Here is a 72,089-nt window from a genome sequence, read left to right on the forward strand (position 1 = left end):
ACACTCAAGTCAAGAGAATTCAAAGATCAGAGCAAGAAATCATCAAGAATTACTTGAAGATCCTTAAGACATATGAATGAATGCATGCAATTGACACCAAACTTAAGATGAAACACTAGACTCAAACAAGAAATTTTTGGATTTTATGATTTTTTAATTTTTTTGTGGTTTTCGAAAATTAAGTGGAAAAAGATATCAAAACTCTTAATGAGAATTCCAGGAATCAGTGCAATGCTAGTCTAAGACTCCGGTCCAGGAATTAGACATGGCTTCACAGCCAGCCAAGCTTTCAAAGAAAGCTTCGGTCCAAAACACTAGACATGGCCAATGGCCAGCCAAGCCTTAGCAGATCACTGCTCCAAAAGCAAGATTGATAAAGATCAACAAGCTCTTGTGATGATAAGTTGAAACCTCGGTCCAATGAGATTAGACATGGCTTCTCAGCCAGCCAGACTTCAACAAATCATCATGAAACTCTAGAATTCATCTTCAAGAATTTCGAAAAAAATAAATACCTAATCTAAGCAACAAGATGAACCGTCAGTTGTCCAAACTGAACAATCCCCGGCAACGGCGCCAAAAACTTGGTGCGCGAAATTGTGAACAATACTTTTCACAACTCTCATAATCCCCGGTCATGAACCCCAAAAACTTGGTAGCTCAGTACCATGGCATTACACAACTTCGCACAACTAACCAGCAAGTGCACTGGGTCGTCCAAGTAATAAACCTTACGCGAGTAAGGGTCGATCCCACGGAGATTGTTAGTATGAAGCAAGCTATGGTCATCTTGTAAATCTTAGTCAGGCAAACTCAAATGGATATGATGATGAACGAAAATAAACAATAAGATAAAGATAGAGGTACTTATGTAATTCATTGGTAGGAACTTCAGATAAGCGCATGAAGATGCCTTCCCTTCCGTCTCTCTGCTTTCCTACTGTCTTCATCCAATCCTTCTTACTCCTTTCCATGGCAAGCTTATGTAGGGTTTCACCGTTGTCAATGGCTACCTCCCATCCTCTCAGTGACTACGTTGCCTATGCTCTGTCACAGCATGGATAATCATCTGTCGGTTCTCGGTCAGGCCGGAATAGAATCCATCGATTCTTTTGCGTCTGTCACTAACGCCCCGCCTGCTAGGAGTTTGAAGCACGTCACAGTCATTCAATCATTGAATCCTACTCAGAATACCACAGACAAGGTTAGACCTTCCGGATTCTCTTGAATGCCGCCATCAGTTCTAGCCTATACCACGAAGACTCTGATCTCACGGAATGGTTGGCTCGTTTGTCAGACGAGCACTCGGTTGTCAGGCGATCAACCATGCATCGTGCAATCAGGAATCCAAGAGATATTCACCCAATCGAAGGTAGAACGGAGGTGGTTGTCAGTCACACGTTCATAGGTGAGAATGATGATGAGTGTCACGGATCATCACATTCATCAAGTTGAAGAACAAGTGATATCTTAGAACAAGAACAAGCGGAATTGAATAGAAGAACAATAGTAATTGCATTAATACTCGAGGTACAGCAGAGCTCCACACCTTAATCTATGGTGTGTAGAAGCTCCACCGTTGAAAATACATAAGAACAAGGTCTAGGCATGGCCGAATGGCCAGCCTCCCAAAGAGGGTTCAATCATAAAAACATGATCAAAAAGCTCTCTAATACAATAGTAAAAGGTCCTACTTATAGAAAACTAGTAGCCTAAGGTTTACAGAAATGAGTAAATGACATAAAAATCCACTTCCGGGCCCACTTGGTGTGTGCTTGGGCTGAGCAATGAAGAAATTTCGTGCAGAGACTCTTCTTGGAGTTAAACGCCAGCTTTAGTGCCAGTTTGGGCGTTTAACTCCCATTTTGGTGCCAGTTCCAGCGTTTAACGCTGGGATTTCTGAGGGTGACTTTGAACGCCGATTTGGGCCATCAAATCTTGGGCAAAGTATGGGCTATCATATATTGCTGGAAAGCCCAGGATGTCTACTTTCCAACGCCGTTGAGAGCGCGCCAATTGGGCTTCTGTAGCTCCAGAAAATCCACTTCGAGTGCAGGGAGGTCAAAATCCAACAGCATCTGCAGTCATTTTTAGTCTCTGAATCAGATTTTTGCTCAGGTCCCTCAATTTCAGCCAGAAAATACCTGAAATCACAGAAAAACACACAAACTCATAGTAAAGTCCAGAAAAGTGAATTTTAACTAAAAACTAATAAAAATATACTAAAAACTAACTAGATCATACTAAAAACATACTAAAAACAATGCCAAAAAGCGTACAAATTATCCGCTCATCAATAATACTTCCCAAATCATAAAGAATTCTAACATATTTCACAATTTCAGAATAGCAAGTATCAATAATTAATTCCAAAAGGATATAGTTTCATAAAACATTTGAAGACCATATTTATACAAATACAATAATTTAAAATAGGTTACATTTGTGTCGTAACTAAAGTCTATGTAAATCATGGCAGGCTACCACGTTTAACCATCTCCATATAATCTACAGCACCCCTATCATGATTTACAGAGAAAATCAAAATTAACATAACCCAGGCACCCTATTGCATTTTACGAGAGGCTAAACTAATGTATATAAGATGCTAAACCGTTGTACCCTACCACGGTTTATGACCGAATCAGGAAGTTGTAATCATGGCACCTCTATCGCAATTTACGTGTAGTAGAATTATAAAACCGCGCTAGCTAGAGATGGATTGTTCATTCGAGTGTTTGAGAAGATTTGGGGTTGAGAGGAGTTGAGAGAGAATCACGCAAGCAACATAATATGGTGGGGTAGGGTCGTTGAAGAAGAAAATCATCTATACCGATTGAACGACATTGCTCACGTTGCTGGAAGCATCAATGAAGAGGTTACTTGTTTATATGTTGTTCTTTTTATATGTTAGTTATTTATATGTTATTCTAATTATATCTTTTGTGACTTTACATTTGTGCAGTTTCTGTATATTTGAAATATTGGATACATAGCACGCATTTGTACCTTTAAAATCTAATTCGGGTATTTTTATAAATAATTTATGTGTTAGTCTTTTACCTGTGAAAATTTGATGAGTACCTATTTATTTTTTTTTTTGTATGATACAGCCAACTAGGAGTATTTATAGTATTAAAAGGCAACATAATATGCCTCTACACGATCGGATCATACCTTATTTGAAAACCATTGGTTTGTATCACTTGGTTAGGTTGAACACTCATTGGTTCTGGGTGGAAGAGCGTATGGTGAGCGCATTCATTAAGAGTTGACATTCTAAGACGCACACCTTCCACATATTATTCGGAGAATGCACCATCACATTACAGGACATGGCGTATCAGTTGGGGTTGCCCGTTGATAGGAAGGCTATTAGTGGGTGCCTCATTAACTTCGAATAGTTCATTCCTAATGGAAACCAACGTGGAAGTGGATTCAGGAGTTATTCGGCAAGCTGCCGCAGCCAAAGAGAGTCAAGCAGATGACGATCCACTTCACATGGTTTCATGAGAGGTTTAGGGTGCTCCAAGCCGATGCGAGTGAGGACACGGTGTGTATATATGCTCGTGCTTACATTATGATATTACTATCCATTCATCTTTTTTTGTGAAAAAAATGGGAATCGGGTTCACCTTCGGTGGTTGCCATATGTGGTGAAACTTGATGAGTTGGGCAATTGTAGCTGGGATTCAGCTGTATTGGCATACTTGTATAGATCCATGTGTATGTTGGGTAGCCAATAGAAATATCACTAACTTGGCTAGACCGCTTTAGCTACTACAGTCTTGGATATTCTGGCAGTTTTCCGTACTAAAGCCGCATGGTTTTGACACAGATACTGGAGATCCAGCCACAGTTTATAGTGGATCTCAATGAGCCTGCAGGTAGTCCATATGATATGTGGTTTACCATGGGAGGGATGCCCCGATCTGTATTTGGCGTGCACCACTATCTCCAACAGTAGCAGAGCATTTTCAGAGAGCCACTATGGTGAGGCATCCTACTAGATGTGGTACCGAGTCTCATTTACTTGGTGGTTTTGGACTTGATGACCATGATGGTGGTGATGGAGAGTAGCATTATTTAGTGGTTTAGGGTAATATTTATATACATATATATGCCTTTTTTATTCATATGAATGCCTTATGAATTCCTTTTTATCATATGTACGCTTTCTTATATTTATATGTATGCCTTTTTATTCATATTGCATGCCTACTTATATTTATTTGTAATCAAATTAATCAAAAACTAAAAAATCAAATCAATGGCCAGCAATTGATGAATGCAATGATGGTGAAGGTCTGTTAACTGAAATATGACATTAAACAAGTACAGTAAGTCCTACTACATGAGATAAAGACAAATTGACAACAATAACAACATAAACTTAAAAAAAGGACATCTAACATTTAAGCATCAGTACCAGCAATCAAACCTTGCTGATCACAATTCCTATGCATATGTCCAGGCCGTTTGCAGAGGCCACAATGCTTCAGTTGGTTAGGACCAGCCTCATCCATGTTGTTCTGGATTCTGGTGGATCTTGGTCGCCCTTCTCTTGCACATCTCATATATTACGGTCAAGAATGACAATGGATCCATCATATGGCGGCCAAAGTCCTTCTAGAAAAGGTGGTGCAAACCCCATCTTGTATACATTAAACACCTCAATCATATTGTTAGGGGTGTTCGCGGTGCGGTTTGGTTCGATTTTTTAGGGAAAAGCCATCCGATCCGATCGTTTAATTAAGCTGCGGTTCGGTTTGGTTCGGTTTTTTGTCAAGGTCATCCGAACCAAACCAAAGGTTTGGTTTGTTCAGTTTTTTCAATCAAATCAAAAAAATTCTACTATACTATTATGCAAAGTCATAACATTGAAATCGACAAATCGAAATACACAATAGCTAACAAAGTCTTGATCTAATGAAATTTAACGACAACAGAATTCAAATACGACAATTAAAGAAGTTTAATAGTTCAACAGTCAACACAACTGAAAATAAAAATAAATTGTCATTAAACTGATAGCAAAGTTATGGTGTCTTCTCCAACAAAATAGCTAAACTTCTTAATACAAACCAACCTGAAATAAAAAAAACAGTTACATAATAAGAACAACAACAACAACAACAACAACAACAACAACAACAACAACAACAACAACAATAATAATAATATAAGGAGAACAATTCCTGCCATAACAAGATGTACTCAATCAGACTCAACACCAGAATCTTCTTCATTGGGATCACGAGTGGGTGCAACTTCTACAAAATATATAAAACAAGAAACAATCATAACAAATAATATATATTAATAAAAACTAGATTAAAATAAAGAAAATTATAAGTAGAAACTTAACCATACCTAATTCCAACTTCTCCAATTCCTCGATGAGTTACTCAAGGACAAGTTTTGGAGAGTTTCGGAGCCAATTTTGTGTACAAATTAATGCTTCAGCTGTCATCGGAGTTAGAGAACTCCTATAATTATTCAACACCCTTCCTCCAGTACCGAATGCCAATTCTGAAGCAACTGTGGAAACTGGCATGGCTAAGACGTCTCTTGCAATCTGCCCAAGAATTAGATATTTAGTGGAATTCACTTTTCACTAATTTAGAATGTCGAATTGCACGCCACTCGTCTTTAATGCCTCCATAAGATATAACTCCACCTCATTCTTGTTAACACTCTCATTGAATTGTATTTCCTTCTCAGATTCTATAGCAAAAGAAGTTTCATGTGCCTCAAGCTCTTGTGTGCTAATTTCAGGAGGATCTTGCCGAGTAGATCTTTGATAGTTACCACCAAACAGCCTATAGCTATCAAACACCTTGAAAAGCGTCTCCTTCACCTTTGAAGTTAAGAATTCAGCATCTTATTTTTCATACAACTTTTCAAAACTCCACTTAATCAATTGAAGCTTATACCTAGGATCAAGAACAACTACAATGAAAATCATCATGTTTGTGTTCTTTATATTTTCCCAATACTTATCATACTTGGACTTCATTTTCTCAGCCATGCCTGAAAGTATCGTATCTAAGCTTCCCATCCAATGCTTAAGTGTAGACAATATTTTACAAAAGTCATTAAAGTGTTGAGAAGATGTCACAAACATTGAACCAAAAACTTTGTTAGTAACCTCATAAAATATTTTTAAAAATTTGACAAAATGCCTTGCATTCTCCCAATCCTCAGACCTAGGAATCCCACCAGCCATCATAGCTTATTCAGAATCTCTCTCCCCCTCCCCCAATCGTTTAAATTCCTTTTGAAACTTCAAAGCACTTTCAAGCATTAAAAAAGTAGAGTTCCACCTGATAGGAACATCTAAATGAACATTGCCTTTTTCCAGAATTCTAGCTTCCTTAATCATAGTTTTAAACCTCTCAATACGACCCGGTGATGCACGCACATGCCGAAATGTATTTCTAATCTTTAAAATTGACTCATGCATTTCTCTCAACCCATTATTCGCAACAAGATTTAAAATATGAGCACAACATCTAACATGTAAAAACTCTCTCCTTAATGGATGTGAGTTCCAATCTTCCATTCTATTTTTCAAGTAAAAAAGTGCAACATCATTTGAACTAGCATTATCAACAGTGATAGAAAAAATCTGGGATATCCTCCAGCTCAACAAACATCTCTCAATCTTCCTACCAATTATTTCTCCCTTGTGATTCTTGATAGCACAAAAATTCAACATTCTTTTTTACAGTTTCCAATTAGCATCAATGTAATGAGCAAAACCTAATAATCTGAACAATAAATCAAGAACAGAAACCAGCAATAAACTAAAGTTTAAATCAATAACCAGCAATAAACCAGTAATGCCTGAACAAAACCTGATAAACTAAACAAAACCTGAACAATAAACTGATAACCCTAAACTGAACAATAAATCAGCAAGACCAAATTACCAACAATAAACTGAATAGATGGTAAACAGCAATACCAACAATAACCCTAAACTAAATAAACTGAACAATAACCAGCAATACCAATAATACATCAGTAAAGATTACCTGAATAGATGGCTCGGGCTCCATATTCACTTGAATCGGTAGCTGGGTGGGAGACTGGGAGGTGCTGTCTTGATCGTGGGTGGCCAGAACCCAGAAATGCTGCTGGGTGAAGGTGCCGAGGTCAGAGGTCCTGTGTTGATCGTCGGTGCTGTCTGTTGTGCTGTCCTGTGGCTGTTGGGTCAGTGGATGACTGGGTGGTGGCGAGCCAGGCAAGGTGCTGTGTTGAGTTGGGTCTTCATCTTCATGGTGCACCGGCGGTGTGGGATCTGCTCTATTCGGCAGTGGGATTTGGAGAAAGGCTTCGAGACTCAAGGACGTGGGTGGCTCAGGCTGGCTCCGGGGCTGGGTGAGTGGGTGCGCAGGCTGTAGAGGGCGAGATATAGTGCCTTGCGTGGTTAATGGTTAGGTTCCGATCTGGGATTTGGGGGGTTAGGTTTTGATTGGGGATTTGGGAAGGGACAAAGTCGCGTAGTAGTAGCACACCACTAGGACTCGTTTGGGGGGGTGGGGGTCTAGGGGTGGGGTTGGTAGTTTTTAATTTTTAGGGTTTTTGGTAGAACCAGTTTGGTTCGGTTCGGTTAGGGTTTTGGTGGTAAGAACCGAAAATCGAACCGAACGGCAAAAAAACAGCAAAACAACGTTTTTCTCGATTTTTTCGGTTTTTGGTTAGTTTGGTTTTTAGTTTTTCGGTTCGGTTCATCGGTTTAGTTTGGTCCGGATCGGTTTTGAACACCCCTAATATTGTATACATCATGAATGTATGTAGCCCAGTTCAGATGCGAGTGAGTACAGCATACGATGGTATGGAAACATGGATAATGCAGAGCCTGAAAATACCCACAGTTGCATGTATGATCCCTAAGTGAAACTCGATATGTGCCAAGCGAGAAGTTACCATGGGAGTCATTTCTACCACGGTATACTCAGAATGATGCTTATCAAACAAAGTGATAGTGAAGCATCTCGAATCGCTCAAATTGTGCTCAATTGCTTTCACCATATCCTAGCAAAATTGATGTCGAGTCCCTAATTGCACCTTTGCCATTTGTCCTCAAATAACAAATAGCTTTTCAAGCCTTCCATATGTGAACTTCACTAACTAAGTGACTGGAAGATTCTTTGTGCCCTTTAAAATAGAATTAACATATTAGATATGTTGGTGGTCATGTGGCCGAAGTGTCTCTCACTATCTTGATGCTGAGTCCACTTATCATATTCCATTTTGTTTGCCCAATCACACATACCATATTCTCAGTCCTCATAATATCAAACCAATAGTCAAACTTCGCGTTGGTTTTCACATACGTGGCTTTTACAAGTAGTTTTTGTGTCCTGACCCTTGAAACTTAGAGAGAAGTTTGCCGCCACCTGACGAATGTAGAATGCTCGATAAGCACGTGGAGGTAGCCAACCACTATCAGGGGTTTCTAGGGCAGCCTTGATGCCATTGTGCCTATTAGAGATAACAAGAATACTCTCTTGTGGCATCACATGCTGTTGTAGGTTAGACAAGAAAAAAGACCACGATTCTGCATTTTCTCCTTCCACAAGTGCAAGCGCAACGGGCAAGATTTTCGAATTTCAATCTTGCGTGATAGCGAAAAAGTAAAGTACCTCCATACTTGCCATACAAGTGAGTACCATTGATGCTTACTAGTATCTTGCAATGTCGTAAGGCCTCAATACAAGGAGGAAATGTCCAAAAACGACGGTAAAAGTACATTGTAGATTCATCAACCTGATTCCCAACTCTAACAGGAGAAGTCTTCAACATTGCAATGGTTCCGACCATGGTGGACTGCACATCAAGCATCCGACGTGGTAACTCGTCATAGGACTCTTCTCAATCTCCATAGATATATGCTATTGCCTTCTTCTTTGCCAGCCAAACCTTTCTATAAGTAGGTCTGAAACCATAAGTTACTTTTATTTCTTGCTGCAACACCTTTATTGTAACTGTAGCATTGGCACTAACCAACAGAAAGATCCTCGCACAAATGACATGATAATCAAGATGCCGGTAATCACTTTAAATTGATGTAGCCAAGCAAGTGTGAAGTCTGTAATACCTTCTAACATCCGAGGTACTCTTTCGTTGCCGAGTGAGATACGAATCAACCAAGTGCAACCTTTCCTAAATTTCTTGCATTTTTTATGGTACTTAAGATGATCTAATTCTAATAACCTATACTCAAATCCATGATGCATGCTATAACTCTTTGCACTCAACACAACTTCCTCTTTATTTTAGAATGATTGCCCAATCTAAAATTTTATAGGAGCGATTCTATCATGCAATTCCTAACTCCCCTCCCCCCAAGGGCAGCATCTACATCTGGTTGTTGCCCCAAAGCTTCCAAATTTAGGTTTAAAAATGCGAAGGATATTGCTATGTGCCAAAACTTAGTGGGCCATGCTATGTACATAGATTGCTCCTTGTATCCTTATCACTGTCCCCAACTATGTCGACAAGCTCTTTGTCCGAATCATCCTTTCGCGTTGCATTTTCAACTCGATCTGGTTCACCGTCAGTTACACAATCAGGAATCATGCAAGGAGAAATAGACATCTCAATTGCCAATTGGAAAAATGAACGATTCTCCCATACAACACAACCATATTCATCTGTGCGGTTCAAATCAAGTGCAAAAGATGGAGATGCAACTAGCGGACAAGCCAGTGCAACCACAGGCATTGAACTGGAAGCATCCCCAATGCAGATGATTGAGGATTCGGAGCTGACGCTACAAACTATCGGCACCATCCTCTAACTTTGCATACAACTCATGTGTTCTCACTTTGAAAAAACTTCTCCGACAATGAAATAAAACCTGCATATCTTCATCAGACCCTATCACAAATATACCATACTTCACATTGGCTAACACAACTGTAATGGGATCTTATAAAATAACTTATTTAACCACTTGGTCCCACATAAGCCAAGCTTCTACAATATACTGGGTTTTTAGATCTAATAAGGTATTCAATGAACGGATAAAGACACTCAGGGATTCCTTGTCAGTATTTTATGAATTTTTCTTGAGCAATGCACTAGAGCTAAGTAACTATCTTCACTAGACATTATGAATTTGACTCTACTTGACAATTACGTTCAATTGGTATATATAATGGCTCCAACTATTCATAATCCACTATAGGTTACAGTTGATTATCATGGCGCAATCCTACATAATCCGCTGCACCCTGGGACGGTTTAGTTCACCCATTTCTGACATAAACCGCAATAAGGTGCGTATATTATGGTCATTTTGTCTTGTTTGTAAACTGTGATAGGGGTGTTACAAATTACATGGAAATACTTAAACGTGATAGGCAGTTGCGATTTACATAGAGTTTAGTTAGGATACAAATGTAACCTATTTTAGATTGTTGCATTTGTGTAAATATGATCTCCAATTATTTTATTTCTGTTATTTACCCTTTCTTTTATATATAAAAAAATACCGAAGGAGAATATATATTTATATATAAAAAATATTAATATAAATTAAGGTAGTGAACTCGTAGTTCTTACCTCAACTCGTTAACCTAGTTTAGAATCGTAATTCGTTAAATCGTAAGACGAAACGTAAACATGACTCGTAAAATATAAAAATTATAAAAAATTTGATGAAAACAAAATTAACTTCACAAATAAGAAAATAATTCTCAAATAAACCAAATTACCTATAAGACTATAACTAATTTATACCATTACAAGTTAAAAGTCACAACTCATAAAACAAATTCACAACTCAACTCACAAATCAAAACATAAATTTACAACTCACTAATTTATACGACACCAAAATAAATTGAAATAGCAAATAAACCAACTAAACTAGTAGCAATAAACAACTAATTAACTAAAGTCTAAATAAGTCATCATTTAATAATCATTCTATTCTTCATCAATTATAAAATCTTCACGAGTTTCACAAGCTTCCGCATTATCATCTTAATTATTAGGAGTAAAAGGAGGAGGTACTTGGAGAAGTTCTTCAAACTCATCATCATCAAAATAAGGAATTGCTAAATGATCTTTAGAAGCACCAACAACTTTATTACCATTTGCTCTATCATTCAAATCAGGATCTGGAATTAGAGCATCCAAATCTTCTTTTTTCCCATCCTCATCAGCAATAATCCACTCGTCATCAGAGTCTAACTCATCAAAACTATAGTCATAATCAAGAATTTTTCTAATTTGTTTTTTCTTTACCAATCTTGAGTTTATAATCACAAACACAACATCATTAATGATTTTAGCCTTCAAACGATTTTTCCTTTTTGTGTGAACCTTTCAAAAATATAGAAAAGACATTAGTCAAACAATAAGATAGAAATTAAAGAACTAACAATAAAATTTATAGAAAAAATACAAAAATTATATTTAAATACTAACCATCTTGAAGACGCTCTGATTCGGATTTTATAAAACCACAAACAATCGGCAAGTGCACCGAGTTGTACCAAATAATATCACGCGAGTGGGTTATCGTTCCCACATGGATTAATGGACTAAGCAAGCAATAGTCAATTTATTATTCTAGTTAGATAATCAAAATCAAGGGTTTCAAGAGCAATTGCATAAAAATAATAAATTGATAAAATCAAGTCGTAAGTAATTGAGAAAGAAATATGATTCAAAAGAGTCAAGGTTTTAGAGATGTTGAAACTTTCGGAAAAATATTTTTCACTTTTCACCTTGATCAAGCAATGATGTATTTATGGCAAAATCATAAGTAATCAAACTCCAATTCCTTGGTAATTTAATTTCTCTAATCCTAATCAATTATCAATTCCTTGATTAATTAATTGTGACAAGAGGTTAAGAACATTCACTGATTTAAAATCCACACAATCCTCAAAAACCAAACTTGGTTGATTCGATGTCTCTTATTAAGTCCAAGTTCAAAACCTAAGAATCATGAGAATAAGTTTTCAAGCTTAATTTAATTAATTAACTTTTCCAAGATATTAAGAGAATTCAAGTCATAAGAGAATTGTTTTCCATCACATTCAATTCCTTTGGATGAAGAACAAAAACTTTTTCTTAAGAAAACATCAATGCATTAATCAAGATAGAAAAGCTATAACATTAGTCCATAGGAATCAACAGAACTCCTAACCTTAACCAAGAAGATTAGTGATTCATGCTTTAATGAAAATCAAAAACTCAGAATGAAAAACGGCAAGTTCTCAACAATACCAAGTGAAAACTTGATAGAATGGTCAGCAAGTTGTAGAGAAATTCTAGTGGATTTTATCTCATCAATTTAAAGCTTTCTCATCAAAGATAGTGGCATTAGATTAATGTTAGCCCCAATATCACATAGAGCTCTTTCAATGGTAATCTCACCAACAGTACAAGGGATCAAGAAAATCTTAGGATCTTTTAACTTTTGAGACAAATTCTTTTGAATTATACCATTACACTCCTTGGTAAGCACCATTGTTTCATCTTCCATCCATGTCCTCTTCTTTGCCAACAACTCTTTTATGAATTTGGCATAAAGAATCATTTACTCTAAGGCCTTAGCAAAAAGAATATTAATTTGAAACTTTTTAAAGACCTCCAAGAACTTAGAGAATTGCTTGTCCTTTGTTTTCTTTTGGATCCTTTGAGGGTAGGGAATATGGGGCATGTAGTCTGGCACCTTGACTTTCTCAGATTGTGGCTCTTGAGGAGCTTGAGATAAAGGTGCAGGGGGTTGTTAGGCACGTGTTCCCCTTGAGGAGTGTCATTCTTCATTGGCTCTTCCTCCTGCTTGTCATTCCTTGTCACTACTTTTCCATTTCTCAAATTTATAACCTTGCATTCTTCTCTTGGGTTTGGAATTGTGTTACTGGAGAATGTATTGGTTGGTTGCTCAACAATTTACTTAGTCAATTGACCCATTTGGACTTTCAGGTTTCGATTAGAGGCCTTGGTTTCATGCATGAAATTTTGAGTGGTTTGGATAAAAGTGGAGGTGTGTCACTACAAGAAAAATTACTTTTAGCGGCCATTTATTTTGCTTTTAGCGGCAATAAAAAAAGCCGCTAATACATTTACCGGCAATTAGATATTAGCCGTCTTATGCTTTGTTGCTAAAAGGTTTTAGCGGCAATTATAACATTTGCCGGTAAAGATTATTTTAATGGCCGCAAAAAGTATATAACTGTTAGCGGCCATTTTCTTGGCAATTTATATAGCCACCAAAAGTAATTCTAAGATTGTAATGTTATTCACTTTTAGTGGCCATTACTATTGCCGCCAAAACGCATTTTACCGGAAATTTATATGGCCACTAAAAATAATTTTAAAATTGTAATTTTTTTACTTTTAGTTACCATTACTATTGCTGCTAAAATCTTAAGACTTTTTTAATTATACTCACTCTTTTAGAAATAACAACCTATCATTTTTCTAAAATTTCAAATTATTTTTTCTAACAATTATTATTATTGTACATAATATAAATATACTAAAATTAATTAGTACAAAATAAAATAGTTATTAAATTCAAAATATTTATACACAAATCTTTCTTGAAAAATAATACAACATAATACAAATTTAAACAACACAAATGCTACAAGTCTATGTTACATCAATAATTAATACATAGCTAATGATCAAAAGCAAATGACTATTTTATATCACCAAAAAGAATAATGTTAAAGTAAATCCAATCAACAAGTACACTAAAATCAATTTCGAAGTGCTGACATGAGGATTGTCAACATTGGCAGCCATCCATGAGTTTTGCGATATCTAACAAATCACAAATGCAATCTAAGAAATGACAACCACAAAAAAGTATACATATCCTTTGTTCTTATTCAGATATTGTAAGTAAGGCTGGAAGCCTTGGTTTCCTTTCTTTTTCTCTTTTTCCTTGATTAGTTGATCTCCTTTTGATGCATCAAACTGTTTTTCCACATAAATTTTCCTAATCTTTACTGTAGAATTAGAATTTTTCTGAGAAGAAGTAGCATCCATAAGCCAGTCAAAACCAGCAGTCGCTTTGTAAGCATTGACAAGGTCTTGAAATTCTTGACTTGAAGCCAACATATCATGATAAGAAGCAGCATGTAGGATTTCCCTGCTCTCCAAATTGAGCTTACTCCAACTTTGCTTCAATTTGTTTCTTGCTACACCGAAATAAACACATTATAACAACTCATACAATTTTTGATTAGCGCACATTAACTCAACCATAAATGTTTGGCATCACAAAGTTTATTAGTTTCTTAATTCAACATAATTAATAATAAGCTAATAAACTTATACCAAATCCAACAAAGGGCACGGGAAAGCAAGCAGGAGCAACACGAAGGTAAAAAAGAAAAATCCTAATAGAAAAGGTAAAAAATAGAAGGGAAAGATTTCATCATTGAATTAACAAAACAAGCTTCTAATAAACATTGCCTAAAAAAGAAAAGAAAAGAAAAATATAGGAGAAACGTAACATTAAATCCAAACAGAGAGATGTTAGAGACAGAGAAGCATCCTTATATGAATGGAGGTGCACAACCGAACTGCATTAAATTGACAAGTCCCAGAAGAATCATTAAATGTCCCTATACATGAAGAACAAAGAAGAAGAAATTAGGTAAAAAATATCAAAATTGACATTGTATACCAGTACTTTGTGTTCCCAAAAGTAGGCATTGAGTAGAGTGGTGATTAACAGTGTGAAAAGAGAGGAATCAGTTTTGTGTTTTCCGCCAAAGAGTAGGAGACACAGAATTTGAATGAGTGACAAGCAAAACTGTCTTTCCTGCAAGTCCTTACATGAGGTATTCTTGCAAAGTTCCAAATAAACCCTTTTAGTAAAGAGAAACACTACAACATTTTTGGTCTAAGATAACCCTTATTCGAAACAACATTTAACAAATGTTGTCTTAGATAAAAAAAAAGACAATATTTTTAACGAATTACCTTTGAGTAAGGCAAAGATAACAAAATTTTTGGCCACCCACCAAAATAGTTGTCTTTAATATCCAAAACAACACTTAAAAATGTTGCATTATACACAATTTAAGACAACATTTTTAAATAAAAATACAACACTTTATAAGAGTTATAAAAAAATTAGATAAATAACATTTATAAAAAGTTGCCTAAAATTATTCATAACTAAAAATTTTAGAAAAAAACTTTTAATTATATTCCCACCAATTATTTTCCCAATCAAATAACTTAGGAAAAGAAAAAAGAAAAGGAAGAAATGTGCTTCAGTTCATCACTACCATAAGCTAGCCCTACCCTTCGAAAGCAATCCCAAACGTCAACACACCCTCCACGATCGCAGCTCTCCTCTATGTATGACAGCAGTGCTCTCCTCCACGGGCGTCGGCGCGGTCATCTTCTCCACGGCGACGGCGCGGTGTGCTCCTTGTTTTATGCAAAACCAGCACCATCGAGAAACCCCTTTCCCTTCTCTTCTCCTTCTTCCTCTTCTTCCTCTGTCTCGCCTCCTCTTCTTCGCGAGCTCTGACAACGCTACACGCAGCTGTAACCCCCCTCCTCCTCCTCTGCGTATTGGTAAGAAATGTCTGAACTTTACTATAGGAATAGAATTTCTGAATGCATTGATTCTGAATTTTAGTATGGAAATGGAATTTTTGAATGCTTTAATTCTGAATTTTAGTATGAAATGTTCTGAATTTTAGTACGGGAATGAAATTTTTGAATGCATTGGTTCTAAATTTTACTATGGGAATAGAATTTTTGAATGCATTGATTCTGAATTTTGGGGGTTTTATATCATTTTTTTCTGAATTTTTTATGGTTCTGATAGTTGCTTCTTAGGGTTTTCTTTTTTATTTTGCATTTTGATTATGGTTTTGCGTCATTTTTTATAAGCATACATTCGACAAGATTTCTTTCATTGCTTAATGCCTCTGAATATAAAACCATCATTTCTAGGGTTTTTACTTCATGTTTTCGGGGAGTCTAATGGAGAAGGAGAAGAAAATCTTCTTTTGTGTTCTTTTTTCTTTAATTTTCAGCTTTATAACTGAAATTTTACGCTTTACTTGAGCTTTTCACTCTTTTTTGTTGTTGCTTTTGCAATTTCGGTGGCAATTTGTAGTTCTGTTGACTTTTTTATTCATGTGATAAATTTCAGTGACAATTTGCATAATATTGTTGGTAATTTAGACTTGCTTAAAGGGTTTGAACTGAATTATAAATTCAACCCAAAAATACACCCTTAATGACTGTTTGGGCAACAATTCCAACTATACTGAGTTTAACTACACTCTTATATTTGCAACAATTTTGAAGTTTATTAAAAATAATATTCCGGTTGCCACTATATTCACTTCCAATTGGGATAAAAAGAAAAGCCTTTCTTCCCAACAATGGTGTTATAATCAGGAATTTTTTTTTCTCTGAGATTTTTATCAATGGTTGAACTATAAAGAGCACATTGAATCGTGGTTGAGTTAACTTATAGCACATTGAATCGCTGGTCTATTGCTCTAGCAACATGGCGACCACCCCTCAGCTATAACCTCCTCACCTCTGTCTTCTTGTTACTCTATTCTTCATTTTTTAGGATTTTGGAAAAACCCATTTTGCTGTTCTCAGATTTAATTTATTACATTTTAGTTAGATTTTGATTTATACTTAGTAATTTTATTTAATCAAATTTATTTTTGCTGATTAGGTTAATTTAGATTAAAATTATGATTTTCTTATCAACATTTGTCACATGCTATTATGATTCTTGAGTCTGAAATTTCAATTTGTTTGGACTGGCTTGATTGATATTTTGTTGAATTTCAGGTTTTTCACTGCTTTTCCACTGAGGTGCGATTCTCTACGCTGGTTGTTGCTGATTCAACAATTTCTCATTTTCCACATTCATTCTTAGGGATGGCAACGGGTCCCCATGGGGGCGGGGACATGCCCCCCGTCCCCCGCCCCCGCCTTCATTATCCGTCCCCGTCCCCGCCCCATCCCCGTGACGGGTAACGGGGGCCCCATATCCGCCGGGGACCCGGGTCTCCGCGGATATCCGCGGGTTTTTATAAAAAAATAATAAAAATTGAAAAAAATTAGAAACAAAATTTAAAAAATAGTGTATTGTATATAATTTAGTATTTTACTTACATCAATATCTACTTTAATATTATGAATTACATGTATAGCACTCAAATGCTTAACCAAAAATTCAAAATCAGTAAAATAATAAAAATTTTAGAATAATTATAACAAATGCTTATCCAAATCACTGTAATTATAATAGAAAAAGCAAATAAAGATAATGAAGATGATAACAAATGCTTAATTATAATCATATAAATTATATTTAACTTAATTCAATAATTATAACAAATGCTTAACAAAATCATAGTACACACAAATGGGGTATTCTAGTCTTTTTACATAAACGGAGTTTAAACAGGTCTCCACGGGGCGGGGACCTCTATCCCCGCCCCCGCCCCGTTTAATATACGGGGCCCCGTCCCCTGTCCCCATATCCGCCCCGTGACGGGTAAATCCCCGCGGATACCCGCCCCGCTGGGGATTTTTGCCATCCCTATTCATTCTGGTACTTTTCCCCTTTGATTTCTTCATTTTTAATGTAAATTACAAAATAATTAATTTTCATAATTCGCTGAGTTAACTATTTCATATAGAATCGATTATTATTTTTTGTTTGTTTGTTCTGTTGGCCACTTTGATTAAGTTAAATAGTTAATAGAGAATAATGTAAATTTATTCTTTACTTCTTTATAGAAAAAGATTGCTACTTTGTTAATGGTTATTGATTTTAATTTGTTAATGGTTAATTATTAGTGATGCTACCAAGGTAGTTAGAATTGCGAGTTAACTTGCAAAATCGTATGTTTTTGCGTTTCTATTCCTCCATTTCATAACATTCTTGCTCTGCGTCTCAAAGAAGTAGTGTTCATGTAGAATCGACGAGTAAGCACGCCAAATCGCCAGAATAACGTCTATGGTGGTGACTGATATCCAAGGTAGTAGGGTGGTGAGAACTTGCTGTTCATGCCCTAATTCAAAACCAAACTCAAATCCAAGCTGCAATCCTTTGAGAAGAAGGCTTGAACCGTAGGGTTATGTATGTTAAGCTTTATGTCTCCATTTTTTTCAGGACAATAGGTAACTGATTAACTGATTAACTGGTTATAGTTAGATTTTATATTCCCTTGTTTGCTTTGTAACAATTTCTCTGATTTCTTTGATGAAGAGTAGTTCATAATTCTTTAGCTAATGATGTAAAATGATTAACAAGCTACTTAAAACAATATTCCATGCCACCAACATGGTGATCCTGTTCAAAAGCTGGTCTGGTATGGAAGTACTATAGGTAAAGTCATAACATTAAGAGAAATTGATGCTAGAATTTAGGTACCTAAGTTAAATAATGTGACTAGTAATTATATGATGTTGTACGTGAGAATAGTATTAGGCACCTCATAGATCATATATTCACATGGTTGAATTATCATTTAGCAATATATGGTAATAAGCATCTTCATTTTGTAGGTAGTGACTTTTCATTTCTTTTCTTTTTACTTCTTTCATTTATTCTGTGTGATATCTTTAAGCTCTTTCAGTAGGATTCAAGTTAAAGGGAAAAGAACAAGAAAGAAGGAACAAAAAGAGCAGTTTGTGACACTATTAAAATTTTAGTTTTCAAGGTGTCTGTTTTTTTTTTCTTTAGTTTTCTTTTGAGTACTATTTGATGTCATATATATCATTATTGTTGTCTTCTTGGGAGATGCTGATGTAATATGTGGTGGAGCTTGGAAATTCTGGCCGCTAGAGCTTATGGCTTGCCTTAATTTTGACTGTGAGTGTTTTTATGAGGTGTTAAACCTTCTGAGGTATTCTAATATTTTTGTTGTAGTATCTTTCAAAATACAGTTATCATGGTTATTTACATAAAAAGAAAATATTATTTTCATTCTTATAATTTAGTGTTGAAGTTCAAATTTGAGTTAAATTATTATTGTTCTTTCTACATGGTACCAAAGCTATCTCAATTCCCTCTTCCAACTCATGATGTTATTGTCAGGGGTGTTATTCTTTTAGAATTTGAGGTATGTGCAAGTTTTACATAGGACTTATGTAACTGTGTTTTGAATGGTAAGCTAATTTTTTAGAGGAGTTTATTAGTCATGGCATGGTGATTAATTGGCATGTTCATTGATTTCAACTAGCCATAGGTTTGTTGCTAGTTATTTACTATTAAATTGTTTGGATTTAGAAAATCTATTTTATAATTTGAATGCTAAATGGATGATTAAGTCTCATTTTTTCTATTTTTTAATTTAAAAAAGTATTGCAAAATCTCGAATTATAATATATTGAAGCCCTTAAAAAAATTTATTTACTTGCAGATAAATACAGTTGCACATGATGAGGGTCACCATATTACAATGGAAAAAAATAACTTATATTGGAAGATGATATTCTGACCTTTCTCTGGTATATTTTAATTTTTTATTCATCATTTTATTGTCTTTATGTTTTATGATAATTTGGTTGTTGATGAATGTTATTACCCTATTCAGTTTGAGAATGATGAAAGTCGTGATGTTCATTTGGTACTTATATTGTGTTACATTTACACTATATCGTTGTTTTCTTTAGTATTGAATATGGTTTTATTCTTTGATTGGTATTTTATATGATATGAAGATATTTAGCTTAATAGGTTACTTGTTGTTTGGTCACTGGTGAGTATGGCTGGACTGCAAACATGTGGAGAGGATTATGAAGGCTCAGGCCTTGAGAGATAACGGCATGACTGGCTACATATCTATGGAGATCAACCCTGACATACATCGGCATTATGGAAGAATTGACGAAGAGAATGGAAGCTGATGAAATTAGCCATATTTGTTTGTTTTTTTTTTTTTTTTGATTTAGTTATTATGTGTATTTTGATTTGAATTGGCAACTATAAGTATATGTATTTAAAATTTATTTAGTTGGATTTGAAACAACTTTTTAATTTAATATATATGTAATATATTAGTTTATTAGCTTATCTTTTCTTTTTATTTATTAAATTTAGTTTAAATAATTAAATTTTATTAAAGTATGCTATATATCTTTTTAAAAAGACAATTCCAAATAAATTTAAATAAATATTGCTTTAGATATCTGAAAAGGCAATACCAAAAAATTTAGATAAGTGTTGCTTTAGGTCTATGAAAAAGGCAACTTAAAAAAAATTGAACAAGTGTTGCTTTAGGTATATCAAAAGGCAACTTAAAATAAATCTGGACAAGTGTTGCTTTATGTATTAGAAAATATAACTCGTAAAAAGTGTTGACATAAAGTCTTATCTAAAGCGTTGTGTTTGGGTTCTCTAAGGCAACCCTTGTATGGAGTTGCTTTTTTGTAGAAAAGGTAACGCTTTTTGAAGGTTGCCATAAAAAGGATTCCCTTTGATACACAAAAGCGTTGCCTTAGACCAAAGGTAACGGCTGTATAGCCAACCCCCCAAAAAGTATTACGTTTTGTCAGAAAGTGTTGTCTTTTATTATAGACAACGTTTCTAAAGGGTTGTCTCAGCTCAAATTTGTTATAGTGAAAGTAAACGACACTAGAGAAATTAAATGCAATATGTAAAGAAAGGAATTTTTCATTACATTAAAAAGATTTGTGACAATATGTGCATCAACAGCACTGAATGGATCATCCAAGAGGTATATATTAACATTTTGGTAAAGAGCATGACCGAGCTGAATCCATTGCTTCTGGCCTCCACTTAGGTTAACCCCTTTCTCTCCTATCTCATAATCTCAAGGAATCACCGAATAAGTAACTGAAATAGGTATATCATAAAAAAAGAATTTAGTCAGATCAGCACATCAAATCAAAGCAGAACACAATCAATTCTATAATTTACTCACGATTTAGTCATATATGTTACTCCCTGAAGAACACCTGATGTTCCACCCAATACTGGAAGCAATGCAAAGAGCAAACTAACAGCACAATCCTAATAGGAACCAATGATTTTGAATATTGCATTAGAAATTGTGTGAGGGAAATCCTCAATAAAGAATATCAGCTCATAGCATTAGTCTGCACTCTATTTTTAAGAATTGGTGGAAGTACTGTTCCAATCAAATATATGCATCTGAAATATAAACATAATAGTACAAACCTGCAGAATCAGTGTTCCACTTGTAACCTGACCATGAAGGACATTGACACTATTCCTTTCCATCAAGAATTTCAAGACCTATGTGTCAAACAAGAAATAAAAGCATTAAGTAACAATATTTTAACGCAGAAATAAAATATCTGAAGAGAAGTCTTGGTGTTACTTCAGGAAGAATAATACCATAAAAATTAAAGTGATAAATAAAGTTTAAATTTTTCAGAATTTATTCAATAAGTAACTTCACTAAACTTTCAAATTGAATATGCAAGAAAGGATTTCAATGAGTAATCATACGAGAATGACAAGTAATGACCAGAAAAAATATGCAGGAAAGGATTTCAGATTGAACAACTATATTTAAGCTTGTACTTCATTACAGATTCAGCAAACCAAACTTGCCTTGCCTCATTGGCTGCTCTTTCCTCAACCAGCATACAGAGATAAATCCTCATAGGATATCATAGGTGATACTTTAACATGAAAATTCCGGCATCAGTACAATAACATGTGACAGCTCAAATTTAAATTCGTACGAAACAATACTTCAATAAATACACATCAATGGTGTGAAATTGACTGAATTCAAGAGATTTAGTGTAGTTGTCCGGGGTGTGGGGTTTCGCTTCTCATCATTGCACAAAATTTCTCACAGTTTATTCTTCCATCCTGTTAGTTTAAAAATCTCAGTAATGATAACAATATTTTCATAAAGAAGTTCCCCAAATTTAAGTTTAGAACCAACATACATTATCTGTATCCACCTCATAAATTATTTTCTTTAAAGTAGCTTCATCACCTATACCATGCTGAGTCATAGCAGTATCAACAAGAAGGCTTTGACGTAAAGAATGCAAGATGCAGAGGCTTTTTTCACTTCATTAAACATATATTCAATTTGAATAAGGCTTCAAACCCTAGAAATTAAAACAGAGCCAAGCAATAAAAATTACACAATTTAAAGCCACACCTAATTAAAAGAATGAAAGATCCCTAACACTCAATCAGCTAAGATTATATTTAACTCACTAAATATAGAAAATCAAAGGCAATACAAGGTTTCCATCAAATATAAACAAAAATCTTAATTCATCCATGCCAAAACAGCTTTACAAATGTATAATAAATCTTAAACCTAATTCAACAAATCAAACATCTGTCTCCCAACTATTGCATCCCTAGGTTTAACGATTAAATAAAGGAGAAAAAGCAAAGCTCAATTTTGTATTCTAATAATCCTAATTCATCCTATCAAATGAATATTTCAGAATAACAATGACAATTGAATTTCAGCAATTTACATTGAACAAAAAATAATTGGAAAAAAGCACCAGGTTGCGATAGAACACAAATTGAGAGTACAAGAATCAGAATTGAGAGGAAGATTAAGGAACTCGTACCTGACGATTAGAGCGCGATTCATATTTCAATCAAAATCAGCACTAGCTTATCCGAGAAAAGGATTCAGGTCACGATTAACATTGAGATGAAAACTTGGAAGAAATTCGAGCGATGAAAAAGATGGAATGATGGAGATGTGAGAAGAAGAATAAGAAGAAGAAGAAGAAGAAGAAGAAGAAGAAGAACGATGTGTGGTTCTCAGAGAAAATGAAGCACTGAAGAAGAAGAAGAAGAAGAAGAACGATGTGTGGTTTTGAGAGAGAATGAAGCACTGAGAGTAGTTTGTGTGAGGTAAAGTGGCGAGGCACCCATAGTAAAAATAATTTTGGTTTAGCCGTTTAAATTTGTCGTTATTTTTTAAATTTTAGCTTTTTTTTAGTGGCCATAGTTTAAATTGCTATTATAATTTATGGTATTAATGGTAAATATACAATTATCACTAAAAGATGATTTTAAAAAAAATTATGGCAATAATATTATGGCCGCTAAAAGTTTGTAGCTAAAAATCTTTTTTCTTGTAGTGTGTGGTGGGAGTTTTTCTAAGACAATTTCTATAAAAGGTTTATGGGGAATTTGGGTTGTTTGTGGTGGTTGGTAATGGTTGTTAAAATTGTTGAAATTATATATATATATTTAGAGCTAATTAGCTTTATTATGCACTAAATAGTGAGTGCTTTCCTTGATGTACTCAAATGTGGGACTAACTTCAACACTCCTCCCAAGTGTGAGTCTCCACATCTTCGGAGAGGAATTAAGTGAGAGAACATAAGATGAGAAGACACCACATCCAACTCAAAACCTTAAGGTGTTAAGTTAATGGGTCTCTCATCTTATAAACTCCTCACTCTTCCATGCTTTCTTTGATGTGGGACTAATTTCAACACTTCTCACACTTGCAATACTAACAAATACAAGTAGTCAGGTGGGGTAAAAAAAAAAAAAAGAAAACCAAAGAAAAGATATAATGACAAAATTGAGAATATTGATGGGTGGTTCATGTTGAATAAGTTCATAACACATTTCTCATATCAACATGGTACAAAAGATAATTAATAATGTGTACACAAAATATTTATTTTTCAAATGTGGGATTGGAGTTCGGAGTCAAAAGGTATAAGCTAGTTAGTGTGGATTGAATGAAATTAAATTGCACGATTTAAAACGAAACTAGCTAGCTCAGTTATAAAAAATTCGAAACACTAACTTCTTTTTCTTTTTGTTAAAGCTAAAATAACGATTTAACACTTAACTATTAATTATTTTCTACCTTGTTTTTAATATATGTTTTAAAGAACGATATAAGAACAATATATATAATGAAGAAATGGCAATTATAATTCTTCAGAGATCACTGGAAAGACTTAATGGTTATAAAGGGATGCAGTAGAAAAGAGACAAATTGTAAAGGACATAACAAGTCGAAGGCTAAGATAGCTTGTTTCTTGAACTAGCTCACTCTATCTATCTATGATTATGAATGTCACATGGCTGATATAAATCTTTTCTTGTGTTAATAGTTCCAGGCCCCTCAGAGATTGAACAAATTTGTTTAAAACCTTAACCTCAAAGAATTCCCAAAAATGATTGTCCCAGTAAAATCTTATATATTCTCCAGCAAAGTTGATCTCAAGTCTCAAATTGCCTTTGACTCAAATATATATATAGCAACATAATCTCGTATGAACCCCACCTACTTTTGTGGCCCGTCAACAGCTATATAAATATATGCTACGTAGTTTGCAATAACTGAACAATAAGGACTAGCTAGAAATTATATATGTTATTATATCTAATTAAGCCTAATAACCGAAGAACTAATTAATAAAATCAAATGTGTACTGCATGCTCTCTAATCTCACATGCACGACTACGAATAATAATGAACATGTACAATAATGTCTTAGTCATATTGCCACAATTTATCCAAATAATATCTTATAATTATGAAAGGAATCAACCCCAAATTGGTAAAATTTAATCTTTTCTAGTTCAACATAATAATGGAGCTGCGTCAAGTGGGGGCATATGCAGTCGCTTTACAAATTCTGCTTTACCCATGTGTGGTGGTTGAAAATTTTCAAATACCCATAATATTTCTTCTTCTTTTTTAAATTTTGAAAAAAATAAATAGAAATTAAAAGTTGGAGACGGATGCAGTGATATGCACAATTGAGTTGCTGCTCTTTCATCATAATATGTGCTAAGGTGGTTTGTACTTTGTGTTGAAATTTAACAATATACTATAAATTCGTATATCTTTTAAAAGATTAAAGTGCTAAGTAAAAACATATGAATAATTTTATATCAAATACATTAATTATGACAAAACAAAAAAAAAATATTACAAATGGCACTACAATAAAAGTAAGTATTTATTTTGTTATTAAATAAAATTAAGTAAGTATCACAAAAAATCCAAGTACAGTATGGACTAGTTGAAGTCTTAATGTGTTAAAAGTTGTAAGATTTTACGGTCTTTATTAAAGTTAAAGCGGTGATCTTTAAAATATTGAGGGTAGGTTTTCTAGCGTTTTCTAGCAACCGGCAAATCCATGCCTCTTTCAGGTGTGGAAGCTAAGTGTGTCGTGTCACACAGTGATTTCCCAATTTAGGTTAACATTATATTCTGAGCTACAGTAAGATAGTTTTGTTTAGTTGGTATAAACACAATTTTGTTCTTATAATTAGTTCTTTATGAGTATAGAAGTCAAACTTGATGTCTCATCATTTTTATTGACAAGGCTGTCATTTATTACTATTATTTGATAATAGAATAAAATTTACAATAAAATTCGACATCCAACTCATTTAATCAATCAAGTCCAATTAAGTTATTCTAATCTAATTCAGTTCGGTGCATTATTATTTCTAATAACCTTTTGACTTAATGCATTACTATATATAACTGTCTTTTTTATGTGAATTTTTTTTTCAAATTTTTTCAACGTTTTCTTCCTTCTTTATATTCTCTTTGTTCTTTGCATTTTTTTATTTACGACCAATGCTCTTTAATCTTACTTAAAGATTTGGATCAAATTTTATTAAAATCAAGTTGTGAAATCAGGTTTGAATAGGTATTTCATTTTCGAAGATAATGAATAATGCAAGTTAACACTGTCAATCAAACCAGGACAAATTTGATTATTGTTTTAAAACGAATCAAGTGGATAAGATTTAGTTCGAACCTTGTTAATATAGTTCGTTAGTAGTTTATGCTGGTGTAGTTATTTTGTCTACGTGTTGAATAATTTCGTTTTTCTTTGTAAAAATCAGTATTCATGGTTTAAGGTTTGAATTTGAATGAAATGTTAGAGTTTTGAATTGTTTTTTCCATGAATCTATTTATGTTACGTTTAATGGTAGTTTCGGTATATTTTAAAACACAATTTGGTGTAACATAAAATTGTTTTCGGTGTTGTACTTATAAGTTTTTGGTATTTTTTGTGTCTATTTATTCTAAAAGTTGAAATTACTTTTAACACACTAGAATAAATTGCTGCTGCTTTTTCTTTTTCTTCTCTTTTTTTTTTATTTTTTTCTTTTATTATCGTTATTATCATCATTGTTGTCTTCTTTTTATATGTATAATATTTTAGATCCAGAATGCACCAAAATTTTTTAATGATAACGACACACAAACAAACTTAGTTTAAAACAAATACAAATTACAAATACACCTTATTTAAGATTTGGATGTCAGTTTAAAACAAATACAAACTACAAATACACCTTATTTAAGATTTGAATGTGTAGTATAACGCTAAAATTTAAAAAAAATTGTATGTATATTAAACTCTCTTTTTATACATCTTTTAAATTTAATTTTATTTATGATGTGCAAACTACAAATTTATTAATTAGTCGCAACCATTTTAATTTCTTGGAGTAGGTAGGGACTACTAGGCAATAAAGCTGTTGATGAAGGAACAAAGAAACCTAGCTATTAGCTATATACTTCATTTGAATTAAGATAGGTTGATATCTCTGTTGATGTAATTACCGTACATTTTTTTAAGATGAAAATTCAGGTATAGTCGGCTTCACATGAAGTTGATAACTAAGAGTCGTTAGATGATTTGATTGATTTGACTAAATTTTTATCTAACGACTCTCAATTATCAACTTAACGTGAAGTCAACTGCACTTAAATTTTCATCTTTTTTTAATGTGTTAAAAAGCAAAATCTAAATTAATATAATATTCATAAATATTTTCAGCATATAATAAGTCTTATGCATTGGTGATGAATATATAAACCATTTTGATTTTAAGGTAGAATAATGTCCGATCCTAATTTCATCTATAGTTGTTGTTAGGGGTGGGCAAAAAAACCGGATCCAAACCATTTTAAAAAAATCCAAACCAAATCATTTAAAAAAACCAGTTTTAAACCAAAAAAAATCCAAACCAAATTATATTTATTTTATAGTTTGGTTTTTGATCCAATCCATTTAAATGGTTTTAAACCGGATCCAAATCCAGATCCATTCAAGTGACAAGTCATTCAGGAGAGGTTATAGGAGCAACAATTGAATCTTGTTTAAATAATTGGAATTTGAATTGGGTCTTTAGTGTGACGGTTGATAATGCCTCCTCTAACGATGTTGCAATTAAATATCTGAAGCAGCGATTGAATTCTTGGAATAGCATTATTTTGAATGGTGAATTTATTCATATGAGGTGTTGTGCACATATTATAAACTTAATTGTAAAAGAGGGGTTGAAAGAGATTGATGAATCAGTCTTGAGGATTCGTAGTGCAGTAAAGTATGTTAGATCTTCTCCATCTAGAGCTAGTAGGTTTCAAAAGTGTGTTGAATTAGAAAAAATCCAATATAAAGGCTTGCCTTGCATGGATGTTGAGACTAGGTGGAACTCTACCTATCAAATGTTAGAGGTAGCTTTGAAGTATCGCAAAGCATTTGAGTTGCTTGCTTTCAAAGATAATACCTATATAGGAGAGATGAATGGAGGAAAAGGGAGAGGTGTTCCTTCTGATTCATATTGGGAGTATGCTGAGTCCATTGTACCATTTTTGCGAGTGTTCAGTGATGCCACTATACATGTTTTTGGTACCTTATATGTTACCAGTGATATGTATATGAAGGAAGTATTTGCAATTGGACGATTTATTCGTCATTCTTGTGATTCTGTTGATTTTAGTACTATGTCAATGGCAGAAAGGATGAGGGTTAAGTATGAGAAGTATTGGGGTAATCCTGATTCGGTGAATATGTTGTTATTGATTGCTATCGTACTTAATCCAATGCAAAAGATTGAGTATGTCAATTATTTCTTGGATTACTTCTTTGGAGAAGAAAAAGGAGGCGAATTGAAGTCAAAGTTGTCCAAGTGCATAAAGTTACTTTATCAGCAATACCAAAGTTCTGAGGAAGCAAGTGAAGCTGATACGCAAGATGTTCAAGCCAACAACATTAATACCGATCTTCATGGCATGGGCTTTTTTTCTGCAAGCAACCGGTCGCAGAACAAATACAAGATCTGAACTTGATAGATATTTACAAGAAGAATGCGAGCCATACTCCCATAAGTTCGATATACTAAACTGGTGGAAGGTCAACTCAACCCGATTTCCAATTCTTGGAAATATGGCTCGTGAGGTATTGGCTATACCTGTTTCTACGGTAGCTTCGGAGTCTGCATTTAGTACTGGAGGAAGAGTCCTCGATCCATACCGCAGTTCCTTAACACCTAGAATGGTAGAAGCCTTAGTCTGCACAGGAGATTGGCTTAAGGAAGATCTTTTCTCTGCTTTAGATGATGATGGTGAAGTTCTTCAACAAGTTGATCAAGGTATAAAATTTGTTTCATATTTCTTCTCATTTTATTTTATTTTTGTTTTTGTTATCCTTCTATTTTAGAATTTAGGTATTAGTTACCAATTAAAAGTTGTTGAATATAGACTTGATAATTAATTTGATTCCCTTGGCAGATATATTTTCCTCTAATGATGGTGCTTGTTCTATGGCGGCATCAATTGATAATCTTGATGATGACTAGGTATGCTTAATATTCTCATTTGGTTTAATACTTTCATTCAAAGATTTGTTTTAAAATGACAAAGGTATATTTTGTTATTTGCAGATATATTTTCCTCAAAGGTTGTGGTTGTTTGATGATTTTGTTGGCAACTTGGCATCTTTTGATACTTTGTGGTTGTTGTTTTAGAGAGATTTTTTGGTGGTATTCTTTTGATGTCTTGAGAATGATTAAATGTTATATAGATTAGCTATTGTCATTAGCTTTATAAAGAACCAAATTCTAGTTGTAATGAACCTATACACTTTAAAATGACTTTAGTATTAATTTTTACTTTTAAAAAAATTATGGTTTGAAAATTAAATTTCTAAAAACTTGTTTTAAAAGTAGATTTTATAAAAAAAACCGGATTTTAGATTTGGATTTAAAAAAAACCGGATTTTAGATTTGGATTTTAAAAAAACCGGATTTAAAACTGGATTTTAGATTTGGATTTTTTTTAAAAAAACTGGATTTTAGATTTGGATTTAAAAAAACCGGTTTTATATGTAAAACTGAATTTAAAACCGGTTTATAAGTAAAAACCGAATTTAAATTCTAAAACTGGTTTAAAACCGATTTTTATTTTTCAAACCGATTTAAAACCGGTTTCTCTCTTCAATTTAGTTATGGTTTGGTTTCATGAACCATAAATCTGGTTCTGAAATGGATCCGGTTTGGATTTAAAAAAATCCAAACCATGCCCACCCCTAGTAGTTGCTGAATTACGATGACAAGTGGAATGAAAATAGGCCCTTACATGGGGTTACAAAGACTTTTGTACAGAAAGTCGGGTTTTATTTTTATTTATAAAATAAAAAAAATATTATTTTTTCAAATACGGTTTTTGAATTTTAATTCTTTAAATACGTGTTTTATTTTAGTATTTGAGCAAGTTTGCTAGACCATGACGAATTCAAGAAAAATTAACAAATTCGCTTTAAACTCGACTAATTTTATAAAAATTATAGAATTGCCTTACTCTCTCTCTCAAACTCTCCTTAAAATTTTTAAATCACACAGTTTTTAATTCATATCATCTTCTTCAAAAGAGTATATAGATTTATAAATCGTATGTAGAAGTATCTAAAAATACACAAACAACAAACATGATTTTAAAAATTTTAAATTATAAATTAAGAAAAACAAGTTATATTTAACAATGATAATCATTATTATCGTCTTCAAAAATAAACAGATATGCCGGAATAAGTCATATTTAACAAAGATTTTTTTAATTATAAACTAAAAAAAATAACTACTTCTCAAGAATAAAATATGACTTATTTATATGTATTCTTGTATACTTTTATGTATTTTTGTGTACCAAAAATAAAATATATAAAAATACATAAAAGTGCACAAAAATAAATCATATTTTTATTTTAAAAAATAATTATTTTTTTAATTTATAATTAAAAAAATTCTTGTTCCTAAAAACACATATAATTGCTCCTAAAAACTCTTAAATATGATTAGAGGTGGTTTCGTAATACCACTGGAAATGCCAAGGATAAAGAGAAGAGAAACAAAAGTTTTAAACACTTACTTTTTTTATACATTATTATATTGACATTTATATTATTTACCTGATGTCTTTTTATTCTATGTTTAAAATATATTTACGTTAGCAAAAATAATTACTTTAAATAATCAATACGTGAATAGTTATTAAATAATAAAAAAATAATTTATATTATTAATGCATTAAAATTAAACACTTAAATAAAACGTAAATAGTAGATATAGTAATTTTTGAATAAATATAAAAAATAAAAAAATATTTATTTAAAAAAGAAGATAACACATAATAGTGAGAGTGGTGAAATAAGAAATCTTTAAAGAAGGTGTTGAGAAATGAGAAATGAGGAGGCATTTGTGAGTAAGGATGGCAATACCATCCGAACTCGCGGGTACCAACTTCACCCCTATTCGTTCGAGACGGGTAATTATCCGTTTCACATCGGACGGGTTTTTAGCGGCACAACTAGAAAATAGATTAATACAGACAAATTTACAGACGGATTTAGTCTTTATTACAGACGGATTTTTGGTTACTGACGAAATTACCGACGGATTTTGTCCCTCTGTAAAAGCCCCGTCGGAAATTATTTAACGACGGATTTTTTCCGTCTGAAAATTACAGATGGATTTTTAGCAGTTACCGACGGATTTTCCCTCTGTAAATTTTCTATCCATTTCCCAAAGACGACGAACTTTCCGACGGATTTTTCGTCTGTAATTACAGACGGATTTTTCGACAGATTTTCCGTCTGTAATTACAGACGGATTTTTCGACAGATTTTCTGTCTGTAATTATAGACAGATTTTCCGACGGATTTTTTGACGGATTTTTCGTCTGTAATTACAGACAAATTTTCCGACAGATTTTTTGTCTGTAATTTAAACTTTGAAAAATCATCCCGTTCTGATTACAGACAGAAAATCCATTTGTAAATCCGTTAGTAAGATAAAATAGAATTTTTTTTAGATTTTTCCATTGCAAAATGAATACTTTAGATTTATTTTCTAAATTTACTCCATCAAACACTATAAATTGAAAAAAGAAAGCCAAATATCACATAAATAAACATAATATTCATTACATGATACCTATAAAATTGGATGTTATTTTTCAACATCATTGGCCAATATCTCATTGTCTTAATAAAAAAATTCCCAAAAAAAATAAGATGACCATCCCAATGTTACATGAATGTCACAAATTACACTTAGCACTTAAAGATAGAATAATCTAAAATATTAATAGATAACTAAGTTGCATTAGCAGCATCAAGCTCCACATTGAAAGTTAATCTTGACATCTCCTGACTGAAATAGAATTAAATCCGAATTGGAATTGGAGTAAATCAATCTATGCCAAAGAATCAAAACATAGAAAAATAGAGAGAACAACAAAAGCAAACAGAGATCAGAACAAAAATAAAATAATTAAAGGGTTCTTCACAGAGTGCGGAATGAAAAAGAACATTTAAAAGAACTCAAATGGGCTAAGCAAATTCAAACCAGCAGGAAGCCTAGGCACAACAACAACAGGATGATTCTGCACACACGCCAAAAAACCCTCAGACGGTTTAGCAAATACAACTCATCGTAAGATTCAACAACACTAGGGAAATTATAGTTAAGAGAAGGATCAAGTTAAGAGAAGCTCAGGGCATTTTTAAGCGAAATGCAAAATGGCTCCACTGAAAAATATAATATGATCAGGATTCTTGTCATAAGAGTTCATTGGATTCACATACCTGTAAACTACTTGTGCCGCAGCCTACAACTGTGATAGTCCCACCGGTAACAGCTGCACCTGCGAGGAAGTAGCTGGCACTAGAAGCATCGCCTTCAACAAAAGCATTCCCAGGAGACCTGGTAGGAAACTTCCAATTATAGTCACAATAATTTAATTCTGAAATCTTTACAACTCAATAATAGAAACTTACTTGTACTTTTGACCTCTGTGGACCAAGAACCTATCTCAGAGGGCCAAAGGAGCTGCCATGAGCAATGCAGTCAAGTATTGACTGCTAATTGATCCAGCCAACTTCACCTGCAAATAAGATGAATAAAAGCATTTGAAAATGATCAAATAAACACCGGTTACAATATTTTTCTCCAGAGAAGTTATAATTAAAATACCATATCTATGTAAAGTTATCGAGAGTTTGTAAGTAACTTTAGAAAATTAAGCAATCCCATTTCGAAGGCAGTCCATGACTCAGTTCTCAATTTGACCGAAAAATTATAAAAGTGATGGATAAAGTTTGATAAGAAAAATCCTCATCCAACATTCCTCTCACTATTTAATTCAAGAACCAATCAGTGGCTTGTAATTGTCATTCTAAAATAGAAGAAAGATCATTCAGTATGTTTTATCCAATGCATGTTTTATCCAATACCAGTATCCAATGCAAACATTAAGGACATAATAAAATGACACTGAATCCCACACCTTTGCTTTCGGAGCGAGACGAGCCATGAGAGCTGCAGCAGCATTACCAGCATTGTTCTCCTCTATGAAACTGATGGTTGAATTGATGACAAGCAAAGTGATAATACCAACAAAGTCTTGCCAATCAGGAGGCTTACCCTGTACAATAATAATAAGAGCAAGTACAAAATAATCAAACTCAGATTGAGTTCACCTAAACTTAGCAAAAAGTTAAGTTAATTCAAGAGTTTGATACACCTCCATTGCTAATAACAAGTTTTAGAAGCTAGTAAGCACACTTACCCCTCCATTAGCAAGAGTAATTGCCATTATAGCAGCAGCCTCCATAACCCAAGAAAGGGGATTCCACATAAATCCCAAGAACTTCAAAAACTTGCTCTCCTGAAAAACACAACCCAGAACAAGATAATTTACCAAAACGAAAAAGGAGAAAGAAAAATTCATGTAGGGGTCAATGAAATGAGAGAAAGGTTATATCCAAATGCAAAGTCAATTTTACACATACATGAAAAATATGGAACTGTTGTCAAGAAACTTATCCTTTTATATCCTTTTATGTCCAAATGCAAAGTCAAGAACCGCCATCCCATGAGATTTCTCTGTATTTCCCTCATCAAGAATCAAACCGTGATAATAATATGCTGCAGCCTGGTAAACCATTTCAACAAGGTAATTACTTATGTTAACTTGATAGAGATTTCTAATCATTACTATACAGCAACTCATGATTTATAAATAAACAAATATCAAGATGCAAAGAATCTCGTACTTTTGCTTCTACATATTTCCATTTCACAAAGAGAATATGCTTTTCGCCCCAATCATTTGCCAATGGAAGGTTCATAATATTATCTTGAGCCTGAAAACAAAGAGTGAAATATAAAAATACCCAAAGCTTAGCGAACCGATGCATGTTAACAAACTAATGCAAACAAAAGCATAATCAACAGGGTACAGACTCAGTAAAGGACAAATTCTTCATTATCATACCTGCTGCCAACATTTCACCATTTCGCATGCAAGTCTACGCTTCACAGCTAGAGTGGCCTTGGTACTATCAATTGCCATTCCAAGTTGGATATCCACTCCCTAAACAAGGGAAGAAATAAACAATTATACCAAAGCAGAGGGATTTTCAGTTGAATGTTTCAAAGCTAAGAGTGGATCATGAATACACCATAGCAGAGATAAGACACCTCATTTAGTAGGTTGGTGGACGAAATTGTGATACAAGAATTTCAGGCACTGTTAGAGAAGCTCACAACTCCGTTCAACTAACCAGCAAGTGTACTGGGTCGTCCAAGTAATAAACCTTACGTGAGTAAGGGTCGATCCCACAGAGATTGTTGGTATGAAGCAAGCTATGGTCACCTTGTAAATCTCAGTTAGGCAGATTAAATTGATTTATGATTTCGGAAATAGAAATAAGAAAATAAATAATAAAAGGGATAGAATACTTATGCAGATTCATTGGTGGGAATTTCAGATAAGCGAATGGAGATACTGTATGGCTCAAGGATGCCTGCTCTCCCACTGCTTCAACTCAATCCTCCTTACTCCTTTCCATGGCAAGCTGTATGTAGGGCATCACCGTTGTCAATGGCTACATCCCATCCTCTCAGTGAAAACGTTCCTATGCTCTGTCACAGCACGGCTAATCATCTGTCGGTTCTCAATCAGGTTGGAATAGAATCCCTTGATTCTTTTGCGCTTGTCATCACGCCCAGCCTTCAGGAGTTTGAAGCTCGTCACAGTCATTCAATCCCAGGATCCTACTCGGAATACCACAGACAAGGTTTAGACTTTCCGGATCCTCATGAATGCCGCCATCTATCTAACTTATACCACGAAGATTCTGTTGGGGAATCAAAGAGATACACATTCAAGCTCTTGTTGCATGTAGAACGGAAGTGGTTGTCAATCACGTACGTTCATAAGTGAGAATGATAATGAGGGTTACTTATCATCACATTCATCATGTTCTTGGGTACGAATGAATATCTTGGAATAAGAATAAGAGAGAATTGAATAAAAGACAATAGAATTTTATTAATACTTGAGGTACAGCAGAGCTCCACACCCTTAATCTATGGTGTGCAGAAACTCCACCGTTGAAAATACATAAGTAAGAGGTCCAGGCATGGCCGAATGGCCAGCCCCCATGTGGTCACAAGACCGAATGATCAAAGACATCTAATACAATAGATAAATGTTCTATTTATAATAAACTAGCTCCTAGGGTTTACATGAGTAAGTAATTGATGCATAAATCCACTTCCGGGGCCCACTTGGTGTATGTTTGGGCTGAGCTTGATTAATCCACGAGCTGAGGCTTCTCTTGGAGTTGAACTCCGAGTTATGACGTGTTTTGGGCGTTCAACTCCGGATCATGACGTTTTTCTGGCGTTTAACTCCAGACAGCAGCTTGTACTTGGCGTTCAACGCCAAGTTACATCGTCATTCTTCGAATAAAGTATGGACTATTATATATTGCTGGAAAGCTCTGGATGTCTACTTTCCAACGCCGTTGAGAGCGCGCTAATTGAAGTTCTGTAGCTCCAGAAAATCCATTTCGAGTGCATGGAGGTCAGATTCCAACAGCATCAGCAGTCCTTTTGTCAGCCTTCTTCAGAGTTTTGCTCAAGTCCCTCAATTTCAGCCAGAATTTACCTGAAATCACAGAAAAACACACAAACTCATAGTAAAGTCCAGAAATGTGAATTTAACATAAAAACTAGTGAAAACATCCCTAAAAGTAGCTTAAACTTACTAAAAACTACCTAAAAACAATGCCAAAAAGCGTATAAATTATCCGCTCATCACAACACCAAACTTAAATTGTTGCTTGTCCCCAAGCAACTGAAAATCAAATAGGATAAAAGAAGAGAATATACTATAAATTCCAGAATATCAATGAATGTTAATTATAATTAGATGAGCGGGACTTGTAGCTTTTTGCTTCTGAACAGTTTTGGCATCTCACTTTTTCCTTTGAAGTTCAGAGTGATTGGCATCTCTGGGAACTTAGAATTTTGGATAGTGTTATTGACTTTCCTAGTTAAGCATGTTGATTCTTGAACACAGCTACTTATGAGTCTTGGCCGTGGCCCTAAGCACTTTGTTTTCCAGTATTACCACCGGATACATAAATGCCACAGACACATGACTGGGTGAACCTTTTCAGATTGTGACTCAGCTTTGCTAGAGTCCCCAGTTAGTGGTGTCCAGAGCTCTTAAGCACACTCTTTTTTGCTTTGGATCACGACTTTAACCACTCAGTCTCAAGCTTTTCACTTGGACCTTCATGACACAAGCACATGGTTAGGGACAGCTTTGATTTAGCCGCTTAGGCCTGGATTTAATTTCCTTGGGCCCTCCTATCCATTGATGCTCAAAGCCTTGGATCCTTTTTACCCTTGCCTTTTGGTTTTAAGGGCTATTGGCTTTTTCTACTGCTCCTTCTTTTTCTTTCTCAATTTTTCGCCATTTTTTTTTCACAAGCTTTTGCTTTTTCACTGCTTTTTCTTGCTTCAAGAATCAATTTCATGATTTTTTTCAGATCATCAATAACATTTCTCTTTGTTCATCATTCTTTCAAGAACCAACAATTTTAACACTCATAAACAACAATATCAAAAGATATGCACTGTTCAAGCATTCATTCAGAAAACAAAAATTATTGCCACCACATCAATATAATTAAATTAAATTCACTAATAATTTCGAAAATTATGTACTTCTTGTTCTTTTGAATTAAAACATTTTTCTTTTAAGAGAGGTGAAGGACTAATGGATTTTATTCATAGCTTTAAGGCATGGTTACACACTAATGATCATGAAGTAGAGACACAAAAACATAGATAAACATAATACTTAAAAACCGAAAACAGAAAGAAAATAAAGAACAAGGAATGAATCCACCTCTAGTGGCGTCTTCTTCTTGAAGGACCAATGATGTTCTTCAACTCTTCTATGTCCCTTCCTTGCCTTTGTTGCTCCTCCCTCATTGCTCTTTGATCTTCTCTTATTTCTTGGAGAGTGAGGGCGTGTTCATGGTGCTCCACCCTTAATTGTTCAACATTATGACTCAAGTCTTCCAAAGAGGTACTAAGTTGCTCCCAATAGTTGTTGGGAGGAAAGTGCATTCCTTGAGGCATTTGTTGATGATGAACTTCCTCATGTTCTTCTTGAGGGCCGTGAGGAACTTCCCTTGTTTGCTCCATCCTTTTCTTGGTGATGGGCTTGTCTTCTTCAATGGAGACATCTCCATCTATGATAACTCCGGCTGAATAACATAGATGGCATATGAGATGGGGGAAGGCTAGCCGTGCCATGTATGAAGGCTTGTCAGCTATTTTGTAGAGTTCATTGGATATGACTTCATGAACTTCCACTTCCTCTCCAATCATGATGCTATGAATCATGATGGCCCGATCCACAGTAACTTCAGATCGGTTGCTTGTAGGGATGATGGATCTTTGGATGAACTCCAACCATCCTCTAGCTACAGGCTTGAGGTCCAGTCTTCTTAGTTGGACTGGTTTGCCTTTGGAGTCTACTCTCCATTGGGCGCCTTCCACACAAATGTCCGCAAGGACTTGGTCCAACCTTTGATTAAAGTTGACCCTTCTTGTGTAGGGGCGTTCATCACCTTGCATCATGGGTAGATGAAACGCCAACCTCACATTTTCCGGACTGAAATCTAAGTATTTCCCCCGAACCATTGTGATATAGTTCTTTTGATTCGGGTTCATACTTTGATCATGGTTCCTAGTGATCCATGCATTAGCATAGAACTCTTGAACCATCAATATTCCGACTTGTTGCATGGGGTTGGTTATGACTTCCCACCCTCTTCTTTGGATCTCATGTCGGATTTCCGGATACTCATTCTTTTTGAGCTTGAAAGGGACCTCGGGGATCACCTTCTTCTTTGCCACAACATCATAGAAGTGGTCTTGGTGGCTCTTGGAGATGAATCTCTCTTTCTCCCATGACTCGGAAGTGGAAGCTTTTGCCTTCCCTTTTCATTTTCTTGAGGAAACTCCGGTCTTGGGTGCCATTGATGGTGAATGAAAAATAAAAAGCTTAGGCTTTTTACCACACCAAACTTAAAATTTGCTCGTCCTCGAGCAAGAAAGAAAAGAAGAGTAGAAGAAGAAGAAGAAGAGAATTCTGGGGGAGAAGTAGAGAAGGGGTTCGGCTATATGAGAGAAGAAGAGGTTGTGTTGTGTGAAAATGAAGAAGAAAGGAGAGGTATTTATAGGGAGGGGGGAGGGTTAGGTTTCGGCCATTTTGGGTGGGAAAGGGTGGGAAATTGAATTTGAATGTAATGGAGGTAGGTGGGATTTATGGGGAAAAGAAGGTTGATGTGAATGGTGCATGGGGTAATTGGGAAGAGGAATTGAGGTGATTGGTGAAGGTTTTTGGGAAGTGTGACATTGAAAATGAGATTTGGATTAGGAGAGTGTGATTAGGATTAAAAGAAAAGGTAGGTGGGGATCCTGTGGGGTCCACAGATCCTGAGGTGGGGATCCTGTGGGGTCCACAGATCCTGAGGTGAAAAGAAATACCATTCCTTCACCCTATAGGCGTGTAAATTGCCTTCATGCACCATTCTGGCGTTCAAACGCCCATTGGTGCATGTTCTGGGCGTTAAACGCCCATGTGATGCTTGTTTCTGGCGTTGAACGCCAGTTTCAAGCTTGTTTCTGGCGTTCAGCGCCAGATTGTCCTCTGTGTGCGCATCCTGGCGTTAAACGCCAGGATGTAGCTTGTTTTGGGTGTTCAGCGCCAGAAAGATGCTCTGTTCTGGCGTTGAACGCCAGCCAGATGCATCTTCTGGGCGTTGAACGCCAGCCCGTGCGTCTTCCAGGGTGAAAAAAATTTTTTCTTCTGTTTTTGACTCTGTTTTTAATTTTTTTGATTTTTTTCGTGACTCCTCATGATCATGTACCTAATTCAACACAAAAATAACACCAAAACAAAATAAAATAAAATTAGATAAATAAAATTGGGTTGCCTCCCAACAAGCGCTTCTTTAATGTCAATAGCTTGACAGTGGCTCTCATGGAGCCACAAGATGATCAGGTCAATTTAGTGTGTTGTCTCCACACCAAACTTAGAGTTTGGATATGGGATTTGAACACCAAACTTAGAGTTTGGTTGTGGCCTCACAACACCAAACTTAGAGTTTGACTGTGTGGGCTCTTCTTGACCTTGAACTGAGAGAAGCTCTTCATGCTTACTTTCTTTTGTCACAAAGGGATGGCCATGTGCTTGAAACACAAGGTATTCCCCATTCAATTGAAGGACTAACTCTCCTCTGTTGACATCTATCACAGCTTCTGCTGTGGCTAGGAAAGGTCTTCCTAGGATGATGCATTCATCATCTTCCTTCCTAGTATCTAGGATTATGAAATCAGCAGGGATGTAAAGGCCTTCAACCTTCACTAGCACGTCCTCTACCATTCCATAAGCTTGCCTCATTGACTTGTCTGCCAATTGTAATGAGAACAAGGCAGGTTGTACCTCAATGATCCCTAGCTTCTCCATTACAGAGAGTGGCATCAGTTTTATCCCTGACCCAAGATCACATAGAGCTTTTTCAAAGCTCATGGTGCCAATGGTGTAAGGTATTAAGAACTTGCCAGGATCTTGTTTCTTTTGAGGTAGAGTTTCCTGAGTCCAAGTATCTAAATCACTAATGAGCAAGGGAGGTTCACTTTCCCAAGTCTTATTACCAAATAGCTTGGCATTCAGCTTCATGATAGCTCCTAGATATTGAGCAACTTGCTCTCCAGTCATATCTTCATCCTCTTCAGATGATGAATAATAGTCAGAGCTCATGAATGGCAGAAGGAGATTTAATGGAATCTCTATGGTCTCTGTATGAGCCTCAGATTCCTCAGGATCCTTAATAGGAAACTCCTTCTTGCTTGAGGGACGTCCCAGGAGGTCTTCCTCACTAGGATTTTCGTCCTCCTCCTCCTTAGTGCATTCGGCCACTTTGATCAAATCAATGGCCTTGCACTCTCCTTTTGGATTCTCTTCTGTATTACTTGGGAGAATACTGGGAGGAGTTTCAATAACTCTCTTACTCAGCTGGCCCACTTGTGCCTCCAAATTTCTAATGGAGGATCTGGTCTCATTCATGAAACTAAAAGTGGCCTTTGACAGATCAGAGACTATATTAGCTAAATTAGAATTATTTTGTTCAGAGTTCTCTGTCTGTTGCTGAGAAGATGATGGATATGGCTTACTATTATTCAGCCTATTGCGTCCACCATTGTTAAAGCCTTGTTGAGGCTTTTGTTGATCCTTCCAGGAGAAAATTGGATGATTTCTCCATGATGGGTTATAGGTATTTCCATATGGTTCACCCAGATAATTAACCTCTGCCATGGCAGGGTTCTCAGGATCATAAGCTTCTTCAGAAGCTGTCTCTCTAGTACTGTTGGATGCATGTTGCAATCCATTCAGATTTTGAGAGATTATGTTGACCTGTTGAGTCAACATTTTGTTCTGAGCCAATATGGCATTCAGAGCATCAATTTCAAGAACTCATTTCTTCTGAGGTACCCCATTATTCACGGAATTCCTCTCAGAGGTATACATGAACTGGTTGTTTGCAACCATGTCAATGAGTTCTTGAGCCTCTTCAGGCGTTTTCTTCAGGTGAATAGATCCACCTGCAGAATGGTCCAATGACATTTTCGAAAATTCAGAGAGACCATAATAGAATATATCTAATAAGGTCCATTCTGAAAACATGTCAGATGGACATCTTTTGGTCAGCTGCTTGTATCTTTCCCAAGCTTCATAGAGGGATTCACCATCTTTTTGTTTGAAGGTTTGAACATCCACTCTCAGCTTGCTCAGCTTTTGAGGAGGAAAGAATTTATCCAAGAAGGCAGTGACCAGCTTATCCCAGGAGTCCAGGCTATCCTTAGGTTGTGAATCCAACCATATTCTAGCTCTGTCTCTTACAGCAAAAGGGAAAAGCATGAGTCTGTAGACTTCAGGATTAACTCCATTCGTCTTTACAGTATCACAGACCTGCAAGAACTCAGTTAAGAACTGATAAGGATCTTCAGATGGAAGTCCATAAAACTTGCAGTTTTGTTGCATTAAAGCAACTAGTTGAGGCTTAAGCTCAAAGTTATTGGCTCCAATGGCAGGAATGGAGATGCTTCTTCCATCAAACTTGGATGTTGGCTTTGTGAAGTCACCAAGCATTCTCCTTGCATTATTATCATTATTATTTGCGGCTGCCATGTCCTTCTCCTGTTCGAAAATTTCTGAAAGGTTGTTTCTGGATTGTTGTAATTTAGCTTCTCTTAATTTTCTCTTCAGAGTCCTTTCAGGTTCTGGATCAGCTTCAACAAGAGTGCCTTTATCCTTGTTCCTGCTCATAAGAAAGAGAAGAAAACAAGAAAAGAAAGAGGAATCCTCTATGTCACAGTATAGAGATTCCCTTATGTTAGTAGAAGAAGAAAGAGGTAGAAGAATGAAGAAGGAGATTCGGATTTGTGGATGAAGAGAGGTGAAGAGAAGTGTTAGTAATTAATTAATTAAATAGAAGAAGAAAAGAGAAGAGAATTTTCGAAAATAATTTTTGAAAAAGAGGTTAGTAATTTTCGAAAATCAAAGACAAAATATAATTAAAATTAAAATTTAAAACAAAAAGAATTTTTGAAAAAGAGAGGGAGAATTTTCGAAATTTAGAGAGGGGTAGGTAGTTAGTTGGTTTTGAAAAAGATAAGAAACAAACAAAAAGTTAGTTAGTTGATTTGAAAAAGATTTGAAATCAAATTTTGAAAAAGATAAGAAGATAAGAAGTTAGATAAGATATTTTGAAATCAAATTTTGAAAAAGATAAAGTTTTTGAAAAAGATAAGATAAAAAGATAAAAAGATTTTTAAGAAAAAGATATTTTGAAAAAGATTTAATTTTTAAAAATTACTTAACTAACAAGAAACTACAAGATAAGATTCTATAACTTAAAGATTGAACCTTTCTTAACAAGAAAGTAACAAACTTCAAATTTTTGAACCAATCACATTACTTGTTAGTTAATTTTCGAAAATTAGATATAAAAGATAAGAAAAAGATTTTGAAAATATTTTGAAAAAGATTTTTGAAATTTTCGAAAATTATAAAAAATGAAAAAGATATGATTTTTGAAAAAGATTTTGAAAAGATAAGATTTTTAAAATTGAAATTTTGACTTGACTTGTAAGAAACAACTAATTTTAAAAAATTTTTGACCAAGTCAACCCAAAATTTCGAAAATTTGGAGGAAAATAAGGAAAAGATATTTTTTTGATTTTTTGAATATTTTAATTATGAGAAAGAAAAACAACAAAAATACTCAATGCATGAAATTTTTAGATCAAAACAATGAATGCATGCAAGAATGCTATGAATGTCAAGATGAACACCAAGAACACTTTGAAGATCATGATGAACATCAAGAACATTATTTTGAAAAATTTTTGATGCAAAGAAAACATGCAAGACACCAAACTTAGAAATCTTTAATGCATGGAAAATATGAATGTAAAAGTGCACAAGAAAAACAAGGAAAGACACAAAATAAGAAAACATCAAGATCAAACAAGAGGACTTATCAAGAACAACTTGAAGATCATGAAGAACACTATGAATGAATGAGATTTTCGAAAAATGCAAGAAAAATTTTTAAAAGCATGCAATTGACACCAAACTTAAAAATTAACACAAGACTCAAACAAGAACACAAAATATTTTTTTTTATGATTTTCTAATTTTTTTGTATTTTTATTACTTTTTGTTTTCGAAAACATTTTTGGAAAAACGAAAAAGAAAAAAAATTTTTGAAAAAGTTTTTGAAAAGAAAATTACCTAATCTGAGCAACAAGATGAACCGTCAGTTGTCCATACTCGAACAATCCCCGGCAACGGCGCCAAAAACTTGGTGGACGAAATTGTGATACAAGAATTTCAGGCACTGTTAGAGAAGCTCACAACTCCGTTCAACTAACCAGCAAGTGTACTGGGTCGTCCAAGTAATAAACCTTACGTGAGTAAGGGTCGATCCCACAGAGATTGTTGGTATGAAGCAAGCTATGGTCACCTTGTAAATCTCAGTTAGGCAGATTAAATTGATTTATGATTTCGGAAATAGAAATAAGAAAATAAATAATAAAAGGGATAGAATACTTATGCAGATTCATTGGTGGGAATTTCAGATAAGCGAATGGAGATACTGTATGGCTCAAGGATGCCTGCTCTCCCACTGCTTCAACTCAATCCTCCTTACTCCTTTCCATGGCAAGCTGTATGTAGGGCATCACCGTTGTCAATGGCTACATCCCATCCTCTCAGTGAAAACGTTCCTATGCTCTGTCACAGCACGGCTAATCATCTGTCGGTTCTCAATCAGGTTGGAATAGAATCCCTTGATTCTTTTGCGCTTGTCATCACGCCCAGCCTTCAGGAGTTTGAAGCTCGTCACAGTCATTCAATCCCAGGATCCTACTCGGAATACCACAGACAAGGTTTAGACTTTCCGGATCCTCATGAATGCCGCCATCTATCTAACTTATACCACGAAGATTCTGTTGGGGAATCTAAGAGATACACATTCAAGCTCTTGTTGCATGTAGAACGGAAGTGGTTGTCAATCACGTACGTTCATAAGTGAGAATGATAATGAGGGTTACTTATCATCACATTCATCATGTTCTTGGGTACGAATGAATATCTTGGAATAAGAATAAGAGAGAATTGAATAAAAGACAATAGAATTTTATTAATACTTGAGGTATAGCAGAGCTCCACACCCTTAATCTATGGTGTGCAGAAACTCCACCATTGAAAATACATAAGTAAGAGGTCCAGGCATGGCCGAATGGCCAGCCCCCATGTGGTCACAAGACCGAATGATCAAAGACATCTAATACAATAGATAAATGTTCTATTTATAATAAACTAGCTCCTAGGGTTTACATGAGTAAGTAATTGATGCATAAATCCACTTTCGGGGCCCACTTGGTGTATGTTTGGGCTGAGCTTGATTAATCCACGAGCTGAGGCTTCTCTTGGAGTTGAACTCCGAGTTATGACGTGTTTTGGGCGTTCAACTCCGGATCATGACGTTTTTCTGGCGTTTAACTCCAGACAGCAGCTTGTACTTGGCGTTCAACGCCAAGTTACGTCGTCATTCTTCGAATAAAGTATGGACTATTATATATTGCTGGAAAGCTCTGGATGTATACTTTCCAACGCCGTTGAGAGCGCGCTAATTGAAGTTCTGTAGCTCCAGAAAATCCATTTCGAGTGCAGGGAGGTCAGATTCCAACAGCATCAGCAGTCCTTTTGTCAGCCTTCTTCAGAGTTTTGCTCAAGTCCCTCAATTTCAGCCAGAATTTACCTGAAATCACAGAAAAACACACAAACTCATAGTAAAGTCCAGAAATGTGAATTTAACATAAAAACTAGTGAAAACATCCCTAAAAGTAGCTTAAACTTACTAAAAACTACCTAAAAACAATGCCAAAAAGCGTATAAATTATCCGCTCATCATAGGTCCATACGAAATTATATTGATACCTGGCCTAATTCCTGTAGAGAGAGTGCTCGAAGCGTTCCTTCTGCTAAGTCTACTGGTAAATTCCTCCTATAATCAGAACACATGTAATAAACATCAAATAATATAGAAAACTATATAGGTTATATACAGGGAAAGAAAATGCTTCATTCCAGTTATTGCATAAATGACATATATATGTACTAACCTGAGTTCGGCCGGCAACTGGGGAAGAACATGTTTGACAGCACAATCCAGATATCCAGCAGCCTTTAAGAAGATATCAACAGAAGCTCGTCTGCTTTCTGTTACAAGTAACAACTATTCTACTTTCGCAATCGACACAATATATACTAAAGATCAGTGCAACTGCGAAGACAGAACATTCTTATAAATAAAGTATTACAGTATATACAACAATTATCTCAAGAGCAAAGAGTCTAATTTGAGGTCTAAACCAATCTATTACAATGGATTTTGGCTGTTTCGTACAATGGATTTGTGTTAAAATTCCAAATTACTTACCTTCAGATACCTTAAGCTGATAACCATCAGTGGATAATCTTGGAAGCAATAAAAAATTAGCCTGTGATAGTAATAGCATTGCCATCAAATGTAAAACTTACAACACTTCATACCAACCATTAGACATGGTTGTTTCCTGTGAAAGCATCAATCACGCCACACAACAAAGAATGGAAATGGTGGGAACAAACTGATCAGCACTCTTTAAGTGTAGAAAATAATTTCCAAATCAAATCCAGAAATACAATACACATCAGGAAAGAAGGAAAAAAATGGTTGGAGTTACCTCAGCATCATCCTCTTGATTCACCCAAACAAATTGTACTTTATATTGTAAATGGCTTCCTTCACCATAAAGCAAATATTAGAATATTTATCTTACAAAAAGGCAAAAAAAAAGCACATATTACATAACAAAGAACAAATATAAGACTTACCATCGTTGACTAACCCCAAAAGAACCGGCAAATAATCTTCTAGAGCCTGCAGAAGATCAAGCAGTATCGAACCACCTGCAGATGATCATGCGTTGCCATACCAATGCATCGGTAAATTTAATCTTACTTCTTTTATCATTAAATAAAATAAGTTCATCTTTGTTTAAGAAACTGACCATGTTGAGTAGCACTTTTTCTTTTTGTTCTTGTAATTGTAGGGCCTTCTTGGCCAGCCATTACAACTATACGTGTTCTAAGAGCCGAAAGGCACTCTACTATTTTCTTTGACAAGTGATCTCCAAGTGACTGAGCAAAATCAACAAGTTTAGGAATTCGTAGACTGGGGACATAGACCGAAACTTCTCCAATACTCCTTGGTTTCCTTCTGTTTCCACTGGAGTCCTTTGGAGTCGACACCAGGCACCCGATGTCTGGAGCCTTGCTATACCTTTGAAATGCTTACGTGTATTATATACAATAAATAAACCACCCCTCAAGAATCCTGTGTTTCAATAAGACAGTGAGTTTCGATTGTCTTCGACATCAAGCAGAGCAAACTTAACAAATAGTGCTGGGAATAATGGTCCCACAGTATATTGGTTTGATTCAAAGAGATAAAAATGTTTGATTTGATTCAAAGATTCTTCATTTCCAGGAACAAACTTTCAAGGAAGCTAAGAGATTAACACTAGAAAAACCATCAACTTGACTAATTAAATGCCAAGTTGCCAAAACAACCAAAAAAAGAGGTAGCAGGTTACACTCACGAGCAGCATTACATTCAACTTGTAACTGAACTCTTCTACAATATTTTAAACTTGACAAATATTTTATTTGGAGCCATTAATTTTATACTTTTTTCGACAGCTTTCAGCAGTATTAATGGTTCTCACTACTATATCCACTTCCCAACAAGCTACAAAATAAAAGACTGCAGTATCATAGTTATTGATAGAAACTCTTCAAGAGAATAATGCTCATGCAAAATGGAGATATGTACCAGGTATGGTTTCTAAAAGAAAAGAATGAGGATCAGATATTTGACAAAAGATCAATATATGTCGTGATTTATTTCACCGCAATTCAACCACCAACATCCATTATGCTATATAGATTTCCTCGCATCCAACAGCCCTTTCATATGTACTCAATTATGAACAAAATTATGAACAAAATTATGAACAGCAAACAGACATTTTATGAACAAAATTCACAAAGTACATAGCATTCAATATTATCAGTGCTTATGAACAAGTATGAATAAAAAAATGATTAACGAGGAAAACGAAACAACCGATTTTGTGAGAGAGTAACGAGCAAAAGAAGTGTCAGCTGAAGAAAAATACAAAATACAAACGAATAGAAAAGTTAGGGTTTGTGATCTACCAGCTGCGCGAAGGAAATATGACAAAGAAAGCGCTGATCTGGAACGAAAAGAAGCTTGGAATTCGACGGCGACGGATCTTCTACGGTGGCGGTGGAGGCTGTGTCTGTGTAGGGGCTGCAGTGGCTGCGCCGCTGAGGGGCTGCGAGGCTGTGGGGGTTGCGGAGAGCTGCGAGGGCTGATGCGGGGGCTGCATGGCTGCAGTGGCGGCAGAGACTGCGGTGGCTGTGGGCGGCGGGGTGCAGGGCGAAGAGTTGGAGGGATGAGCCTTCTACAGCATTCGAAAACTAAGTGTGAATGGAGTGTAATAAAACTAGGGTTTTCAATATTTTCGACGGATTTTATTTAAATTACAGACGGATTTTTTGTCTGTAATAATTTAATAAAACGCGCGTTTTGTCTATTTAATACAGACGAAAAATCTGTCTGTAACCATTCTACGGAAAAAAAATTAATTTTTCCGATGGAATTATCGACGGATTCTCTTTTCCGTCTGTAATTTATGCTAATCCATTTTTTTTATTTTCCGACAAAAAATCCCTCTAAAATTTCCTCTGTATTTCCGTGGGAGAAAATCCGTCGGAAATATCCGTCTGTAATAACTAGTTTTCTAGTAGTGCGGGATAAATTCTTGGGAGAGGCAGGGTGGGTCGGGTTTAGGTAATATCCGCCCCACTATATATAATATATATAACTTTAATATATAATATGTATAATATATGTAAAATAATTAGTAAATAATTAATAATATTGTATTATATTTAAATTTTTACTTTAATTTTTGTTATGTATGTGATGATGGTTATATAAATTTTGAAATTTAATTTTATTTATTGAATTTTAATAATTATAGGGGCGAGTAGGGGCGGGATGGATACCCGCACGGACGGGTTAGAATTCAACATTTTACTACTCACGGATAAAAGGGGGACAAATTTTATGCGGGTTATTGTATAACAGAGTAGGGTCGAGTAAAGTAAAAATCCGTCCCTATTTGTTCCGTTGCCACCCCTACTTGTGAGTTGGGATGTGACTGGTTGAAAAGAAACATCCCAAAAATGGAACAAGGTCCACGTGATATTATTGTTGAAGCAGATAGTGTTCGGCCCAAATAGGCAAAGTTTCTGGCAGCCTGTGTTCTTAATGGGTCCCACAACATTCAACTCTTTGGGCTTTTGATGAGCGGATAATTTGTACGCTTTTTGGCATTGTTTTTAGTATGTTTGTAGTATGATCTAGTTAGTTTTTAGTATATTTTTATTAGTTTTTAGTTAAAATTCACTTTTCTGGACTTTACTATGAGCTTGTGTGTTTTTCTGTGATTTCAGGTATTTTCTGGCTGAAATTGAGGGACCCGAGCAAAAATCTGATTCAGAGACTAAAAAGGACTGTAGATGCAGTTGGATTCTGACCTCCCTGCACTCGAAGTGGATTTTCTGGAGCTACAGAAGCCCAATTGGCGCGCTCTCAACGGCGTTGGAAAGTAGACATCCTGGGCTTTCCAACAATATATGATAGTTTATACTTTGCCCAAGATTTGATGGCCCAAACTGGCGTTCAAAGTCACCCTCAGAATTCCCAGCGTTAAACGCCGGAACTGGCACAAGAATGGGAGTTAAACGCCCAAACTGGCACCAAAGCTAGCGTTTAACTCCAAGAAGAGTCTCTACACGAAAATGCTTCAATGCTCAGCCCAAGCACACACCAAGTGGGCCCGGAAGTGGATTTTTATGTCATTTACTCATCTATGTATACCCTAGGCTACTAGTTTTCTATATATAGGACCTTTTACTATTGTATTGAGACATCTGGGTAGTTATCCTTGTTCTGATGCTATCTTAGATCATTGGGAGGCTGGCCATTCGGCCATGCCTAGACCTTGTTCTTATGTATTTTCAACGGTGGAGTTTTTACACACCATAGATTAAGGTGTGGAGCTCTGCTGTACCTCGAGTATTAATGCAATTACTATTGTTCTTCTATTCAATTCGGCTTGTTCTTGTTCTAAGATATCACTTGTTCTTCAACTTGATGAATGTGATGATCCGTGACACTCATCATCATTCTCACCTATGAACGTGTGACTGACAACCACCTCCGTTCTACCTTCGATTGGGTGAATATCTCTTGGATTCCTGATACACGATGCATGGTTGATCGCCTGACAACCGAGTGCTCGCCTGACAAACGAGCCAGCCATTTTGTGAGATCAGAGTCTTCGTGGTATAGGCTAGAACTGATGGCGGCATTCAAGAGAATCCGGAAGGTCTAACCTTGTCTGTGGTATTCTGAGTAGGATTCAATGATTGAATGACTGTGACGAGCTTCAAACTCCTGAGGGCGGGGCGTTAGTGACAGACGCAAAAGAATCACTGGATTCTATTCCGGCCTGATCGAGAACCGACAGATGGATAGCCGTGCCGTGACAGGGTGCGTTGAACATTTCCACTGAGAGGATGGGAGGTAGCCACTGACAACGGTGAAACCCTTGCTTAAGCTTGCCATGGAAAGGAGTAAGAAGGATTGGATGAAGACAGTAGGAAAGCAGAGAGATGGAAGGGACAAGCATCTTCATACGCTTATCTGAAATTCCCACCAATGAATTACATAAGTATCTCTATCTTTATCTTTATGTTTTATTCGTATATCACCCATATCCATTTGAGTTTGCCTGACTGAGATTTACAAGGAGACCATAGCTTGCTTCATACCAACAATCTCTGTGGGATCGACCCTTACTCGCGTAAGGTTTATTACTTGGACGACCCAGTACACTTGTTGGTTAGTTGTGCAAAGTTGTGTTTATGCCATGGTATTGAACACCAAGTTTTTGGATTCATTACCGGGGATTATTTGATTTGTGAAAAGTATTGATCACAATTTCGTGCACCAAGTTTTTGGCGCCGTTGCCGGGGATTGTTGAGTTTGGACAACTGACGGTTCATCTTGTTGCTTAGATTAGGTTTTTTTTTTCAGCGTTCTTAAGAATGAATTCTAGTGTTTCATGATGATCTGTTGAAGTCTGGCTGGCTGTGAAGCCATGTCTAATTTCATTGGACCGAGGTTTCAACTTATCATCACAAGAGCTTGTTGATTTCTATCAATCTTGCTATTGGAGCAGTGATCTGCTAAGGCTTGGCTGGCCATTGGCCATGTCTAGTGTTTTGGACCGAAGCTTTCTTTGAAAGCTTGGCTGGCTGTGAAGCCATGTCTAATTCCTGGACCGGAGTCTTAAACTAAACATTGCATGATTCCTGGAATTCTCATTAAGAATTTTGATATCTTTTTCCACTTAATTTTCGAAAATCACACACAAAAAAAAAGTTACAAAATCATAAAATCCAAAAATTTCTTGTTTGAGTCTAGTGTCTCATTTCAAATTTGGTGTCAATTGCATGCTTTCATTCATGTGTCTTAAGGATCTTCAAGTAATTCTTGATGATTTTCTTGCTCTGATCTTTGAATTCTCTTGACTTGAGTGTTTATGTGTTTCATATGCATTCTCATTTTGTTAGTGTCAGTAGTATACAAACTGCTAAGTTTGGTGTCTTGCATGCATTGTTATTTGATTTTAGTTGCATTTTGATTATTCTTTATTATTAAAAATCCAAAAATATTTTTAATTTGTGTCTTTTCAAGTCAATAATACAGAGAATTGGAGATTCAGAACATACAGCAGAGGAATTGCACAGAAAAAGCTGAGCATTCAAAACGCCCAATGAAGAAGGACAGACTGGCGTTTAAACGCCAGCCAGGGTGCCTGGCTGGGCGTTTAACGCCCAAAAGGGTAGCATTTTGGGCGTTAAATGCCAGAATGTGCACCATTCTGAGCGTTTAACGCCAGGATGGCACAAGAGGGAAGATTTTGTTTTCAAATCAATTTTTTTCAGGTTTTCAAAATTTTTCAAAATCAAATCTTCTTCAAATCATATCTTTTCAAATCAAATCTTTTTCAAAATCAATTTCTTTCCATTTTCAAAAATGCTTGCTATCAATTAATAATTTGATTCAACATATCAAGTATGTTACCTTCTCTGTTGAGAAAGGTTTAATGTTTGAATCATATCTTTTCTTGATAGCCAAGTCATTGATTTTCAAAATCAAATCTTGTTAAAATGTTTTTCAAATCATATCTTCTCAATTACATCTTTTTAAAACTACTCATATCTTCTTAACCACATCTTTTTCAAAATAGTTTTCAATCAAATCTTTTTGATTTCTAATTTCAAAATCTTTTTCAAAAATCACTTTACCTCTTTCTCACTCTTGGTTTTCGAAAATCAATTAGTGTTTTTCAAAATGTTTTCAAAATCTTTTACTTAATTTTCGAAAACTACTTCCCCTCTTCTCACATCCTTCTATTTATGGACTAACACTATTCCTTAATGCACAATTCGAACTCATTATCTCTTGATAAGTTCGAATTTCCTACTTCTGCCTTCTATTTTTCTTTTCTTCTGACACCTAAAGGAATCTCTATACTGTGACATAGAGGATTCCACATTTTCTTGTTCTCTTCTCCTTCATATGAGCAGGAGCAAAGACAAAAGCATTCTTGTTGAGGCTGACCCTGAACCTGAAAGGACCTTGAAGCGAAAACTAAGAGAAGCTAAGGCACAATTCTCTGTAGAGGACCTAACAGAAATCTTCAAAGAAGAAGAACACATGGCAGCCGAAAACAACAACAATGCCAACAATGCAAGGAAGGTGCTGGGTGACTTCACTGCACCTACTCCCGACTTCTATGGGAGAAGCATCTCTATCCCTGCCATTGGAGCAAACAACTTTGAGCTTAAGCCTCAATTAGTTTCTCTAATGCAACAGAATTGCAAGTTCCATCGACTTCCATTGGAAGATCCTCATCAGTTCTTAGCTGAGTTCTTGCAAATCTGTGACACTGTCAAGACTAATGGGGTTGACCCTGAGGTCTACAGACTCATGCTATTCCCTTTTGCTGTAAGAGACAGAGCTAGGACATGGTTGGACTCTCAACCTAAAGAAAGCCTGGACTCTTGGGAAAAGCTAGTCAATGCCTTCTTGGCAAAGTTCTTTCCACCTCAAAAATTGAGTAAGCTTAGAGTGGAAGTCCAAACCTTCAGACAGAAGGAAGGAGAATCCCTCTATGAAGCTTGGAAAAGATACAAACAATTAATCAGAAAGTGTCCCTCTGACATGCTTTCTGAATGGAGCATCATAGGTATTTTCTATGATGGTCTCTCTGAACTGTCCAAGATGTCTTTGGATAGCTCTGCTGGAGGATCTCTTCATCTGAAGAAGACGCCTACAGAAGCTCAAGAGCTAATTGAAATGGTTGCAAATAACCAATTCATGTACACTTCTGAAAGGAATCCTGTGAACAATGGGACTAGTCAGAAGAAAGGAGTTCTTGAGATTGACACTCTGAATGCCATATTGGCTCAGAACAAAATATTGACTCAGCAAGTCAATATGATTTCTCAAAGTCTGTCTGGAATGCAAAATGCACCAAGCAATACTAAGGAAGCTTCATCTGAAGAAGAAGCTTATGATCCTGAGAACCCTTCAATGGAAGAGGTGAATTACATGGGAGAACCCTATGGAAACACCTATAATCCTTCATGGAGAAATCACCCAAATCTCTCATGGAAGGATCAACAGAGACCTCAACAAGGTTTCAACAATAATAATGGTGGAAGAAACAGGTTTAGCAATAGCAAGCCTTTTCCATCATCTTCTCAGCAACAGACAGAGAATTCTAAGCAGAACCACTCTGACTTAGCAACCATGGTCTCTGATCTAATAAAAATCACTCAAAGTTTCATGACTGAAACAAGGTCCTCCATTAGAAATTTGGAGGCACAAGTGGGTCAGCTGAGCAAGAAAATTACTGAACTCCCTCCTAGTACTCTCCCAAGCAATACAGAAGAAAATCCAAAAGGAGAGTGCAAAGCCATCAACATGGCCGAATTAGGAGAGGAGGGAGAGGCAGTGAACGCCACTGAGGAAGACCTCAATGGACGTCCACTAGGCTCCAATAAGTTCCCCAATGAGGAACCATGGGAATCTGAGGCTCAAAATGAGACCATAGAGATTCCATTGAACTTACTTCTGCCATTCATGAGCTCTGATGAGTATTCTTCCTCTGATGAGGATGAGTATGTCACTGAAGAGCAAGTTGCTAAATACCTTGGAGCAATCATGAAGCTAAATGACAAGTTATTTGGAAATGAGACTTGGGAGGATGAACCCCCTTTGCTCACCAAAGAACTGGATGACTTGTCTAGGCAGAAATTACCTCAAAAGAGACAGGATCCTGGGAAGTTTTTAATACCTTGTACCATTGGCACCATGACCTTCAAGAAGGCCTTGTGTGACCTAGGGTCAAGTGTAAACCTCATGCCTCTCTCTGTAATGGAGAAGCTAGGGATCTTTGAGGTGCAAGCTGCAAAAATCTCACTAGAGATGGCAGACAACTCAAGAAAACAAGCTTATGGACTTGTAGAGGATGTTCTGGTAAAAGTTGAAGACCATTACATCCCTGCTGATTTCATAGTCCTAGAGACTGGGAAGTGCATGGATGAATCCATCATCCTTGGCAGACCCTTCCTAGCCACAGCAAAGGCTGTGATTGATGTTGATAGAGGAGAGTTGATCATTCAAGTGAATGAAGAATCCTTGGTGTTTAAGGCCCAAGGATATCCCTCTGTCACCATGGAGAGGAAGCATGAAGAGCTTCTCTCAAAACAGAGCCAAACAGAGCCCCCACAGTCAAACTCTAAGTTTGGTGTTGGGAGGCCACAACCAAATTCTAAGTTTGGTGTTGAACCCCCACATTCAAACTCTAAGTTTGGTGTTGGGAGGTTCCAACATTGCTCTGAGAATCTGTGAGGCTCCATGAGAGTCCTCTGTCAAGCTACTGACATTAAAGAAGCGCTTGTTGGGAGGCAACCCAATGTTATATTTTATATATTTTTCTTTGTTATTTTATATTTTTTGTAGGTTGATGATCATGAGAAGTCACAAAATCAATGAAAAAAGCAAAAACAGAATGAAAAACAGGAAGAAAAACAGCACACCCTGGAGGAGAGCGTGCTGGCGTTTAAACGCCAGTAAGGCTAGCTGTTGGGCGTTTAACGCCCAGTCTGGCACCATTCTGGGCGTTTAACGCCAGAAAGGGGCACCAGACTAGCGTTAAACGCCAGAAAAGGGCAAGAAGCTGGTGTAAAACACCAGAAATGGGCACCAGCCCGGCGTTTAACGCCAGAATTGGCTAAAAACGCAATTTTGCATGCCATATGGTGCAGGGATGACTTTTCCTTGACACCTCAGGATCTGTGGACCCCACAGGATCCCCACCTACCCTACAACTCTCTCTCTCTTCTTCACCCATTCACCAATCACCTCAACACCTCTTCCCCAAAAACCCTTCACCTATCAAATCCCATCTTTCTCTTCACCACTCACATCCATCCTATATAAACCCATCTTCACTCCTTCATTTTCACACAACCTAAACACTACTTCTCCCCCTTTTTGGCCGAACACAAAGCCATTCCCTTCTCTTCTATTTTCTTCTTCTTCTACTCTCTTCTTTCTTCTTTTGCTCGAGGACGAGCAAACCTTTTAAGTTTGGTGTGGTAAAAGCATTGCTTTTTGTTTTTCCATAACCATTTATGGCATCCAAGGCCGGAGAAACCTCTAGAAAGAGGAAAGGGAAGGCAAAAGTTTCTACCTCCGAGTCATGGGAGATGGAGAGATTCATCTCAAGGGTGCATCAACACCATTTCTATGAAGTTGTGGCCTTGAAGAAGGTGATCCCCGAGGTCCCTTTTTCACTCAAAAAGAGTGAATATCCGGAGATCCGACATGAGATCCGAAGAAAAGGTTGGGAAGTTCTTACCAACCCCATTCAACAAGTCGGAATCTTAATGGTTCAAGAGTTCTATGCCAATGCATGGATCACCAAGAACCATGATCAAAGTGTGAACCCGGATCCAAAGAATTGGCTTACTATGGTTCGGGGGAAATACTTGGATTTTAGTCCGAAAAATGTAAGGTTGGCATTCAACTTGCCTGTAATGCAAGGAGATGAACATCCTTACACTAGAAGGGTCAACTTTGATCAAAGGTTGGACCAAGTCCTCACAGTCATATGTGAAGAGGGCGCCCAATAGAAGAGAGCTTCAAGAGGAAAGCCGGTTCAATTGAGAAGGCATAACCTCAAACCCGTGGCTAGAGGATGGTTGGAGTTTATCCAACGCTCAATCATTCCCACTAGCAACCGGACCGAAGTTACCATAGATCGGGCTATCATGATTCATAGCATCATGATTGGAGAAGAAATAGAAGTTCATGAGGTTATAGCCCAAGAACTTTATAAGGTGGCGGACAAGTCCTCTACCTTGGCAAGGTTAGCCTTTCCTCATCTCATTTGTCACCTCTGTTATTCAGTTGGAGTTGACATAGAGGGAGACATCCCCATTGATGAGGACAAGCCCATCACTAAGAAGAGGATGGAGCACACAAGAGATCCCACTCATCATGAAATCCCTGAGATTCCTCAAGGGATGCACTTTCCTCCACAAAACTATTGGGAGCAACTAAACACCTCCCTAGGAGAATTGAGTTCCAACATGGGACAACTAAGGGTGGAGCACCAAGAACACTCTGTCCTCCTCCATGAAATTAGAGAAGATCAAAGAATCATGAGAGAGGAGCAACAAAGACAAGGAAGAGACATTGAGGAGCTCAAGCACTCCATAGGATCTTCAAGAGGAAGAACAAGCCGCCATCACTAAGGTGGACCCGTTCTTTAATTTCCTTGTTCCTTATTTTTCTGTTTTTTCGAATTTTTTAGTGCTTATGTTTATCTATGTTTGTGTCTTGTGATCATTAGTGTCTTAGTGTCCATGCCTTAAAGTTATGAATATCCTATGAATCCATCACCTCTCTTAAATAAAAATGTTCTTAATTGAAAAAGAGAAGAATTGCATGAATTTTGAATTTTATAACAGTTTAATTATTTTGATGTGGTGGCAATATTTTTGTTCTCTGAATGTATGCTTAAACAGTGCATATATCTTTTGAATTTGTGGTTCATGAATGTTGGCTCTTGAAAGAATGATGAAAAAGGAGACATGTTACTGAGAATCTGAAAAATCATTAAAATGATTCTTGAAGCAAGAAAAAGTAGTGATTCAAAAAAAATGAAAAAAAAAGGGGAGAAAAGAAACGAAAAAAAAAAGAGAAAGAAAAAAAAATAAAGTTGTGATCCAAGGCAAAAAGAGTGTGCTTAAGAACCCTGGACACCTCTAATTGGGGACTTTAGCAAAGCTGAGTCACAATTTGAAAAGGTTCACCCAATTATGTGTCTGTGGCATGTATGTATCTGGTGGTAATACTGGAAGACAGAGTGCTTTGGGCCACAGCCAAGACTCAATAAGTAGCTGTGTTCAAGAATCATCATACTTAACTAGGAAAATCAATAACACTATCTGGATTCTGAGTTCCTAAAGAAGCCAATCATTCTGAATTTCAAAGGATAGAGTGAGATGCCAAAACTATTCAGAGGCAAAAAGCTGAAAGCCCCCCTCATCTAATTAATACTGATCTTCATAGATGTTTTTGGAATTCATTGCATATTCTCTTCTTTTTATCTCATTGGATTTTCAGTTGCTTGAGGACAAGCAACAATTTAAGTTTGGTGTTGTGATGAGCGGATAATTTGTACGCTTTTTGGCATTGTTTTTAGTATGTTTTTAGTATGATCTAGTTAGTTTTTAGTATATTTTTATTAGTTTTTAGTTAAAATTCACTTTTCTGGACTTTACTATGAGCTTGTGTGTTTTTCTGTGATTTCAGGTATTTTCTGGCTGAAATTGAGGGACCCGAGCAAAAATCTGATTCAGAGACTAAAAAGGACTGCAGATGCTGTTGGATTCTGACCTCCCTGCACTCGAAGTGGATTTTCTGGAGCTACAGAAGCCCAATTGGCACGCTCTCAACGGCGTTGGAAAGTAGACATCCTGGGCTTTCCAGCAATATATGATAGTTCATACTTTGCCCAAGATTTGATGGCCCAAACCGGCGTTCAAAGTCACCCTCAGAATTCCCAGCGTTAAACGCCGGAACTGGCACAAGAATGGGAGTTAAACGCCCAAACTGGCACCAAAGCTGGCGTTTAACTCCAAGAAGAGTCTCTACACGAAAATGCTTCAATGCTCAGCCCAAGCACACACCAAGTGGGCCCGGAAGTGGATTTTTATGTCATTTACTCATCTCTGTATACCCTAGGCTACTAGTTTTCTATATATAGGACCTTTTACTATTGTATTGAGACATCTGGGTAGTTATCCTTGTTCTGATGCTATCTTAGATCATTGGGAGACTGGCCATTCGGCCATGCCTAGACCTTGTTCTTATGTATTTTCAACGGTGGAGTTTCTACACACCATAGATTAAGGTGTGGAGCTCTGCTGTACCTCGAGTATTAATGCAATTACTATTGTTCTTCTATTCAATTCGGCTTGTTCTTGTTCTAAGATATCACTTGTTCTTCAACTTGATGAATGTGATGATCCGTGACACTCATCATCATTCTCACCTATGAACGTGTGACTGACAACCACCTCCGTTCTACCTTCGATTGGGTGAATATCTCTTGGATTCCTGATACACGATGCATGGTTGATCGCCTGACAACCGAGTGCTCGCTTGACAAACGAGCCAGCCATTTCGTGAGATCAGAGTCTTCGTGGTATAGGCTAGAACTGATGGCGGCATTCAAGAGAATCCGGAAGGTCTAACCTTGTCTGTGGTATTCTGAGTAGGATTCAATGATTGAATGACTGTGACGAGCTTCAAACTCCTGAGGGCGGGGCGTTAGTGACAGACGCAAAAGAATCACTGGATTCTATTCCGGCCTGATCGAGAACCGACAGATGGATAGCTGTGCCGTGACAGGGTGCGTTGAACATTTCCACTGAGAGGATGGGAGGTAGCCACTGACAACGGTGAAACCCTTGCTTAAGCTTGCCATGGAAAGGAGTAAGAAGGATTGGATGAAGACAGTAGGAAAGCAGAGAGACGGAAGGGATAAGCATCTTCATACGCTTATATGAAATTCCCACCAATGAATTACATAAGTATCTCTATCTTTATCTTTATGTTTTATTCGTATATCACCCATATCCATTTGAGTTTGCCTGACTGAGATTTACAAGGTGACCATAGCTTGCTTCATACCAACAATCTCTGTGGGATCGACCCTTACTCGCGTAAGGTTTATTACTTGGACGACCCAGTACACTTGCTGGTTAGTTGTGCGAAGTTGTGTTTATGCCATGGTATTGAACACCAAGTTTTTGGATTCATTACCGGGAATTATTTGATTTGTGAAAAGTATTGATCACAATTTCGTGCACCAGCTTTGGAATATGAATGGTCCCCCACCCTATTACTACACCTACATCCTCGTAGTGCCTATTCCCCCTTTTTCTTCTGAATCTCATCAACATTCAACAACCCTCTCTATCCTCTCCACTTCAATTCTAACCATTAATTAATTTCCCTCAACTCACTGAGTTTGAAACTTAAACAAACTTTTACTTGCATTCTACTCCCATAATTACTTACTTCATCATCCTCAATTCTTTCTTTTGAAAAAATAAATAATTTATTGACCAATCATATTTTTAATTAATAACTCTATTTCCATCTTCTTTCCTTCACAAAAGAGAGCATATTTAATTTGACTGGCTAGTCAGTTTGCTTGTTTTTTCTTATATTAAATATATGATTGTAGGTAATATATATGAAAAAGTATAGATAGACAATGAAAATATTAAATAATATGAAAAATAAATATATTGGATGTTCATTTTACTAGGTGTACGAATGATTATTCTAATACTAAAATTTAGGTGGATAATTTGGAAGTGTAATGTATTTTTATTTGATTGGTGGTTATTTATATTATTCAAGAAAGTCATTAGTTACTTAGTATAACCCAATATATATATATATATATATATATATATATATATATATATATATATATATATATATATGTTACGTTGGGTAATCGAAAATTGATGGACTGGACTCGCGAGGTTGGCCCAATCGTCTTGGGAAAAAGGTCTTCAGGCTTGGTTCCGCGTTTGAGACCTTCGTCCGACTTGTATTCGAAGGAATGAGAAGAAAGGGGGTGGTACCTGCAAAGACACTCCGATGCCTAAGTCAGCAAGGGTCCAAGCAGGTTTAGAGAGTATGGGAACTTAGAGATACCTGAGGATTGTCAGTGTACTTATAGTGGTAAACCCATAACTACTGTTGGAGTGGTTCCACTTTTTAAAGAGGATAACCGTCCCTTTATCCTGGAGAGGTTGAGATTTGACCCATGAAAGTAGGTTGAGATATTTTAAGGGCAGTTACCTATTTGAATAAGTGTTATCTGCCAACTAATCTTCGTCCCTAACTTCTTTGTGGCAGAACATATTAAAAAACAAAAAAATTAAAAGATAAATATTTTATTGCATGCATAAATTTTAATATTAAAACAAATTATAATGTTTTGTAGAGACATTTAAGTCCCCCCATGAGACACGCGCGCATGAAAATAGTTTATAGGTGACTAATAATGGTAGTGTGACATTACATTACCTTACTTAGGGTGAAATGCTCTCTAGTTTTGTAGAACAAAGATGTTGCAATTTTCAATGTTTTTCTGATCCTTTAATACATGGCCAATGCTACTATGTAGATGGGCAAAAATTTTTACATGTATAAATTTAAAAGGTTAAAATAAGATTGGACTTTATCTATAATAATGCGATTCGCATTGATGAACAAATTATTATTAATGGACCCACCATTTGAATTGTTGCATAAAAAATACTGACACCAACAAAAAATTTTAAAGTTTGTGTCTCATTATAAATAAAGAAAAAAAGCTTGCGTCTCATTTAAATTAGTTAATAGTTTTAATTAATATTTAATGAATTTTTTTGTATTAGGCCAGTTACTGAAAATTTTTGGATTGGACTTGAGAACTAAATGTTTTGTTGTTGTGATAACAAATTTTAGGTTTAAAAATTATTATTAATTAATAAAATTAATAAACTAACCAAGTTGGGTTGGTCTAGTGGTTAGCTCACTAGTCTGCTTAAGCAAGTGTCGGGGGTTCGAATCCTGCTTTGTGCATGCAGCAACCCATTGGCCAGCGGCAAACCCTTAAATGGAGCTCAGTACCGCGGCGGATTAGTCCCTGACCTGTCGGGTTGGGGGATACCGTGGGAAACCAAAAAAAAAAATTAATAAACTATATTAATTTGTTAGAAATTTTGTTTTATCAATTTGAATAATATAAATTTAATTTATCTTGTGTAACAAAAAATACTATGACTTTAAAACTTTATTTAGTAAAATTTTTTAATAAAATTATTTTTTTTTCTTCGTGTATAAATTTGATGTAATAATGGAAAAAAATTTAAAAAATGATAATAATAATTTCTTTAATATAGAAATATATATTAGCACTTAATTGAGAAAAACTGTAATAAGTCATATAAAAGAGGGAATAGACATTATTTTATGATTATTTTCACCATTTTTTAATTATTTTTTTACTATCATATTAAATTTATGTAACAATATTTTAAAGGAATAGAATATTTGTACCATTATTTTAAAAAAAATAATGTAAAATGCTTCTCATTTTATATTTTGTCACTCAGGATAAATTAAATTTATATTATTTAAAATTATATAAAAATTATCTTTAATAAATCAATCTAATTTTATTATATATATAATTAGAAAATTCTGTTCAAAACTTTTTTTAAAGGTAATAGTATTTTGTAAATATTCATAATTATAATATAAAATAAGAATAGCAAAAATATTATATAATAAAATTTTATTTAACAAAATCAATACAAATAATTATTTTTAAACAAAAAAAGTTTTATATTGACATTGAAAATATCACATCAAGTTTAAGTCCAGAATTCAAGTGGCTTTTTTATATAAATAAATAAGAAAAAATATTAATTACCAAAATGCGCAACAGGTAAAACTCTTCCAAGAATACGCATGGCCAATTTATGGATGGTGCTCGAGAAGTGGAGTTTCACTCTTTTATAGATTCGGCGCCCACAAAATAGAGTAGACAGCAGCAGGAATCATGCAGGTCCCCACATTGCACCTGGCACGAAATAGACCAAGTCGGGCACAGCGCACACGAGTTGGTCCAACCCAGGAGCAGCGGCAACGAATTAGCCCATCTCGCTGGCAAATTGGCCACCTCGTGGGGGTGGGGTTAACACGAAGGAGAACCTCAATCCGTTGGATGAATTTTATATTGCGACATATTTGCTCCATAAGGTGAATTTAAGGGTATGTTTGGCAAACACGTTTGAAAATGATAAAAGTGTGTTTAAGTGTTTTGAACGCTGTTCTTTGATGTTTGGCAACTTTTCTTCTGAAAAAGCAATAATTTCTAACTTCTCCATTGCACTAAGTGCTTTTAGCCACTACATTCAATATTTATTTTTCTTTTATCAACTTTGTCCTTTATACATGTTATTGTATTATTTAAAAAATTCTTATTATTTTTTTCTATATGAACTCTTTTTTAATAATATTTATATTTTTAATTAATTTTTTATTTGACATTATATATTTTTATAGTTATAATTTGTGTATTATATTTAGTATGATCTTTTTATAATAGAATTTATTGATTCTTTAAGGTAAAATAAATTAAACAAAAAAATTAACCATAAATAATAATAATAATAATAATAATAATTAAAAATTATAACGTACTAAAAAAGACTGTTAAGAGTATTTAAAATATACTATATAAAAAATATATAAGAAAAAAAGTATAAAAAAATTAACATATATAAAAAAATAACATTATAATTTAATATCATGTCCTTTTAAGTAATTATCTGTCTAAAAGTGATTTTAACTAATATTATCTAAATAATATTTATTTTATCAAAATCAATTTTAGTATAGAGTTGCCAAACATAAATCATGTTGACACAAACTTACTTCTACCCAAAATCAATTCTATAAAATCACTTTTGTTCAAACTCCAGTTTGACAAACCACAATCCAAACACACACTAGGTTTGTTATTAGTCATTATTGATTTTTTCCATGATTTTTTCTAAATAAAAGAATATTGAGAGTATTAAAATAATTATTCTAATTTTTGTACATTGTTTATTATTCTAATTTTTTATAATATATATTATTGTTTCTATTAGAAATGATAAATTAAATAAAAATTAATTATAAATAATAATAAAAATATAATTATTGAAAAATTAGAACCTAAAATAATAATAAAAATAAGATCATTAAGAGTACTTAAAAAGAATACTAAAATATGTTATTTTATATATTATTTTAATTTAATAAATAAATATTAATTTTTATTATAAAAAAATACTTATAAAGTTGTTATTTTTTATATATTATTTTAATTTTATAAATAAATATAAATTTTTATTATAATAGTAAAAAATTATAATATACTAAAATAGAATACTATAACAATAAGGATCCAACTTTGTTGGCGGTACACTTGAGCGGCACCATTTAGCGTGTAGTACCACTGGGTTGGGAACTACTTCGTCGATGCTCCTTGATACGCCTAATTCGCTGGCGCCAGCCACTAGATGGCCCTCCATTTTGTGGGCGCCGCTCCTGTTGTCTGCTCCATTTAGTAGACGCCGGACCTGTAATGGAGTGATACTCCACTTCGCGTGCGCCATCTATAAATTGATCATGCGTATTTTTGGAAGAGTTTTTTCTGGTGTGTATTTTAGTAATTAATATTTTTTTATTTTTTTATATAAAAAAACCAAATTCAACTAATGTTATGGCCTAACATTAAAAAAAATAATTAATATTAATTAAATCTAATTTATCTAATTTAAAGGGTGTAAAAGTAGTAAAATAGTTAACATTTTCAGATTTTCTACGTGCATCCTATTTCTCACTGCAACAATTTAGATGGTGGGCCCATCAATAATAATTTTTTTCATCAATGCGAGTCCCATTATTATAGGCAAAGTTCAATCTCATCTCAATACCTCAAATATATATATATGTAGATATTTTTGGCCATCTACACAATAGCATTGACCTTGTTGTGATAAATATGGATGACCATGTATGTCTTGGGTGGCTATCTTTCTCTATACTGAAGGAAGCATTTTACAATGCAAAATCTTCTCTCTCTACATACAAAGTTCTTTTAATCTTTTCTCTTTATATACTACAACATATAATATTAGTAGATATATTAATCATCCTTATTATATTGAGATAGTAATCATTGTGAATATTATTATTAAAGCTATCTAATTATATTACATTATTTTATAATTACATCTTCCTTATTTATTTAGTTGTTTTACAACACGTTATCAGCACGAGACTCTGATCAAATTTTTAAGAAGTCTCAAGTAACAAATTTTTATTATGTCAAAAATCTCTCATCTTGAATTCAATGCTCTTGATATATTTGAAAACAATTATTTATCATGGATATTAGATGCTGAAATCCATCTTGATTCAATGGATCTTGGAGATACCATTAAGGCTGAAAATAATGCATCCCAAAAGGATAAAGCCAAAACCATGATTTTTTTTCGTCGTCATCTTAACGAAGGATTGAAAAATGAATATCTCACATTAAAAGATCCTGCAGATCTTTGGAAAGACCTTGAAGAAAAGTATAATCATAAAAAATGGTGATACTTCCTCAAGCCCAATATGAATGGACGCACTTGCGTCTGCAGGATTTTAAATCCATAAATGAATATAATTCTGCAATGTTTTGAATCACCTCACGAACAAAATTATGTGGGGAAAAGATAACTGATCATGATATGTTGGAGAAAACTTTCTCAACCTTTCATGCCTCGAATGTGCTCCTGCAGCAGCAGTATCGAGAAAAAGGGTTTAAAAATATTCTGAGTTAATTTCTTACCTTCTTGTTGCTGAACGCAACAATGAGTTGCTTTTAAAGAATCATGAAGCGCGCCCAGCTGGTGCCGCCTCATTTCCTAAAGTAAATGCGGCAAATCATTACTTCAGAAGAGGTAAATGGCAAGATTTTAGTAACAAAAAAAATTTTAGAAGGAAAAAGAATTATGTTCAAAAGAGAGGATCTCACCAGAAGTGGGATAAAGAAAGAAATATTGGGCAAAATAAATCAAGAGAGGATAAGTATTTCTATTGTAGTGGAAAGGGCCATTGGTCACGTACCTGTCGTACCCCAAGGCACATAGTCGATCTTTACCAGGCATCTTTGAAAAAAGATGACAAATAAAAGGAAACGAATTTTGTTTCAAATGATGCTGAAAATTCCACCACTCATTATGATGTATCTGATTTCTTTGAGGATCCTGAAGGAAATATTGGTCATTTGATCAATGATGGAATAGTTTAATATGTAAGATTGTTAAATATTCATGTAAATAAATAATGTAAAGAACTTGTTGTTAAGTTTTATTTTTTATATATTTAAGTTTTAAATATGATGTATATAAATAATGAAATATTAATGTTTATGAATTTTGAAATCATTAAATGTGTCAGGTTTTACAATAAAATTTTAGTATATGACATTATTTTTATGTACAGCATTTTTTAGAAAAATAATTCCGATCAAGTATTCAATTTAACTATGCATACTACTCATTTTATTATTATTTGTCTTTGAAAAAAATGGTAAGGATATATAATGAAGATGTATGCTTTGCGGATAGTGCAAGTTCGCACACTATTCTCAAAAGTGATATATATTTTACCCATCTGGTGCCAAAAGAAGAATGTGTTAATACTATTATTGGCTCAGACAATGTGATAGAAGGCTTCGGAAGAGCTATAATTTTGTTTCCTAGAGGAACAAAATTTATAATAAATAATACACTATTGTCTACGAAGTCTCTAAGAAACTTGTTGAGTTTCAAAGATATTCGCCGAAATGGATATCATATTGAGACAATGAATGAGGGAAGTCATGAGTACTTATGTATCATAACTCATGATTCAAATAAAAAGGTTATATTAGAAAAGTTGCCCTCACTTTCATCTGGGTTATATTATACCAAGATTAGTGTAATTGAATCACATGCCACTGTAAATCAGAAGTTTACTAGTCCAAATGAATTCATAACTTAGCACGACCGATTGGGTCATCCGGGAACAACCATGATGCGGAGAATTATTGAAAACTCCCATGGACATTCACTAAAGAACCAGAAGATTCTTAAATCTAGTGAATTTTGTTGTGCTGCATGTTCTCAAGGAAAGTTAATTTTAAGGCCATCACCAGTAAAGATTGGATTTGAATCCCTTGAATTCCTATAAAGAATTCAAGGTGATATATGTAGACCTATTCATCCACCATGTGGATCGTTTAGATATTTTATGGTCCTAATAGACGCATCTTCGAGATGGTCACATGTGTGCTTATTATCTTCTCGCAACCTGGCGTTTGTGAGATTACTGGCTCAAATTATTCAATAAAAAGTACAGTTTCCAGAAAATCTAATCAAAGCAATTCGTCTTGATAATACTAGTGAATTTACTCCTCAAGCATTTGATGCTTATTGTATGGCTAATGGAATAAGTGTTGAACATCCAGTAGCTTATGTTCACACACAAAATAGGTTAGCAGAATCCCTTATTAAGCGCCTCCAATTAATTACTAGACCATTACTTGTGAGAACAAATCTCCCAACTTCGGTTTGGGACATGCTATTTTATATGTCGCAGCACTTATTCGTTCGAGGCTAACGAGTTACCATCAATTCTCTCCTATGCAATTAGCTTTTGGCCAGCAGCCAAATGTTTCCTATTTAAGAATATTTGGGTGTGCGATATATGTCCCAATTACACCACCTAATTGCACCAAAATGGGACCCAAAAGAAAATTGGGGATATATGTTGGATATGATTCTCCCTCTATAGTGAGGTATCTTGAGATACAAACTGGAGATATATTTAAAGCCCGGTTTGTGGATTGTCATTTTAATGAATCAAAATTTCCAACATTAAGGGGAGAGAATAAGCTTCTTGAAAAGGAACTTAATTGGAATGTATCATCCTTGATGCATTTAGATCCTCGATCAGGGTAATGTGAACTAGAATTTCAAAAGATTATACATTTGCAAAAAATAGCGAATGAATTGCCTTATGCATTTTTCGATACAAAGAGGATAACCAAGTCGTATATGCCAGTGAAAAATGTCCCAATTCGAATTGATGTCCCAGTTGGACAAATTGCCACCGAAGCAAATACACGCCAGAAGCGTGGCAGGCCTATCGGTTCCAAAGACAAAAATCCTTGAAAAAGAAAAGAGGTAAATACGATTCATGTTGAAAAAGACATAGTAGAGACACCTACAGTTGCCCAAAATTCTGATATAGTTTTAACGCCAGAAGACGTTCAAGTACCTGAAAATTGTGAAAATGACGAGATCTTGATAAATTATATCTTTATAGGAGAGAAATAGGACCAAAATAAGACAATTATCAATGAAATATTTATATATAATGTGGCATTAAATATCATGCATGAAAGTAAGGATCTTGAGCCAAGATCAGTCGAAGAATGTCGACAAAGAAATGATTGGCCAAAATTGGAAGAAGCCATGAAGGCTGAGTTAGACTCACTTGCAAAACGTGAAGTCTTTGGACCTGTAGTTCGTACACCAAAAGATGTAAAACCTATTGGATACCGATAAGTATTTGTGAGAAAACAAAATAAGAAAAATGAAGTTGTGCACTACAAAGCCCAACTTGTGGCACAAGATTTTTCACAAAGGCCCGATATAGATTATGAAGAAACATATTCCCCTGTAGTGGATGCAATAACATTGCGTTATTTGGTCAATTTATCTGCATATCATAAACTGCATATGCATTTAATGGATGTAGTAATAGCCTATTTATACGGCTCATTAGATCGTGATATCTATATGAAAGTCCCTAAACAAATAAAGATATCTAAACCATCCAATGAATATTTGCAAGGGTTATACTCAGTCAAATTGTAAAGATCTTTATATGGTCTAAAGCAATCTGGACGAATGTGGTATAATTGTCTTACTGAGTATCTGGCCAAAAATGGATTCAAGAATGATGATATCTATCCATGTGTTTTGGTGCACCACTATTTCGTGGCACATCTTGTGCTTAATTGAGTGGATTTTATCCACTAATCTCACACTTATTCATTGGAAATCGCATGTTTTACATTTTCCTTCCTGCTTTTGTGCTATGATTGAAAACATGTTTCTTTGGTCTTAATTTAGCTAATTTTAATCCTCTCTCATTACCATTCGATGCCTTGATATGTGTGTTAAGTGTTTTCAGAGATTATAGGGTAGGGATGACTTAGAGGATGGAAAAGAAGCATGCAAAAGTGGAAGGAATACAAGAAATTGAAGGAACTGCAAAACTGTTAGCCCTGACCTTTTTGCACTCAAACGATCATAACTTGAGCTACAAAGGTCCAAATGAGGCGGTTTCAGTTGTGTTGGAAAGCTAACATTCGGAGCTTCACAATGATATATAATTTGCCATAGCTGCTTGGCTGTTAAGCAATGCGCACACGTGGATCACGCATACGCATGACCTGGCAAAAGTTCAATCCACGTGTACGCGTGACATGCGCACATGCTGGACGTATCAGAAATTGTTGGGGATAATTTCTGGGCTATTTTTTACCCAGTTTTTAGCCCAGAAAACACAGATTAGAGCCTTCAGAGTGGGAGAATCCATTCATTCATCATTCAACTTTCATTCACACAATTTTAGTTTTAGATGTAGTTTTTCTAGAGAGAGAGAGGCTCTCTCCTCTCTCTTAGTTTTTAGGATTTAAGATTTCTCTTAGGTTAGGTTTACTTCTTCTTCATTCCAGGTTCAATGTTCCTTTACTTTGGTTTCTCTTCTATTTTTATTTATTCTATTACTTTGATTTATGAATTCTCATGTTAGATTTGATTTTATATTTAATATAATTTGAGGTATTTCAGATTTATGATTGCCTTCTTTTATTTATGATATAAATAATTTGGATTTTTCTCCTTTTGGCTTTGGTGGAGTAATTGGTGACACTTGAGTTATCAAACTCGGTGCTGATTGAAAATTGGAATTTGCTGATTGATTTGGATTCCTCTAACGCTAGTCTTTCCATAGGAGTTGACTAGGATTTGAGGAATCAAACTGATTAGTCCACTTGACTTTCCTTTATTTGGTAAGGGTTAACTAAGTGGGAGCAATAAACAATTCTCATCACAACTAATAAGGATAACTAGGATGGGATTTCCAGTTCTCATACCTTGCCAAGAGTTTTTCTAATTATTAATTTATTTTCTTGCCATCTAAATTCCTTGTTCAAACCTTTCAAAAAACCCCAAAAGATACTATTGCATAACCAATAATAAATCATACCTCCCTGCAATTCCTTGAGAGACGACCCGAGGTTTAAATACTTCGGTTATAAATTTTACTGGGTTTGCTTTAGTGACAAACATGTTTTTTGTACGAAAGGATTTTTGTTGGTTTAGAAGCTATACTTTCAACGAGAGCTTATTTGTAAAATTCTAGACCATGCAAGAATCCGTTCGTCAAAATGGCGCCGTTGCCGGAGAATTGTAAACGTGTGCCTTATTATTGGTTATTGTAAATAATTGCTTTTTGCTTATTTGTTTGTTTTTGTTTTTAATTTTTATTGACTATTATGAATTTTCACCCGTCTGGCTTTAAGTTTGGTTCCAATGTTGTTGTAATGAATGAAAGCTATAATGAGAACAGGCATCAAGGTTGGAAGAATCAAAGATGGGAGGCGCCACAAGGATTTGATCAACCCTCTTGGCAACAACCCCCTCCAATGCACTATAGCCAACAACCACTCTATGATGCATACCAAGACAATAGTTATGGTGGACCTCTTCGTGACAACCAACTTCCACCAAATTACTATAGTCAAGAGCCATTCCGAGGTGCATACCAAGATGATAGATATGGTGGACCCCATTGCAGTTACCAACAAGCCCTACCATATGCCTATGACCCCCCTCCTCAACATAGGTTTGAACCACCAAACTCACAAGCCCCCTACTACCAAACACCCACATATGACCCTGACCCTTATCCACCTTATGAACCATACTTAGAACCACCCGCATTCCAGCACAATTACTCTCATGAGCCGCCTGGTGCACGAAATTGTGATCATCAATAATGGCGCCAAAATTTGGTAGCGCTCTCAAACGTGAATCACACTTTGTCACAACTTTGCACAACTGACCAGCAAGTGCACTGGGTCGTCCAAGTAATACCTTACGTGAGTAAGGGTCGATCCCACAAAGATTGTTGGTATGGAGCAAGCTATGGTCATCTTGTAAATCTCAAGTAGGCGGATAATAAATGGTTATGGAGTTTTCGAAAATAATAATAAATAAATCATAAAATAAGATAGAGATACTTATGTAAATCATTGGTAGGAATTTCATATAAGTGTATGGAGATGTTGTGTTCCTTCTGAATTTTTACTTTTCTGCTACTTTCATCCAATCCTTATTACTCCTTTCCATGGCAAGCTGTATGTAGGGCATCACCGTTGTCAATGGCTACATCCCATCCTCTCAGTGAAAATGGTTCAAATGCTCTGTCACAGCACGGCTAATCATCTGTCGGTTCTCGATCATGTCGGAATAGAATCCATTGATTCTTTTGCGTCTCTCACCACGCCCAACAATCGCGAGTTTGGAGCTCGTCACAGTCATTCAATCCCTGAATCCTACTCGGAATACCACAAACAAGGTTTAGACTTTCCGGATTCTCAAGAATGGCCGCCAAAGGGTTCTAGCTTATACCACGAAGATTCTGATTAAGGAACCCAAGAGATATACGCTCATTCTAAGGTAGAACGGAAGTGGTTGTCAGTCACGCGTTCATAGGTGAGAATGATGATGAGTGTCACTGATCATCACATTCATCATGTTGAAGTGCAGTGAATATCTTAGAATAAGAATAAGTATGAATTGAATATAAAATAGTAGTAATTGCATTAAAACTCGAGGTACAGCAGAGCTCCACACCCTTAATCTATGGTGTGTAGAAACTCCACCGTTGAAAATACATAAGTGATAATGGTCCAGGCATGGCCGAATGGCCAGCCTCCACAAAAGACATATGAATTCGAAAAATAGGGAAAATGACCCCTAGTACAATAGTAAAAAGTTCTATTTATACTAAACTAGCTACTAGGGTTTACAGAAGTAAGTAATTGATGCAGAAATTCACTTTCGGGGCCCACTTTGGTGTGTGCTTGGGCTGAGCTTGAGCTTTACACATGCAGAGGCTTCTCTTGGAGTTAAACGCCAAGTTGTAAAGTGTTTTTGGCGTTTAACTCTGGTTTGTGACGTGTTTCTGGCGTTTTACTCCAGAATGCAGCATGGAACTGGCGTTGAATGCCAGTTTGCATTGTCTAAGCTCGAACAAAGTATAAACCATTATATATTGCTGGAAAGCTCTGAATGTCTACTTTCCAACGCCGTTGAGAGAGCGCTATTTGAAGTTCTGTAGCTCTAGAAAATCTATTTCGAGTGCAGGGAGGTCAGAATCCAACAGTATCAGCAGTCCTTTGTCAGCCTCCTTATCAGAGTTTTGCTCAGGTCCCTCAATTTCAGCCAGAAAATACCTGAAATCACAGAAAAACACATAAACTCATAGTAAAGTCTAAAAATGTGAATTTTTCATAAAAACTAATGAAAACATCCATAAAAGTAGCTAGATCCTACTAAAAACTACCTAAAAACAATGCCAAAAAGCGTATAAATTATCCGCTCATCACAACACCAAACTTAAATTATTGCTTGTCCCCAAGCAAATGAAAATCAAATAGGATAAAAAAAAGATAATATACTATAAATTCTAAATTATCAATGAATATTAGTTCTAATTAGATGAGCGGGACTTGTAGCTTTTTGCTTCTAAATAGTTTTGGCATCTCACTATATCCTTTGAAGTTTAGAATGATTGGCATCTATAGGAACTCAGAGTTCAGATAGTGTTATTGATTCTCCTAGTTAAGTATATTGATTCTTGAACACAGCTACTTTTATGAGTCTTGGCTATGGCCCTAAGCACTTTATTTTCCAGTATTACCACCGGATACATAAATGCCACAGACACATGACTGGGTGAACCTTTTCAGATTGTGACTCAGCTTTGCTAAAGTCCCCAGTTAGAGGTGTCCAGAGCTCTTAAGCACACTCTTTTTGCTTTGGATCACGACTTTAACCACTCAGTCTCAAGCTTTTCACTTGGACCTGCATGCCACAAGCACATGGTTAGGGACAGCTTGATTTAGCCACTTAGGCCTGGATTTTATTTCCTTGGGCCCTCCTATCCATTAATGCTCAAAGCCTTGGATCCTTTTTACCCTTGCCTTTTGGTTTTAAGGGCTATTGGCTTTTTTTGCTTGCGTTTTCTTTTTCTTTTATTATTATTATCATTTTCTTTCGCCACTTTCTCTTTTTTTTCGCAAGCATTTGTTATTCACTGCTTTTTCTTGCTTCAAGAATCAATTTTATGATTTTTCAGATTATCAACAATATTTCTCTTTTTCATCATTCTTTCAAGAGCTAACAATTTTAACATTCATAAACAACAAGATAAAAAATATGCACTGTTCAAGCATTCATTCAGAAAACAAAAAGTATTGTCACCACATCAATATAATTGAACTAATTTCAAGGATGAATTCGAAACTCATGTACTTCTTGTTCTTTTGTATTTAAAAACATTTTTCATTTAAGAAAGATGAAGGATTCATGGAATTATTCATAGCCTTAAGACATAGTTACTAAATACTAATGATCATGTAGGAAAGACACAAACATAGACAAACATATAGCATAAAAATCGAAAAACAGAGAGATAAGAACAAGGAAGTTAAGGAATGAGTCCACCTTAGTGATGGTGGCATCTTCTTCTTGAAGGACCAATGGCATCCTTGAGCTCCTCTATGTCTCTTCCTTGCCTCTGTTGCTTGATCCCTAGTGATTTTGGTGCTCCTATCCTTAGTTGCTCCAAATAATTGTGTGGAGGAAAATGTATCCCTTGAGGTATCTCAGGGATTTCTTTATGAGGGAATTCCTCATGCTCTTGTTGAGGTCCATGAGTGGGCTCTCTTGATGTGCAGTTACTACTGAGCTATGGACCCTTGAGATAAATCTCTCTATCTCCCATGACTCGGAGATGGAAGCTTTTGTCTTCCCTTTCCTCTTTCTAGAGGTTTCTTCGGCCTTAGGTGCCATAAATGGTTATGGAAAAACAAAAAAAAGCTATGCTTTTACCACACCAAACTTAGAATATTGCTCTCCCCCAAGAAAAAGAAGAAAGAATTGAAGAAGAAGAAGAAGAAGAAGAAGATATGGAGGTTGTGTTGTGTGAAAATGAAGAAGGATGGAGGGGTTTGTATAGTAGAGGGAGAGGGAATGTGGTTCGGTCATTTAGGGTGGGTTTGGGTGGGAAAGAGATTTTAAATTTGA

The 72,089-nt window shown here is 35.4% G+C and overlaps 2 protein-coding genes and 3 long non-coding RNA genes across 14 annotated transcripts; 1 reads left to right on the top strand and 4 right to left on the bottom strand.

Annotated features, from left to right (window-relative positions):
- Positions 1 to 13,661: 13,661 nt before the first annotated feature.
- LOC112719508 (uncharacterized) lies at positions 13,662 to 14,828 on the bottom strand. Its single transcript, XR_003161811.3, has 2 exons — positions 14,675 to 14,828; positions 13,662 to 14,570 (listed from the first exon to the last, which is right to left on the bottom strand). It is a non-coding gene; the product is annotated as an uncharacterized lncRNA (long non-coding RNA).
- A 393-nt stretch (positions 14,829 to 15,221) lies between these two features.
- Positions 15,222 to 20,065, top strand: LOC112746803 (uncharacterized). Of its 6 annotated transcripts, none has more exons than XR_011873040.1 (5): positions 15,222 to 15,579; positions 16,828 to 16,851; positions 17,965 to 18,862; positions 19,413 to 19,500; positions 19,722 to 20,065. It is a non-coding gene; the product is annotated as an uncharacterized lncRNA (long non-coding RNA). The 6 variants fall into 6 exon arrangements; XR_011873035.1 differs by having other exon boundaries at positions 19,730 to 20,065; XR_011873044.1 differs by having other exon boundaries at positions 17,965 to 18,168; positions 19,730 to 20,065.
- A 584-nt stretch (positions 20,066 to 20,649) lies between these two features.
- Positions 20,650 to 22,914, bottom strand: LOC112746829 (uncharacterized). The gene is made up of 6 exons (XR_011873022.1): positions 22,591 to 22,914; positions 21,940 to 22,107; positions 21,593 to 21,859; positions 21,194 to 21,271; positions 20,937 to 21,025; positions 20,650 to 20,848 (listed from the first exon to the last, which is right to left on the bottom strand). It is a non-coding gene; the product is annotated as an uncharacterized lncRNA (long non-coding RNA).
- An 8,275-nt stretch (positions 22,915 to 31,189) lies between these two features.
- Positions 31,190 to 33,757, bottom strand: LOC112746846 (ATPase 11, plasma membrane-type-like). Of its 5 annotated transcripts, none has more exons than XM_072218423.1 (8): positions 33,588 to 33,757; positions 33,367 to 33,456; positions 33,103 to 33,245; positions 32,880 to 32,978; positions 32,598 to 32,735; positions 32,089 to 32,195; positions 31,897 to 32,014; positions 31,190 to 31,462 (listed from the first exon to the last, which is right to left on the bottom strand). In XM_072218423.1, exons 1-3 carry the CDS (start codon positions 33,663 to 33,665, stop codon positions 33,141 to 33,143), a joined length of 273 nt encoding a protein of 90 aa, XP_072074524.1. In that variant the 5' UTR covers positions 33,666 to 33,757; the 3' UTR covers positions 31,190 to 31,462; positions 31,897 to 32,014; positions 32,089 to 32,195; positions 32,598 to 32,735; positions 32,880 to 32,978; positions 33,103 to 33,140. The 5 variants fall into 5 exon arrangements, with proteins under 5 accessions (XP_072074524.1, XP_072074519.1, XP_072074522.1 ...); XM_072218421.1 differs by lacking the exon at positions 31,190 to 31,462 and adding an exon at positions 31,505 to 31,694; XM_072218420.1 differs by lacking the exons at positions 31,190 to 31,462; positions 33,367 to 33,456; positions 33,588 to 33,757 and adding an exon at positions 31,510 to 31,694 and having other exon boundaries at positions 33,103 to 33,142.
- Positions 33,758 to 44,791: 11,034 nt separating this feature from the next.
- On the bottom strand, positions 44,792 to 46,711 carry LOC140177077 (uncharacterized). The gene is made up of 5 exons (XM_072209526.1): positions 46,602 to 46,711; positions 45,308 to 45,579; positions 45,132 to 45,206; positions 44,981 to 45,039; positions 44,792 to 44,830 (listed from the first exon to the last, which is right to left on the bottom strand). The coding sequence occupies exons 1-5, from the start codon at positions 46,709 to 46,711 to the stop codon at positions 44,792 to 44,794; spliced, it is 555 nt and encodes a 184-aa protein (XP_072065627.1).
- Positions 46,712 to 72,089: the final 25,378 nt, after the last annotated feature.

This window comes from Arachis hypogaea, chromosome 2 (assembly GCF_003086295.3).
Source record: "Arachis hypogaea cultivar Tifrunner chromosome 2, arahy.Tifrunner.gnm2.J5K5, whole genome shotgun sequence".
NCBI lineage: Eukaryota > Viridiplantae > Streptophyta > Magnoliopsida > Fabales > Fabaceae > Arachis > Arachis hypogaea.

What these genes read in the sequence shown, in the direction of transcription:
- LOC140177077 (XM_072209526.1), bottom strand. Translation starts at nt 46,711, where the DNA reads ATGCAGCCCCCGCATCAGCCCTCGCAGCTCTCCGCAACCCCCACAGCC. An exon ending in TTTGGGGTTAGTCAACGATG is followed by an intron (nt 45,040 to 45,131) that starts GTAAGTCTTATA and finishes TTTATGGTGAAG; the next exon opens with GAAGCCATTTACAATATAAA. An exon ending in ATCAAGAGGATGATGCTGAG is followed by an intron (nt 44,831 to 44,980) that starts GTAACTCCAACC and finishes ATGCTTTCACAG; the next exon opens with GAAACAACCATGTCTAATGG.
- LOC112746846 (XM_072218418.1), bottom strand. Translation starts at nt 33,041, where the DNA reads ATGAATTTTTCTTTCTCCTTTTTCGTTTTGGTAAATTATCTTGTTCTG. An exon ending in TTACTCTTGCTAATGGAGGG is followed by an intron (nt 32,736 to 32,879) that starts GTAAGTGTGCTT and finishes ATTATTGTACAG; the next exon opens with GGTAAGCCTCCTGATTGGCA. An exon ending in GTCTCGCTCCGAAAGCAAAG is followed by an intron (nt 32,196 to 32,597) that starts GTGTGGGATTCA and finishes TCTTATTTGCAG; the next exon opens with GTGAAGTTGGCTGGATCAAT.